The sequence below is a fragment of the Pinus tabuliformis genome, chromosome 9 (genome assembly GCF_031772625.1).
Source record: "Pinus tabuliformis cultivar Carrire ecotype Pingquan chromosome 9, CPIR1, whole genome shotgun sequence".
Taxonomy (NCBI): domain Eukaryota; kingdom Viridiplantae; phylum Streptophyta; class Pinopsida; order Pinales; family Pinaceae; genus Pinus; species Pinus tabuliformis.
In genome coordinates, this window is record NC_142307.1 from 641,878,892 (window position 1) to 641,950,980 (window position 72,089).

Consider the following 72,089-nt stretch of genomic DNA (forward strand, 5'->3'; position numbering starts at 1 on the left):
AGATAAGCGCGATTTCCTACCCCTCACTTTCTTTATTTGAGGAGAGGTTCGACCTATTCCTCCAAACGATCCTAGACGCTCAGGCTTTTTATCTAAGGATCGTAGGTTATAATGGCAAGTAAGGGAGGCCGAAACAGGTTTAGCTTCCTCAGAAGGTTCATCCTCACAGTTCAGATCAATAGAGGGTATAGCAGCCGTGATATTTTCAACAAAATTTTCAATATGAAATTGATCATCAAGCGAGCGTTTTTTAGTTTGCAAACTAGTAATCAAGCAATCATCTTTAGATTCAGAAAGAGTTAAAGATGGGTTACTTGAGTCTAGTCTCATACCCGAAAGGTCTTCAGCAGGAGTTGTACTCATGGAAGCTGGTAATTCTTTGATAGGCTTCTGAATCGGGCTTTCATTGACAGGCTCTGATCCAGGCGGTCCTTCATTATCGAGCCCTGTTCCGTTCCTTCCTTCCCTGCCTGGAGAGCTGACAGGGATCTGTTCTAATTCCTTCTCCCCCAGCTGATAGTCCACCTCCATTGACTCCGTCACCGGATTCTTTTTTATTTCCATTTCCTGTACATGCTGTTCCTGATCCGCGTCCATGCCTTCTTCCTCCGTCGGTTTCTGGTTCCTTCTTCTGCGTTTCCCCATGGGACAATCTCTTGCTAGATGTCCATAGACGTGGCATCTATGGCATCTGAAAGGAAGATGCTCATAGTCAAGAATCTGCTCGAAAACGTATTCTCTATATTGGATGTTTATCTTTTCCGCCAGGCCTCCCCTGGGATTTAGATTTACCAGTATCCGGGCCATCGCCATATTTTGGGTTTGAAGAAATGACATGTCCGCCTCCAGAAAGGTGCCCAACCTGTTCCCAATAGACCTAAATACCGATTCCACCCAGAGGAATGAGGGCAATCCTGGGGCTCGCACCCAAACTGGAAATACATCTGTCCTTTCATGCATAGCATCAAACATTGGGCTCCATCTCTTGAATAATATTGGATAATTGCCAAATGCCCAGTTTCTCGCCATTACCCAGTCCGCCGCTTCTTTATTCTCGAATCTCACCCTGAACCATCCTTTTGCCAAAGCCGCGACCTTGAAATCTTTAACTAGGTCCGTCTGCCATACCTGCTCTCCCCATTTTTTAATGAATTGTGTTGTATGCTTCTTCCCCCTCGCTCTTCCAACTAGGGTGCATTCGGCCACTTCTATAGCCTCATCCACCTGAACATCCATTCCCAGCACTAAATTGTCTTCAATATCCTTCTTCTTAATGGGTTTCGATTTTTTCCTTTTTTCCCCTGACTTATTTACCACCAAACCCTCCTCCCTGGCCTGGGTGTTTGCGGTCTTCTGGGGTATCCCTTCTTGCTGGTCTGAGGGAATCCTCTGGGTGCTATTTTCTGGACCTGCATCGCCTCCTGAAACTTTCCCTAACCCACCTATAGATTCATACACCTCTTCATGCCTCTCATTGCCGGGGCTAATGAAACTGGACCTCGGTTCCACATACCCTCCAGGTTCAGAAACAACCACAGCTGGAATCCGGCTAGGGTTTACTAGATTCTCGGCATTAACGGATCTGATAACTGTTAGACCTCGTTCGTTATCTACACTGGTTCGGATCCCTCGAACCGACCCAAAATTTACGATATCCTCAAGTCCCCCTGAAAGTATCGGGCCCGAGACCGATCCCTTCCCTTTCCTTCCTTGAATCAGCCGAGGAAAAGCGCATTGACTGAGTTCATTCCTTAAACTCACCTCCTGAGGACCCTTTGTGTCGAGTTTGCCTTGAACAGCCGGATCGAGTCTTTCTTCCAGTGAACCTTTGGGGCATATATTGAAACCAGTTCCTTCCACAGAGGGCTTCACGCTCCCATGGCTGCCTACGGCCCCGAAATACCATTCCACATTTTGTGCTGTAAGATCCTTCCCCCATACAGATAGGATATCCTCCGGCGCTGGTTCAAGGTCGAGGGCCTCCCATTGTTTAACCATGATTAAGACCTGCAGACAAACCCTAGAAACCGCCAGCGGCTTGTTCCTCGCTAAACGTAACAGTTCGTGACTTCCGGTTCCGGTGCCAGCACATGGGTATCAACACTTTTGGATGGAAACCCTTTTCCCACCGAGAAACCCTATTAAAAAATACCCCACCTGTCACAATCGCGCCTACCTTCTGTCGATCGTTCCACTGGATTCCACGTTGTCTTTGTTCGTACTGACATCTTCCCACATCATTCCTTCCGACTCCTGCCAGGTTCTACGCCCTTGGCCTGGGCGGCCACGCCTACGCCTACCCTGGCATCATCCTGCGTTCTCCTTTCGGCCCCATTTCCTCTCAAAAGCAGCTTAGTAAAATACTGACATATGTAAATCAACAAAAATATTTTAACCTTTAAATTTAATATCATTTATTATTTTTCAATTTATGCGTTAATGTTTTATTTATACCATACATATTTAAAAGATATAATTTTTATATGTATAAATAATTATAATAAAAATATAATATTTCAATAAAATACAAACAATAAAAATACACACATATATACATTTAAATTATAGAAATTATTTACACATATATACACTTAAATTATAGAAATTAATAAATAATTATAGTAGAAGTGTAATATTTCAATTTGACATATATATATATATATATATATATATATAATTATTATTTTTGAATATAAATTTGCTATTTATGCCATATTTAAATTATATATATATATATATATATATATATAGATATATAAAATGGTTGATTTGTTTGTTTGTGTTTTTTTGGTTAATTTTAATTAAAAACTTGAGTTTAAATTGTTTAATCTGCGTAATTAGAGTGCCTCAGAGATTTTTAAGTGTGCTGAATTTATTTATGCATTCAAAAATACATTTTAAACAAAAAAATATTAAATTTATATTACTAGATTTTAAATTGTTTAATCTGCGTAATTAGAGTGCCTTAGAGATTTTTAAGTGTGCTGAATTTATTTATGCATTCAAAAATACATTTTAAACAAAAAAATATTAAATTTATATTACTAGATTTTAGGGAATTCCTGTGAAAAAACTATTTCGCCTATAAATTAGAATATATATATATATATGTTTGTTGTAACCCTTATATATAATGTAAGGAATTGTTGTAACCCTTATATATAATGTAAGGAATTGTTTATATATATATATACATATATAACAATTCTTTTCATTATACATAAAAATTACAACAATACATAAAATAAAAATAATAATAACAATGATTTTTAAATTATGTCATATTGAATTTTATTTTCAAAATTTTAAGTGTTAGCTTGAATCTTATCACAATGCGAAAGATGTCTTTCCATGGGAATTAAAATAAGGTGTAGGGGAATAACATTTCATCGTACTAATCACTTGTCTTTTGAATGGGGGACAACATAAATCCATTTTAACTTGAGATTTACTAGGTGTGGAGAAAGAAAATTTCTTGAGATAAAATTTTTCCTTAAATTTTACAATTTAAAAAAGATTTACATTTAGAAATATTTAATTCCTCTCCACATTTAATAGAGTTAAAATTGCTTATTTTAGATTTTTGTAATCCATACTTATTTTGATAAATTCTTTCAAATTAATAAATTAAAAAAATCTAATAAATATTTTGATAAACATTAAAAATAATTTTTTTTAATAATAAATTCACTTATGTTACATTAATTGTTATTATGAATGTGAATTAATGCATAAATAAATAGGTTTTCACTTATAACCTAATTTTAATCCCTAAAAATAATATTAAAATTATAAAAAAATAATAATCTAAAATTTCAAAAACAAAAATATAATAATTAAAAACAATAATTTAAAAATTCAAATACCAAAATATTATAATCATAATAATAAATATAAGTGAATATTACCCTTACTCAAAGCCAGGCAAAGACAAAGTACCTGACAAAAGAGATAAAGAGCCACGTAATAAAACGGCCTCATGATTCCAGTTGGACAATTTGGACACATAAATTAATTTCTAAAAATAGAAATAATTAGCGACCTAAAACACGTCGTCGAACCTTCACAATCAGAGAGCAGAGCGGAATATGTCTTATTATTCGTGCCAAAGTCCCATCACTACCCCTTCCGACAGACACGTGTCGGTAATAATGAAGGTGTCGACTCGACAGCATGGTTGGCTGGGAACGGTCGGTAATGCTCTGCTCTTTAAATGAAATTCAAGAACCACTCTCGCCCTTGTAGATGTTTGTGAAAATGTCGATGAAAATGCCGAGGCACAGCAGAGCAATGGCAGTGTTGATTCTATTGTTTGCATGTCTCTGCATACTGGCGAATGCTTCCACTCGTATTGGGGGCATCCGCGACGTACCGGATGTTGAACACAAGAAAGATATTCAAGACCTTGGACGCTTTGCTGTCAATGAATACAACATGCAACAGGTATGTGGGAGTAGATATGCACTTTTCAGTTTCAGATTTCTCCATTATTCTAATGCCTTTGACAGTGAGGGTTTTCTTGGCTCTGTGCAGAATGTTGGTATTTTGTTTTCCAAGGTGGTAAAAGCCCAGGAGCAAGTGGTCTCGGGCCTGCTGTACTTTCTTACAATAAAGACCAAGGACGGCTCCAAAACCAAGCTGTATGCGGCCAAAGTATGGGTGAAGCCATGGGCGAAATTCAAGCAGTTGCAAGAGTTCAAGCCTGTGCAAACGCTGTATTGATAACGGTTGGTTTCGCCTTCATCTGTCTTTTTTCGTTTCTTTTTCTTTTCTCATGTTAGGGTTTGAGGGTTCGTGGAATAAGAATACAAGTGTTCGGATTAAATGGTGTAGATTCCAAGGGTTTGAGGGTTCGTGGAATAAGAATACAAGTGTTCGGATTAAATGGTGTAGATTCCATGGTTAAGAACACAAATGTTTTGGACGCCACCATGGCATTTGCCATCTAGGTTTGGGTCTGACTTTTTAGGTCTGTAAGTGGTACGAAATCAAATATGCATTAGTATCCATTAATGACCAGGAGAACTGTAAATGTGGTTGTAATGAAATGATGAAGTGAAAAGTAACGACAATACTTATTATTCAAGCCTAACTCCGTTTTAGGCCTTTTTTATGGTTTAGGCTTCAACATGATTCTTGGTTCGGACATCTATCTGAAAGAGTAATTCTTGGTTTGAACTTATATCTGAAAGAATAATTCTTGGTTTGAACTTATATCTGAAAGAGTAAATGTATCTGCATTATCTGCATGCGCGTTGTAAACAAGCGAACTTGCCCTACTCTCTGTAGTTTCTTTTAGTTCCATTTCTCTTCAAATTAAGTTCACATATTCAACTCGGCAACAAAAATCTAGTACCCTTTTTCTTCAAATTAAGCTCACATATTTATTTTTTACATTTTCAACTCGGCAACACAAATTTAACAAACTACTTATCAGATTTATCTTGACATATTAAGATATAACAGGTGTATCTTGTGTAGAAAACAAGTTATTAATATTGCACAGAAAGGTCCTGGGAAAAAAGTATTGCGCTAAATGCTAATAATAATTTTAAGCGTTACCTGCACTACTCGTCAAAATACGAGTCCCACATATCGGAAATTAAGTAGGTCCCACATTGCGTGCATGCTGTATACTTATAACGATGGTCATAAGTGAAGAATAAATGGTTAATGTACAGTGAATATTTATAATATTCAGATATCTAATCATTATATAAAATATTATGACAAGCTCCCGTGAAATGTAGCATCTTTCAATGGGTTTAAATAATTTAAGATTATGCCTTTATTAATTATATGCCATTTTGTGTGTATAACTTATTTATTCAATGGCATTGAAACCTCTATAAAATAATTTAAGATTATACCTTTATTAATTACATGCCATTTTGTGTGTATAACTTATTTATTCAATGGCATTGAAACCTCTATAAAATAATTTAAGAGTACCTTTATTAATTATATGCCATTTAGTGTGTATAACTTATTTATTCAATGGCCTTGAAACCTCTTAACCTCTTACAAATGGATATGAACTTGCAAACAAGGTGTTCGTTATCATTAGTTTAGAACTTATTGTAAGTTAGGAATGTTGAGGGGGTGGAACTTTGAGACCATAAATTTCTTTTACAGGCTTAATTACAAATGGATATGAACTTGCAAACAAGGTGTTCGTTATCATTAGTTTAGAACTTATTGTAAGTTAGGAATGTTGAGGGGGTGGAACTTTGAGACCATAAATTTCTTTTACAGGGTTAATTCGAGGTATTTGACAAACCTATTTATGGATTCTTAACCAAACGACCAAATCGAGCTTTTTGAGAGTGAGTAAACGCTATCGTTACTCACTCTCGTTACTTACTCACTTTCGTTACTTTTTGAGATACCTTTTGAGAAGGTAACCACTATCATTACTTTTTCGAACCACTATCATTACTTTTTCTCATTGGATTCCCTTGAAAAGTAACCCACTATCATTACTTTTTCTCATTTGGATTTCGTTACTTTTATTTGGATTTCGTTACTTTTTGAGATACCTTTTGAGAAGGTAACCACTATCATTACCTTCTCAAAATGTAACCACTATCATTACTTTTTCTCAAAATGGAACCACTATCATTACTTTTTCTCAAAATGGAACCACTATCATTATTTTTTCTCATTGGATTCCTTTGAGAAGTAACCCATTTCTCAAAATGGAACTGGAACCAAAATGGAACTGGAACCACTATCATTACCTTCTCAAAATGTAACCACTATCATTACTTTTTCTCAAAATGGAACCACTATCATTATTTTTTCTCATTGGATTCCTTTGAGAAGTAACCCATTTCTCAAAATGGAACTGGAACCAAAATGGAACTGGAACCACTATCATTACTGGAACCACTATCATTACTTTTTCTCAAACCACTATCATTACTTTTTCTCATTCTGGAACCACTATCATTACTTTTTCTCATTTGGATTCCTTTGAGAAGTAACCCACTATCATTACTTTTTCTCATTTTTTCTCATTTGGATTCCTTTGAGAAGTAACCCACTATCGTTACTTTTTCTCATTTGGATTCGGATTCCTTTGAGAAGTAACCCACTATCATTACTTTTTCTCATTTGGATTCCTTTGAGAAGTAACCCACTATCGTTACTTTTTCTCATTTGGATTCCTTTGAGAAGTAACCCACTATCATTACTTTTCTCATTTGGATTCATTACTTTTTCTCATTTGGATTCCTTTGAGAAGTAACCCACTATCATTACTTCATCTCATCTGGATTCATTACTTTTTCTCATCATTACTTCATCTGGATTCATTACTTTTTCTCATCTGGATTCCTTTGAGAAGTAACCCACTATCATTACTTCCTTTACTTTTTCTCATTTGGATTCCTTTGAGAAGTAACCCACTATCATTACTTCCATTACTTTTTCTCATTTGGATTCCTTTGAGAAGTAACCCACTATCATTACTTCCATTACTTTTTCTTATTTGGATTCTCATTTACTTCATTACTTTTTCTCATTTTACTTCATTACTTTTTCTCATTTGGATTCCTTTGAGAAGTAACCCACTATCATTACTTCCATTACTTTTTCTCATTTGGATTCCTTTGAGAAGTAACCCACTATCATCTTTTTCTCATTTGGATTCATTACTTTTTCTTTCTCATTTGGATTCATTACTTTTCATTACTTTTTCTCATTTGGATTCATGTGAGAAGTAACCCACTATCATTACTTCATCTCATCTCAAAATGTAACCACTATCATTACTTTTTTTGGATTCCCTTGAGAAGTAACCCACTATCATTACTTTTTCTCATTTGGATTCCTTTGAGAAGTAACCCATTATCATTACTTTTTCTCATTTGGATTCATTACTTTTTCTCCCTTGAGAAGTAACCCACTATCATTACTTTTTCTCATTTGAGAAGTAACCCACTATCATTACTTTTTCTCATTTGAGAAGTAACCCACTATCATTACTTTTTCTCATTTGGATTCCTTTGAGAAGTAACCCATTATCATTACTTTTTCTCATTTGGATTCATTACTTTTTCTCATTTGGATTCAAAGCTCATTTGGATTCCTTTGAGAAGTAACCCACTATCATTACTTTTTCTCATTTGGATTCCTTTGAGAAGTAACCCATTATCATTGCTTTTTCTCATTTGGATTCATTACTTTTTCTCATTTGGATTCCTTTGAGAAGTAACCCACTATCATTACTTTTTCTCATTTGGATTCCTTTGAGAAGTAACCCATTATCATTACTTTTTCTCATTTGGATTCCTTTGAGAAGTAACCCACTATCATTACTTCATCTCATCTCAAAATGTAACCACTATCATTACTTTTTCTCATTTGGATTCCTTTGAGAAGTAACCCACTATCATTACTTCATCTCATCTCAAAATGTAACCACTATCATTACTTTTTCTCATTTGGATTCATTTGAGAAGTAACCCACTATCATTACTTTTTCTCAAAAGGTAACCACTATCATTACTTTTTCTTATTTGGATTCCTAAAAGTAACCATTATCATTACTTTTTCTTTGAGAAATAACCCACTATCATTACTTCTTCTCACAAGGTAACCACTATCATTACTTTTTCTCATTTGGATTCTTTTAAGAAGTAACCCAATATCATTTGGATTCCTAACCCACTATCATTACATTACTTTTTCTCATTTGGATTCCTAACCCACTATCATTACTTCTCTTTTTCTCATTTGGATTCCTAACCCACTATCATTACTTCTTCTCAAAAGGTAACCACTATCGTTACTTTTTCTCATTGGGATTCCTTTAAGAGGTAACCCACTATCATTACATTACTTTTTCTCATTTGGATTCCTTTAAGAAGTAACCCACTATCATTACTTCTTGTCATTTGAATAACCCATTATCATTACATTACTTTTTCTCATTTGGATTCCCTTAAGAAGTAACCCACTATCATTACTTCTTGTCATTTGAATAACTTTGACAAAGGAACCCACTATCATTACATTACTTATTGATTCAAATGACAAAGACACCCACTATCTTTACATTACTTCTTCTCAAAAAGTAACCACTATCATTACTTTTTCTCATTTGGATTCCTTATAATACATTATTTCTTTATTCAAATGGAAAAGGCACCCACTATCATTACATTACTTCTTCTCAAAAGGTAACCACTATCATTACCTTTTCTCGTTTGGATTTCTTTAAGAGGTAACCCACCATCAAAAGGTAACCACCTATCATTACTTTTGTAACCCACTATCATTACTTATTCTCAAAAGGTAATCACTATCATTACTTTTGTAACCCAATATCATTACTTATTCTCAAAAGGTAATCACTATCATTACTTTTTCTCATTTGGATTCTTTTAAGAAGTAACCCACTATCATTACTTCTTGTCATTTGAATAGCTTTGACAAAGGCATCCACTATCATTACTTTTACTTTTGTCATACCCACTATCATTACTTCTTGTCATTTTGAATAGCTTTGACAAAGGCACCCACTATCATTACTTTTACTTTTGTCATACTCACTATAATTACTTCTTGTCATTTAAATAGCTTTGACAAAGGCACCCACTATCATTACTTTTACTTTTATCATACCTACCATCATTACTTCTTGTCATTTGAATAGCTTTGACAAAGGCACCCACTATCATTACTTTTACTTTTGTCATACCCATTATCATTACACCCAATATCATTACTACTTCTGTCATACCCACTATCATTACTTTTGTCATACCCACTGTCATTACACCCACTATCATTACTTCTTGTCATTTTGTCATACCCACTATCATTACTTCTTGTCATTTGAATAGCTTACCACTATCATTACTTCTTGTCATTTGAATAGCTTAGACAAAGGCATCCACTATCATTACTTTTACTTTTGTCATACCCACTATCATTACTTCTTGTCATTTGAATAGCTTTGACAAAGGCACCCACTATCATTACTTTTACTTTTGTCATACCCACTATCATTACTTCTTGTCATTTGAATAGCTTTGACAAAGGCACCCACTATCATTACTTTTACTTTTGTCATACCCACTACCATTAAGGCACACACTATCATTACTTCTACTTTTGTCATACCCACTATGATGACAACTATCATTACTTTTACTTTTGTCATACCCACTATCATGACAACTATCATTACTTTTACTTTTGTCATACCCACTATCATGACAACTATCATTACTTTTACGTTTGTCATACCCACTATCATTTCTTGTCATTTGAATAGCTTTGACAAAGGCACCCACTATCATTACTTTTGTCATTTGAAATACCCACTATCATTACTTCTTGTCATTTGAAATAACCAACTATCATTACTTTTGTCATACCCACTATCATTACTTTTGTCATACCCACTATCATTACTTCTTGTCATTTGAAATAACCAACTATCATTACTTCTTGTCATTTGAAATAGCCAACTATCATTACTTTTGTCATACCCACTATCATTACTTATTGTAATTTGAAATACCCAACTATCATTACTTTTGTCATACCCACTATCATTACTTCTTGTCATTTGAATAGCTTACTTCTGCCATACCCACTATCATTACTTCTGGTTGAATAGCTTACTTCTTGTCATTTGAATAACTTTGACAAAGGCACCCACTATCATTACTTTTACTTTTGTCATACCCACTATCATTACTTTTTGTCATTTGAATAGCTTTGACAAAGCCACCCACTATCATTACTTTTACTTTTGTCATACCCACTATCATTACTTTTTGTCATTTGAATAGCTTTGACAAAGCCACCCACTATCATTACTTTTACTTTTGTCATACCCACTATCATTACTTTTTGTCATTTATCATTATTTTTGTTATTTGGATAACTTTGACAAGGTACTCACTATCATTATTTTTACTTTTATTTAAATTGACCAATTTTTTTTACTTTTCTCTAAATTGACCAAATTGAAAAGGTATCCAGTATCATTACTTTTACTTTTCAATCAAATTGAAAAGGTACCCACTATTATTACTTTCCTTTATTTATCATGTGATAGCTGGACAAGGTACCCCTAGGTACCCACTATTATTACTTTTACTTTTATCACGGGGATAGCTTGACAAGGTACCTACTATCATTACTTTTACTGACAAGGTACCCACTATCATTACTTTTTACTTTTGTCATTTGGGACAAGGTATTTGTTCTTACTGACAAGGTACCCACTATCATTACTTTTACTGACAAGGTACCCACTATCATTACTTTTTACTTCTGTCATTTGGGAAAAGGTACTTGTTCACAATAGCTTTGACAAGGTACCCACTATCATTACTTTTCCTTTTGTCATTATTGTCATTTGGGCAATGTTGTGAACATTACGATCGGGATTAAATCGGTGAGGGTTTGAAATCAGAAAAAATCGTACCTTTGACAAGGTTTCCACTATTATTATATTTACTTTTATCATGGGGATAACTTCGCGATTGGGATTAAATCGGCGAGGGTTTGAAATCAGAAAAAATCATACCTTTGACAAGGTTCCCACTATTATTACTTTTACTTTTATCATGCGGATAGCTTGACAAGGTACCCATTATCATTAGTTTTTACTTTTGTCATTTCGGACTAGGTACTTGTTCACAATAGATTTGACAATAGGTTGACAAGGTACCCACTATTATTACTTTTATTGACAAGGTACCCACTATTATTACTTTTACTGACAAGGTACCCACTATCATTACTTTTTACTTTTGTCATTTGGGACAAGGTACTTGTTCACAATAGTTTTGACAAGGTACCCACTATCATTACTTTTACTTTTGTCATTTAGGCAATGTTGCAAACATCGCGTTCGGGATTAAATCGGCAAGGGTCTGAAATCGGAAAAAATCGGCAAAATTAAAATATATATATATATATATATATATATATATATATATTTTGTTGTTGAAAAAATCGCAATTAAATCGTGATTTTCGCAACACTGCATTTGGGACAAGGTACTTGTTCACAAAAGCTTTGACAATGTACCACTATCATTACTTTTACTTTTGTCATTATTGTCATTTGGGACAAGGTACTTGTTCACAATAGCTTTGACAAGTACCCACGATCATTACTTTTGCTTTTGTTGACAAGGTACCCACTATCATTACTTTTATTGTTGACAAGTTACCCACTATCATTACTTTTACTTCTTTCATTTGGATAGCTTGCTTAATGTACACTTTTGTTACTTTTATCTATTGAGAAGGCACTCTTTATTCATTTGGATAGCTTGCTTAATGTACACTTTTGTTACTTTCATCTATTGAGAAGGTACTCTTTATTATTACTTTTGTCAGGTACCCACTATCATTACTTTTACCTCTGTCATTTGGATAGCTTGCTTAATGTACACTTTTGTTACTTTTATCTATTGAGAAGGTACCCATTATTATTACTGTTGTCATTTGGGTACCCACTAGCTTACTTTTGTTGACAAGGTACCCACTATCATTACTTTTACTTCTTCCATTTGGATAGCTTGCTTAATGTACACTTTTGTTACTTTTATCTATTGATAAGGTACTCATTATTATTACTTTTGTCATTTGGGTACCCACTAACTTAAGTCAGTTGGATAGTTTACTTTGGTCATTTGGGTTGTCATTTGGGTACCCACTAACTTAAGTCATTTGGATAGTTTACTTTGGTCATTTGGGTATCCACTACCATTACTTTGTCATTTGGGTACCCATTATCATTACTTTGCCATTTGGATAGCTTGCTTAATGTACACTTTACTTTGTCATTTGGGTACCCATTATCTTTACTTTGTCATTTATCATTACTTTGCCATTTGGATAGCTTGCTGAATGTACACTTTACTTTGTCATTTGGGTACCCATTATCATTACTTTGTCATTTATCATTACTTTGCCATTTGGATAGCTTGCTTAATGTACACTTTACTTTGTCATTTGGATAGCTTGCTTAATGTACACTTTACTTTGTCATTTGGATAGCTTGCTTAATGTACACTTTACTTTGTCATTTGGTTACCCAATATCATTACTTTGTCATTTACGATTACTTTTCCATTTGGATAGCTTACTTAATGTACACTTTTGTTACAATTTTTATGTGAAAAGATGCCCATTATCAATTTGGATAGCTTGCTTAATGTACACTTTTGTTACAATTTTTATGTGAGAAGATGCCCATTATCATTAGTTTTTTCATTACTTCGTCATTTGGATAGCTTGTTTAATGTACCCTTCTGTTACTTTTGTCTTCTAGAAAGGTACCTATTATCATTATCATAATTTTTTTGGGTTATAGATAACTTTGAGAAGGTTTCATTTGGATAGCTTGTTTAATGGATACCCACTATCATTACTTTGTCATTTGGATAGCTTGTTAATGTACATTTTTGATACTCCTGTTATCTAGAAAGGTACCCATTATCATTATCATAATTTTTTTTTGGGTTATAGGTAACTTTGAGAAGGTACCCATTATCATTACTTTTGCATTTGGATTATCATTATTTCTCTCATTAGGATAGAGGTACCCATTATCATTATTTTTGTCCTTTTGTTTAATGTACACTTCTGTTACTTTTGTTATCTAGAAAGGTACCCATTATCATTATCATAATTTTTTTTGGGTTATAGATAACTTTGAGAAGGTACCCATTATCATTACTTTTGTCATTTGGATTATCATTATTTCTCTCATTTGGATAGAGGGTACCCATTATCATTATTTTTGTCCTTTTGTTATTTGGATTATCATTGCTTTTGTCATTTGGATAGCTTGATTAATGTACACTTTTGTCATTTGGATAGCTTACTTAATAAACTTGGTAACCATGTTTGTTTGAAAGTCGTCCTTTTGTCATTTGGATTATCATTACTTTTTTCATTTGGATTACATTACTTTTATCATTTGGATAGCTTGCTTAATGTACACTTTTGTTAGTTGGATAGCTTTCTTAATAAACCTGGTAATTGTCATTTGGTGGATAGTTTGCTTAATAAACTTGGTAACAATGTTTGTTTGAAAGTTGAGGGGGTGGGTGAAACTCAAAATTTATATAACTTGTTTAATAAACTTGCTTGCTTAATGTACACTTTTGTCATTTTAATAGCTTGCTTAAGAAACTAATTAACCATGTTTGTTTGAAAGTTGAAAGGCGTGGGTGAAACTCAAAACTTATATTCGTTTAACATACACTTTTGTCATTTTAATATCTTGCTTGATAAACTTGGCAATTAAAATACCAAATTCAGGTCTTGAATAAGGTACCTAATAATAAGAATTAAAATGCCAAATTGAGGTATTTAGCAAAGTACTTAAAAATAATAATATTAGGTACCTAATAATAATAATAATTAAAATACCAAATTGAGGTATTTAGGCAAGGTACTTAATAATACTAATATTAGGTTTGTAATTTGCTGTATAGGTTCGTCATTTGATGTTAGGTTTGTAGGATCCTTAATCGAAATACCAAATTAGTTGAGGTCTGTACCTAATAATAAGATTATTAAATTTGTAATTTGATATCTTGTTTTGTTACGTCATATTGTTAGGTTTGTCGAAATACGAATTTGAGATGATAATAATATTCTTAAGTATGTAATTTGATATCTTGCTTTGTTACGCCATATTATTAGGTTTGTCAAATACGAAATAGTAATATTATTAAGTTTGTAATTTGATATCTTGCTTTATTACGCCATATTATTAGGTTTATACAAAACTGAGGTCTTTAGCAAGGTACCTAATAACATTCGAAAAGGGACCTAATAATAATAGTAGTTCTGTAATTTGATATCTTGTTTTGTTACTTCATATTATTAGGTTTGTAATTTGATATCTTGCTTAATATGCTTGTTATGTCATAGCGATGTTGAGGAATGGGGTTAGAACTCAAAACCTCTTACAAAAAGTTGAGGAATGGGGGTAGAACTCATAACTTCTTACAAATAGATAGTGATCTTTGTTCTAAAAGTCAAAATGGGGTCTTTGACAAAGTGCTTACCTTGATCAGTTTTAGTTGTCATTTCCACAGCTTGCTTCATAGCAGTATGTCATTTTCATCATTACTTTTTTCATTTCCACAATTTGCTTCATAAATGTGCTATGACATAAAATCTGTAGGAATGGGCAACTTTAAATCTCTTACCCGTAAACATGGATCCTAAATTGAAAGTCCAAACGAGTTGTCATTCTAATATCTTGCTTAATGAACTTGCTACAACATATGAATGTTTAGGGTGGAACTTGAAATCCTTTACGTGTGGATATGGATGATTTAGGTGGTCTCAAGGCACCCGTTGTAATGACTTGATGTTTTAATAACTTGCTTAATACATTTGTTACAATGCATGAATGCTAGGTGGAATTTGAGATCTCTTACACATGGATATGGTCATTTGATTAAAATACGAAATTAGGATTCGTAGCAGCTTTGTCATTTTCATCATTAGTTTTTAAATTTCCACAACTTGCTTCTTATATGCGCTATGACATAAAATCTCTAGGGATGGGGACTTTAAACCTCTTACTCGTAAACGTGGATTCTAAATTGAAAGTCCAAACAAGTTGCCATTGTAATAACTTGCAACAGCTTATGAATGTTTAGAGTGGAACTTGAATTTTTTTTATTAATGGATATGGATGATTTAGAAGGTCTCTGCCAAGGCACCCACTATAATGACTTGTCGCTTTAATAACTTGCTTAATAGATTTGTTACAACGTATGAATGCTAGGTGTAATTTGAAATGTCTTACACATCGTTGTGGTTCTGTCCATGGTTCTTTGACAAATTAGAGCATTGGTAAGGCACCTTAATGTCATTAGTTATTAGTCATGTCATTATGATAGCTTGTTGAATAAACATAGACTTGCTATGTTGTAAAGACACCAAGCACTATAATAATTTGTCATTCTAATAACTTTTTTAATAAGTTTGCTACAGCGTATGAATGTTAGGTGAAACTTGACATCTCTTAGTTGCACATGGCTATGGTTCTTCGACTAAGAAACCCAATTAGAGTGTTGGGTAGGGCACACCAATGTCATTAGTTATGTCATTCTAATAACTTGTTTAACACAGACTTGCTATATTGTAGAAACAAAGTACTATAATGACGGGTTGTTCTAATGACTTGCTTATGATATTTGCTATAACAAATGAATGTTAGGCGGAACTTGAATTCTCTTATACATGGATATGGTTGTTCTTGTTCAAATGTAACTAGTGTCGGTCTTCTTAATTGTTCTTAAGTCATGACTTGATGTAATTATAGATGTACTTGTCAAAAGAAAAGAAAAGAAAATTTATTTGTAAGAAGAAAACTTATTTTATTGAAATGGGTTTCTTGCCCATCATGTTGTGGTCTTAGGTCAAAGCACCCATTGTGTGCTCTAGGGGTCTTGTTGTCAAGTCAAGAGTCAAGGTCATGATGTACTAGCCCTTGAAGGGCCCATGTAACAAGAAGGAAAAATATTTAATGTAAAACATCATGTCTAGAAGCCTCCAAGTAATGGGTTGACCAACCCTCTTCATGTCGGCCAGCCTAGAGAGGCCTAATTCACCTCCTAAGAAGCCTATAAAAGGAACTCTCTCTCCTCATTTGAGAGACACACATCAAGTGATATTAATCTGATCCTAACGAGAAGTATGATCCAACAAAATTGCGTGGGAAGAAAAGCGAATTCTTGGGAGGCTAACGAATTTGTGGAAGGAAGCGAAATTCTGTCTTTGTTGCTCATATGTGCGAGTTTGAAGGAGGAATTGGGGTTTCCTCAGTCTTGTTTTTACAGAGATATCTTTTGAGGTTTGGCTAGCTCATCACTTGGGAGCTTGGTCTTTTGGGTCAAGGTCAAGGTCTTGGAAGTCTTCATTGAAATTCTATAAGAAGAGATTTTTGTGGGTTTTCCTCTCTAGGAGAGGTTTTGGCCTTGGCTAGCAGCGTACATTTGGTGTTCTTGTGTTTGGATTGTGATCTTCTTGTTGGCATTTGTCTTGATGATGAAAGAAAACTAAATAATGCTAATGTCCTAATATAAATCACAAGAAAATGTCAAGGATTAAAGACATCAAATTAAATAAATATCTTGACTGTTTTCCCTAGATTTATCAATAGTTCTTAGGCCAAATTAGGGTGTTGGGTAAGGCACCTAATGTCATGAATTCTCTTACACATGGATATGGTTGTTCTTTGGCCAAATTAGGGTGTTGGGTAAGGCACCTCAATGTCATTAGTCATCATTCTAATAGCTTGTTGAATAAACATAAATTTCTATGTTGTAGGAAAAATGTGGCTAATCCTCCAAAAAAAGATAAAACTATACTCTTCAACAACGTAGCCATTATCATCATTTTCATTCTATTAGTTTGTTGAATAAACATAGAATTGCTATGTTGTAGAAACACAAGTGTGGGTGGAATGCTCCACCAAAAGATAACAATGTAGCCAAAATCATTACCTTTGTAGTCTTCAACAATATGTTCAATATTTGTTTCGATAGACATACCCCAAAATGTTGATTTTTCAAATATCTTTAAACTGATAATTACTTCATATGATTTCTTCTTAGGTTAATTCTTTCATGCATTCTTATTCATCTTAAAGGAATTACACAAAAGATATCAACAATGGAAGAGGTAGCCACACTAGAACACAAATAGTTACCATGGGAAGACCTACTTGGGGAAAAACCTAGCAACCTTTTCCTTAGATAAATTCTTTAGTTCAACAAGAGAATCCTAGATCATCTAGTCATTAAGAATGGTTGGTCAAACTTGGTCCACTGGCTCCTAGTCAAGTCATAAGTTTGTCGACCAATCTTGATCTGATCTGTTGCCTTTCCTCAGAGGTTTGGGTTTGTACCATCTCAAGAATTTTGTCCTGCAGCTTGGCCTCAGAAATTTGGTCCCGCACCTTGCCTCAAAGATTTCGGTCTTGCAACCTGGGCTCAGAAATTCGGCCCAACTGTGTCACATAATTTCGTCCTTATCTACTTTAGGAACTCATCCTTCATAGAAATTCGTCTCTTAGAAACTTGTCCTTCTTAATTAGGAATATGCCTCAGATGATTCGAAAATGCTCTTGAACAAAGGAGATTTGAATTGTGCTTGTGGCCTCTTCATTAGGGCCGACTTGACTATGAGGGTCGACTTGGCTTCTTAGAGCCAAAAATTCAAATATTAAAAATTCAATTTTTTTCTTTTTAAGAATCAATGTGAAGAACATGTCTTGGAATTTTATCTTTTCACAATAGCATGAAGATGTATGGTTTACAAATACATCAATGACTAAAATAATAATTATGAAAACTGACCATAGCTACAAAATTCAACACTCCCTCTTAGCTATGGAGGTATTCATAATGCCTATCTGAATGCTCTTGAGTTCACAAATTTCTTTAAGAAAAGCTTATAACAAATCCAATTACCATAATTGGGTCAACAATTATGACACGTGATAAAATGAGTTACGACAATTTGATCAGCAACTATGACACATGGTAAATCAATAACATCAATTGGTTATGATAATCGGGTCAACAACTGTGACACATGGCAAACCAACAACATCAAGAAGTTATCATAATTCGTGTAGAAAATCAACGAAATTATGATATTATGCTAATATGAACAATCTGAAATATAATTTCTTTTCATATAAACACAAAGTTTCTCTACTAAACTTTGCAGCTGAATAGGAACATAGATAAATCACGATACAATAACACATTTTTTTTAAGGAACCCAGCTGGAAAAATCTTCTGCTTGATTATTGATAGAAACTGAGCAATAGATCTCTTACAAATACAACTTGTTTTAATCTAGAAACAACCTTGTTTTCTTTCCTTGAACTAGGCTTGAAACCCTTGTAAGATTGTTGATCCCTGCCTCCTCAATTTATGCATGCACTCTTGAGCCCTATTTCATTGCACTTGAGCTCCTAAATCCTAGCGCAATAAGCCTCCTATTAAATAGGGATTCTCTCTATTTCTATGTGGACTTTCCAAGGAAATATGCTCTTTATAAAACTTGCACAAGCCTCAACACACAAGCACCAACCTGTGTTCTCTATTGCCATGTCTCACCAACTCGTGCTTCATAAGACAATGAATCAAATTGCCCCTTTGTTCTTCCTTTTAAAGCAATTCAAATGGCTAAGTTTAGTGAGTTTCTAATTAAGGAGTTTGCTTTTGTGATTGATTGAGTTAGCATGAGTTAACTACTCATGCAACTCGTCCCATCTCAAATCAAGGACTTGAGACTCAAACGCACGTTCTTTTCTTCAATTAACTCGCACTAGAACATTGATAACTCGACCATCCACTTTAACACATCAATTAATTGCTTCATAACTCCTAACTTTTAGGAACAAATCTTAAATTATAGGAATTCGTTTTAACTTATAGGAAACTCGAGATTACCAAGGAGAAACTTGTTGATGTTCCCTTGATTAAGGCACAAATCAAGGAACCCTTTATCACTATTATTTTCAACAATATGGGTCGGTACCTCAGACCTATGGTATATCCTCACCATAATATTGGTTGGTACTTCAGGCACATGGTACATCATTTAGCATCAACTAGTCACCATAATTCGGGTTGGTCCCTGACACATGGTATCTAGGCTAGTCTTGGTTCACCATCATACGATCAATATTTTTGACACATGGTGAATCTACAAAGGCCACATTCTAACTGAGTAATTTAAGGCCTAATGCTAAATGACCCTGATGCTCTTGGACCATTCTTATTCATTCGGGTCAACATACTAGACACGGGAAGGATGACTATCCTTTGTTGGACCATTCTCCCAAATTCAGGGCAATATACTTGACACAGGGAGAATGTCGGTCCATGATGCTATCTCATCAACACTCCCTCTTACTGAGAGGCATTCTCAACAGGTCCAAGCTTGCCCCTGAAGTATATATAGACTTCATCTTGTGATAGAGGCTTTGCTAACAATTAGCTATACTATAGAATAATACTGGAGCCACTTTGCTTCTTTCTGCACCATGTCTCAGCGCAGGATCTCATAGTGCTTTGACCTGTCATCATGGTCGTCACTTGCACCTGATCAAGATAGTCATGCAAGTAGCCTTTGAAGCCATATTGCTTCTCAACTTGCCAATCCAGCGGCAATATATGTGGCTTTTGGAATATTGAGTGTGAAAAATGTCTGCTTTTTTCTCAGTCATAATGGAGCCCAAACTAAAGCAATATCGTGATGAACTCTTTTTGTCTTCAACACTCTCTGCCCAATCTGAATTTGTAGTTGTACTTCACTGTTTGAGACAAATCTCAAATCATAATTAACTTTGCCTTGACGAAATGTACCATGCTGGTACTCCAATCCATCTTGAGCAACATGCCTTGGCTCATAAAACTGATCAATTTCCTTTCATTGGGTTGATCACCACAATTGCTTTCCTGTCATCTTGATTGAGTGCTTCCTCTCACACTGAGACATATCTTGCTGTGGTAATTTTGGCCTCTCGCTGCAATAAATGTGGCCTCTAGAATATTGAGTGCGATAGATGTTTGCGTTCTGCTCATAGTTGTAATGGAGACTAAATTGAAGCAATATCTTGATGAACTCTTTCTTTCGTCAACACTCTTTGCCCAATCTGAATTTGGAGTTGTAATTCACTGTTTGAGACAAATCTCAAACCATAACTAACTTTCCTTTGACCAAATGTACCATGCTAATACACCAACCCATGTTGAGCGACATGCCTTGGCTCATAAAACTGATTAACTTCCTTTTGCTGGAGCCTGGGTTCATCACCACAACTACTTTCTTGTCACCCTGATTGGGTGCTTCCTCTCACACTGAGACATATCCTGTTGTGATAATTTTGGTTGCTCCCTCTGCCACTGTTGCCTTTCAACTATCTAGCTTGACAATGTTAATGGCAATCCATCATCTCAAACTTAGAGGTTACTCCCTCTGAAGCTAAAGCAAGGCTCTCTGACTGCGCCCTCTATTACAAAAGCAATTCTTTTTCCCACAACTGCGCCTTTTGACACATGAGTCCTTCTCAAGGCCTTATATCTATACTTCTTCGTTTTCAATAGAGAAAAACAAGGTCTACATCCACCTAGTACAATTTCAAGGCAATGATAATAGTTTTAACAAAAGTTTATCTTAGGACTAGAGCAAATGTCTTGTCATGATCCTCTCCCTCTTTCTGGTAGAACATTTTATTCTCAACTCTTGCTTTGTGCTTGTCTATATTGCCACTGTTGCATTCTAGATCTTGTGGACACCTTTGGAAGTCACCATTGACTTCTTTTTGAAGATTTCAAGAGCCTTGTCTTGTAACAAAACCTTAGAAAATGGATTAATGTTGTGCTAGAGATCAATAGGAAAATATATATGCATCTAAATGCATGTGTAACATTGATATAGAGGAGGAAAATATATATGCATCTAAATACATGTGTAACATTGATATAGAGGAGGAAAATATATATGCATTTAAATGCACGTGTAACATTGATATAGAGAAGGGCAACGTAGTAACTAGTCCCTATAAACATTTATTAATAATGCAATGCATTTCATTGGCAATTTTCCAACGGTTGTGGGTTTTTAGGAGTGATTTCAAAAATGATTTAACTATTTGTTAAAAAGGTGTTGAGATCTTAGAGTCATTGGATTTCTTTATTTGTGTTTTAACTTAATTTTTGAAGAGAAAATATGGATAAGTAATGCAAAATGTTTGGTATATTTTCTATTTTTTTGCGCGACTTACATGCACCACGATAAAGGGGTCCCAAGGGGTATGTGCATGGGGTTCTCTAAATTTTTTTGGGCGGTTTTTTAGGTCTATTTTTGGTGGTTTTCAATCCACAGTTTTGTGGAAAATGGTGGTTTTGTAGTTTCGGTTATAGAATTACAGTTGGATTTGCTGTTCAAGTATACTGCGGGAGATATATTGTATTGTAATATATTGTACAAAAAATATAATTAAAAAAATGCTTGATGGTTTCATGTGTTTGGATAAAATCTCTGTGTAAATTTGTGTGTTTGCCATTATATCTTTTCTATTTTTATTAAGAATTTGTTTGCGGGTTAAAACCTACAAATGCATCACATGTTGATTCAATACAATGTAATGGCTTATCAAAAGCAAGAGTTTTTGCACACTATTGCTCAAGGAATGTTTTAGATGCACCCTACTTCTTCATATGCGGATGCCCATGTTTATATTGTTGGCTTATCTTTGTCTGTCCATCATAATCAATTGGCTTGCTAGCACTATTTCTCCAACACCAAAAACTTCACTACCATGAACAATGTTTGATCAAGGTTTTTGGGCCAATCCATTGTAGGCAATCGAGCAAGTTGTTGATTTCATAAATTGTAGCTTGCCTCTAGTGACAATCAATAAAATAATCAAGACACACTAGGATCTCAGAATGATATCTATAGGGGCTCTAGTGGCTTTTTTCCAAGGCATGCGAGAACTTCGTTAATGAAGTTACGCTCAGGGCCAAAATCCATGCTCAAGAAGACTAGAGATAGACCCCGCATTAGAACGATATCGTTGCCACTGTAACTACGACTAATATATTCCATGTTTTGGTAGATATTGTGCATAGGGATTGGATGAAGGTATTGGTGTATAACATCTCTATGTATTTTCCCCATTTAGTCATACACAATTGTGCTTTAGTCACACATAATTGTCCTTCAGTCAGACCAGTGGAGTGGAGTCATGCATGCTTGAGTTTTATTTCTCTACACTATGAGTGGAGTCATGTGTGAGCCATAAAATAGTTTACTCATTATTGTATGTTAGTTCTCTAGTTAACTAGGACTAGGTTTTAGTTGACTTCAATATAGTTCCACTTACACATGGTGATACTTTAGATATCTTCGTGATTTTGGTAGTTTAGTTGACTAGTTAACTATGCCTATGCACTATGACACCCAACCAAGGTGCACCTCCTAATGGAGGCTATATATTAATGTATTATACTTCATTTTTTGATATAGAGAAAAATTGCATTCTAATCTCTTTTGCAATCTTTAGTTATTAGCTTTTACAGTTGTTACGTATGTTTCCACCTAGATTCTCTGCTCTCGTGTAACAAAAAATTTCACATGGTATCAAAGCACGGTTGGTGGTGAAGCAATGTACAACCATATTTGCAGGTATTGAAGATTGAAGAAGATGGATCAGTCTCTACAGTCTCAACATCAATTGTTTCTCACGCCATTCAAATAGTATGAACGGAAGCCAAAAATCCTTTTCAAAAGTAAAGGGCTCTTTAGAATCACTATGGGCAATGAAGCTGAGTCGAATGCAACTCTCGAGAAGACAAAATATTTCAAAAGAATGGATGAAGCACATGGGCTTCTCTGCCTATCCAAAAGTAAGGGGCTCTTTAGAATCACTATGGGCAATGAAGCTGAGTCGAATGCAACTCTCGAGAAGAGAAAATATTTCAAAAGAATGGATGAAGCATATGGGCTTCTTTGCCTATCCATTTATGTAGATCTACTCTTTCATATAGAGTCCACCACTGGTCCCAATGAAGTTTGGACAACCGTTGAGGGTCTCTTCGGCAAGCAAGACATGATGTGTGGACATGAGTTGGAGAATGAGCTCATATCTTTGAGCCTGAGTAGTTTTGAAACCCTATAGGACTTCTTCATGAAGTTCAAGTCACTATTTCGAGAGCTAAAGGCATGCAATATTGGAAAGAAAGAGGAACAACTTATTCTCTCGATTCTCTCCAAGCTCGAACCAGAATACTCTGTTTTTGTTTCTTCATTCAATGCTTCAAGATTAATGATGGGTGCAGCTTGGAAGATGCCATTAATGGAATCTTTCATTGAGTCTCTCATGCAAGAACAAGGCAAACTTATCAAAATGGGAACCCTCAAAAGTTTTAATGTGCATGCACTTGTTGATTAGGGAAGCAACAAGAGAAAGTAGAAAGGAAAGGAGCATGATAATAGAAAAGGACCAAATTCTAGATCCAATGATGAGTCTTCCAACTCCAAAAATGGGAGATCGAAGAAGGAAAATAATAAGTGCACTTATTGCAATAGAGGCTTTCATTCCGAATTTGCATGCATGAAGAAATAGATTGACATCATGGCACAAACAACAACACATTCTTGGAGATTGCATTCTTGATGGTGCCAAAAAGGAGGACATAACATCAGATGATCGAGGTAAATCTCATGCACTTGTAGCAATTTTGTCTTCTTTTGATTCTTGGATTATTGATAGTGGGCCATGACACCATATGGTTGCCTCATGAGATTCATTTTTGACCATGGAAACATTTTTTGGTTTCCCATGTTGATGGTAGATAATACTCTTGTCCAAGTACACGGAGAAGGAAGAGTAGATGTGGACAATGGCTCCTTTTAGGACATATTGCATGTCTTGGAACTATCTATAAACCTAATATCAGTCTACTAGATAATGCATCCTGACAGAGGAAAGCGGGTGGAATTTACACTTGAGATTGTTTCCATCTTTGAGATGACATACGACTCTACAATTGTTGTAGGTAAAGCAGATCATTCTGCAAGGTTGTATTCTTTTTCAAAATTTTCTTCTAAATCTTTTTCGTTTATGTTACTAACACATGCAAACCAAGAGAGTGCATTGTGGCATGAAAGATTCGGGCATTTGAATTATCGGTACCTCCAACAACTTAGTGGAGAAGGAATAGTTACAACGCTTCCCAAAATTCAATTTTCTAAAGAGTTTGTCGTGGCTACATTATGGTCAAACATCCAAAGGAAATGTTCGAGAAAGGAAAGGCAACAAGGGCATTATCAATCCTCGAGCTTGTGCACAATGTTATGACCTTTTCCCCAACCATTTAGGAGTAAGGAAAGGCATGTTTTTAGATTCATAGATGACTGGTCATGCTATACTTGGATCTATTTTATTAAGTCCAAGTCAAAGGTCTTTGCATGTTTCAAGGACTTTAAAGCACATGTAGAAAAATATGCAGGAAAAGTCATCAAAATATTGCACATGGATAATTGGGGGAAAGTGAACAAAAACATGGAAAGGCTTTGTTTAGATGCATGTATTCTGTTACAACACAGTGACATACACTTTGCAACAAAATGATGTGGCAAAAAAGAAGAACAAGACACTAAAATAAATGGCCAATTTCTTGTTGCATGCAAGGTCATTACCTTCAAAGTTATGGGCTGAAGCAATCAACTGTGCCACTTACATCCATAACAGAGTACCACACAAATCCGTGAAGGGGGCAACTCCTTATGAGGCTTGGTGTGGTAAGAAACTAGAGGTCACCCACTTTTGTATCTTTGGATCGTGAGTATGGGTTCAAATTCCATGGGACAAGTGAAAGGCTTTAGAGCCACAAAGCAAGGAGTTCATGTTCGTTGGATATTCAAATTGAGTGAAAAAGTATAGGTTGCTAGATCTTGCCATAAAACAACTCTTTATTGAGAGGAGTGTAAAGTTTGAAGAAGATGCTCTACATTCAACCCTAGAGGAAACTGTTGCACAACCTCTGCCACTTCCAAATGTCGGTCTTTAGGATGATGATTCTTCATGCCCTCCAGATCAAAATTTCAAACCTAATGAGTAGATCATGGAATATTCATATTGAGTTAAAGGGTACAGATTGCTAGCTCCGGCCACAGAACAACTCTTTATTGAAAGGAATGTAAAGTTTGAAAAAGATCCTCTACTTTTAACTCCAGAGGAACCTGCTGCACAACCTTTGCCACTTTTAGATGTTGGTCTTTGAGATGATGTGTTAGAAAATTAGAAATGCAGAAAGATTTTCTTATGTTGACAATCACTTGTGATATTTTTGTATTCTTATTAACTTTATTTATGTTCTTTTATCTTCTTCTCATCAAACAATCATCAAAATAAAACATGAAGATCTAGGACACCAGATAAAGGCACTCAGCTAGGGCTAAAACCCCTATGAAGGGGAAAACCCAGTCAAGCTCTTCCACTAGTAGATTCAAATTTCAAATCAAGATGAGACAATCTAAGACCCTTTTGACCTAGACAAAGAACTCCTCCAATCACCAAGTCAACCCTTCTTGTAGACGAACTTTGCGAAATCTTCCTAATGGCAGCTCCTCAAATACAACTTCAAATCAGAAGTACGGCCTCCCAACTTCATGTTGAGATTTTCGGTTTTCATAAATTAGGCAAAAATCTCAGTACAACAATAAGATTTTGTTGCTATATTAGCTCTATTTTGTTGGGAGAGAATTTATGAGACAGCGAGATTTTCTGAGCTATAAAATAGATGTCCGTACAGATTGGGAGGTGTGAGAGTTTGTGAGGAAATTGATTATTTTGTAATCTCTTGTTTGATAATAAAGATTGCCGATGCCTATGTTTGGTCGACGTAGCCCAGATTGGTTGGGTGAACCACGTTAAACTACTGTGTCATTTGTGTATGATTTTATATGTTGTGTTTGTCTTTTATTTTCGCTGCGCACCGTTTGCTCTAACAAGTGGTATCAGAGCGAGTTGGAGGAGTGGCGCAGCGTAGGAGTGGCGGGCCCAAATCTGCTGGAGGTTGGAACTGTTGCCTGCGCATTGGACCAGGCGGAATTGAAACAGGCGTGGCACGTTGCTGGAGGAACTGCGTGTTTGAACATAGCGCTGTGGCTGTGTATGCAAAACGGGAGCGGCGTGGTTGTGCCGGCCGAGCGGTGGTGCTGGCGTTAGAGTGAATGCAATGTTGGAATGATCCACGAACCTCGAAGGTTGTCAAAGACGTTGAGGAGCTGGTGCGTGATTTTTTCCAAGAAAACTCAGAAAATTGCTGCGGAAGGTGGGTGTTGGCTGATTGGCGTGTTCTCTTGAGCAACAATCGCGCCAATTTTAGAATAGCCGTGCTAATTGGCGTAGTCCCGAAGATAATAATCGCGCCAGCGCGCTAAGAGTCTAATGGGCGCGGAAACTACAGGTATACACGCGCCAATTTTCAACACTTACATCGATTTTCAGTTGGCGCGGATCTTCTGTTGTTAAGCAAGCGTCAAGTCCATTTTCTGATTTTCTGCCATTTTTTGTTTTTTTTTTGTTTTTGGTAAAACCACAATGTTTTTAATTATAATTTGAAATTTAAACAGCAGAGAGATTTTATGATAAGGAAACGACAGTGTAATAAGGCAACGACATTTTTTTTTTTGTTTATATATATTAACTTTATTTGTTAAAAAGTTGGAATTGGAGATTGTTTTTTGGTCGATACAAGATGGCGAAAACTCAGAGTGCTCGGTTTGAAATCGAGAAGTTTAATGGCAAAAACAACTTCGAGATCTGGAAGGTAAAGATGCATGATCTGCTGGTACAACAAGGCGTGGCGAAGGCGTTGTTGGGCAAATCCAAACAGCCATACAATATCACAGATAATGAGTGGGCCGAGATGGATGAAAGAGCAGTGAGTGCTATTCGGCTGTGTTTGGCGGATGATGTGTTGTTTAATATCGTGTCAGAGAAAACAGCTGCAGGCCTGTGGTCGAAGCTTGAGAAGCTCTACATGACGAAATCCTTGACAAATCGGATTCTCCTGAAGCGGCAGCTATACAGTTTGCGAATGAAGGAAGGTACATCGATTACTGATCATTTGAATGTTTTTAATACTCTACTGGTGCAATTAGAAAGTATAGAAGTAAAATTTGAATCAGAGGATAAAGCTATTACTTTATTGTGCTCGTTGCCTGAGTCATGGGATCATTTTGTTACTTCTATAAGTCTTAGTTCATCAGAAACCATTGAATTTGATGATGTCGTTGGAGCTTTGTTGTTCGAGGAGACAAGGAAGAGGTCGAATGCTGACACCTCTACATCAGAGGCAATGATGGCTAGAGGTCGTTCTAGAGAAAGACGCTCTGGTAAGCACAGCGACTCGCGTTCAAAATCGAAAGGGAAGAAGAGTAAAGTAAAGTGCTGGTTTTGTGGCAAATCGGGGCATTTGAAGAAGGATTGCTGGAAGCGACAACAAACTTCCAAAGAAGCTTCATCGACAGAGAAGAAGGAAGCAAACACGACAGATACAGGTTTGGCATCTGGTTCAGGTATGAGCGACGAAGTGTTATCAGTTAATTTGTCAAATGATGATCAACATTGGTTGTTAGATTCCGGTGCATCAAACCACGTGTATTCATAGAGAATGGTTTAAGACGTATAGATCAATTAATGATGGAGTCGTGTACATGGGTAATGATGTCACATCTAATATTGTGGGAATAGGGAGTATACAGTTGCAAATGTTTGATGGGACAACTAAAATGTTAACTGATGTAAGACATGTACCAGATTTAAGGAAAAATCTAATTTCACTTGGAGCACTTGACACAAATGGATATAAAACTATAATTCAAGGTGGAGTAATGAAAATTTACAAAGGTATTTTACTAGTAATGAAAGCTAATAAGGTAGGAAATCTATTTCAATTAGAAGGAAGAACAAGGGCAGATCATGTGTCTACGGTGTCTGAACATGACAGTAGTTCCATTCACCTATGGCATCAAAGGTTGGGCCATATGAGCGAAAGAGGGTTAAAGATTTTGGCTGATCGCAAGTTACTTCCTAATCTAAAGTCTGGAAAGTTAGATTTCTGTAAACATTGTCTGTTTGGAAAACAAAGTAAGCAAAAGTTTAAAACAGGCAAACATACTAGTAAAGGAATAATTGATTATATCCATTCAGATGTTTGGGGTCCAGCACCTACAACCTCGTATGGTGGCTCGTCATATTTTGTATCGTTTATTGATGACTTTTCTACGAAGGTGTGGGTCTATATGTTGAAAAGGAAGTCTGATGTTTTTACAGTTTTCAAGCAGTTTAGAGCATTGGTAGAAAACATCACTGGTAGAACTATAAAATGTTTAAGAACTGACAATGGTGGTGAGTTTACCTCCAAGGAGTTTGAAAACTATTGCAAGGATGCAGGGATCGAGAGACATAAGACTACTGTTTATACTCCTCAGCAAAATGGAGTTGCTGAACGCATGAATAGGACTCTTTTAGAGAGAGCAAGGAGTATGCTGAGTAATGCTGGTTTGCAGAAGGAATTGTGGACAGAAGCGGTGGCTACAGCTTGTTATGTGATAAATCGATCACCATCTACAGCGATAGGTTGCAAGATTCCTCAAGAGGTATGGAAAGGTCACCCTTGTGATTATTCTAAACTCAGAGTGTTTGGTTGTGATGCATATGCTCTAGTGCCTAAACATCAGCGAACTAAATTAGATCCAAAGTCAAAAAGGTATATCTTTGTTGGATATGGTGATGGAACAAAGGGATATAAATTGTGGGATCCTACTACCCGCAAAATCATCATCAACAGAGATGTAAAGTTTCATGAATCCTCTCTTGTACAGTTAGATGTAGATAATAAATTGAAACAGGATGATGTATCTGATTTTCAGCACATTCAGTTTGACAGCGCTTCTAATGATAATCATGATGACCATAGTTCAGATACTAGTCATGAACAGGTTTCAGAATCAGATTATGAATAGGGTTCAGATGTAGATCATGAACAGGTCTCAGATGGTGATCATGAAGAAGTTCCTACAGATGGTAGTCAGCCAATTGTGGAAGCACCAGAAGCACCAGAAACATCCTTAAGGAGGTCTACAAGAATCAAACGCCCTCCGAGAAGGTATGATGATTATGTTACTTCAGTTGCATTTACCGCTAATGACGATGAACCTCTGTGCTATCAGGAAGCTATAGAAGGTTCGAAGAGTGGCAAATGGAAAGCAGCTATGAAGGACGAAATGATGGCCTTAGGTAAGAATGGCACATGGGATCTGGCTGAACTTCCAAAAGACAGGAAAACTGTGGGATGTAAATGGGTTTTCAAGGTGAAACGGGGTGTGAATGATACAGAGGACATATACAAAGCGAGGCTGGTTGCAAAAGGGTTTTCTCAGAAAGCAGGCATTGACTTTCATGAGATATTTTCACTAGTTGTTAAAATAGTTTCAATTCGAATTGTGTTAGCATTAGTCGCTTTGCTTGATTTAGAATTACAGCAACTAGATGTTAAGATTGCATTTTTACATGGAGATTTAGATGAGGAAATTTATATGGAACAACCGGAAGGGTTTGTTCAGCATCGCAATAAGAAATTTGTCTGCAGGCTCAAGAAATCATTGTATGGTCTGAAGCAGTTGCCTCGACAGTGGTACAAGAAATTTGATTCTTTCATGTTGAGTCAAAAATATATAAGAAGTGAATATGATCATTGTGTTTACTTTAAGCAATTAAGTAATGGCATGTTCATTATCTTAGTGTTTTATGTTGACGATATGCTTTTAGCAAGCAAAAGCATTGAAGAAATCAACAGGTTAAAGACTCAGATGGCAAGGGCATTTGATATGAAAGATCTAGGAGCAGCAAGACAGATTTTGGGCATGGAGATTTTCAGAGACAGGAGCAATGGTAAGCTGTGGCTATCACAACAGAAGTATATTGAGAAAATACTCTTGAGGTTTGGTATGAACAATGTGAAGCCTGTGTCAGTCCCTTTAGCTTCTCATTTTAAGCTTTCTTCCAGTTTATGTCCTAATACAAATGAAGAAAAGGATTATATGTCTCGAATTCCATATGCCAATGTAGTAGGATGTTTGATGTATGTGATGGTTTGTACTCGACCAGATATTTCACATGCAGTTGGGGTTGTCAGCAGGTATATGGCAAATCCGGTCAGCAGGTATATGGCAAATCCGGGTAAAGAACACTGGTCAGCAGTGAAATGGGTGCTTCGGTATTTGAGAGGCACAAGTAGTTATTGTAGCACTTACAATAAGAGTAGTGAATTTGTTTGCGGGTATGTTGATTCCGATTTGCAAGTGATTTGGATAAGAGAAGGTCAACTTTAGGGTATGTCTTTACTCTTGCAGGTAGAGCTATTAGCTGGATGTCAAAGCTACAAAACATTGTTGCTTTATCCACTACTGAAGCAGAATACATTGCTGCTTCTCATGCTTGCAAAGAAGCGATTTGGCTGAAAGGTTTGCTTGGTGAGTTTGGTAGGTTACAGGACAACATCAAGTTACTTTGTGATAGTCAAAGTGCAATACATTTGGCAAAGAATCCGGCCTATCATAGTAAATCAAAGCATATACCAATAAAGTACCATTTTGTAAGACAGGTTATCACTGAAAGGGGAGTCTCTCTTGAAAAGGTGCATACAAAGGAAAACTATGCAGACATGTTCACGAAACCAGTTTTGTTAGAGAAGCTGCGTTGGTGTTTGGCTTATTTTGGCTTGCTGAAAAAATAAATAATAAAGAAACAGGGTATTAGGCTAATTGTTGTCAAGGTGGAGATTGTTGAGATTTTCGGTTTTCATAAATTAGGCAAAAATCTCAGTAGGTGACAACAATAAGATTTTGTTGCTATATTAGCTCTATTTTGTTGGGAGAGAGTTAATGCATCCTATATTTGTTGTAAGAGAATTTATGAGACAATTAGATTCTCTGAGCTATAAAATAGATGTGTGTACAGATTGGGAGGTGTGAGAGTTTGTGAGGAAATTGATTATTTTGTAATCTCCTGTTTGATAATAAAGATTGCCGATGCCTATGTTTGGTGGACGTAGCCCAGATTGGTTGGGTGAACCACGTTAAACCACTGTGTCATTTGTGTATGATTTTATATGCTGTGTTTGTCTTTTATTTTCGCTGCGCACCGTTTGCTTTAACACTTCAGAATTACAGACTTGCAACTACTTCAGAATTTCAGCCCCCTGCTACTTGTCCATATACCCCAAAAGACTTCACACGTGTAAGAGAGAGATGCCCAAAACTTCGATTTTGTCTTTCCTAGCTTCTTCCTTCCTTCTCCTACACTTCGCTCTTCTTTTTCTACCTCTTTCACTTGTAGATCGAACTTGTTGAGCGTTTTCTTCAAATGAGTTGAGCTGCCTCTATATATATTGCTTCCACATGGTTGAATTCCCTTTAACTGGGTCGACTTCTCAAGGATAGGGCCAACTTGGTGAGGAGGGACAAAATTGCTATTTTGACTCAAAAATAAATTTCTTTTTCATGATACAAAAGTCCAAGAAGGGTCTATTACGAAATGACATGGACAAGATTCAAATTCTCCACCACCTTTGCCACAGAAGTGGCACCTCATGAGTGATCTCTTAGATGATCTTGCCATGATATCTCAAGTGGAAGAAGCTCCGCATGCACTTACAACTACGTAACCATGCATTGCTACGTGGTGTTAGCTTTTGATCTTATGAAGAGGCTGAAGGCAATCCCAATTGGGAAACAACAATGAATGAGGAATACAATTCACTCATTTCAAACAACACATGGGCTTCGATTCCACTTCCAGCAGGTTGAAAGCTTGTTCGTTTTAATTGGATCTACAAAACCAAAAGACCACCAAATGGAATGATCAACAAGTATAAAGCTAGGTGTCCAAAGGTGTACCAAGGCAATCCCATTTGGGAAACAACAATGAATGAGGAATACAATTCACTCATTTCAAACAACACATGGGCTTTGGTTCCACTTCTAGCAGGTTGAAAGCTTGTTCGTTGTAATTGGATCTACAAAACCAAAAGACCAACAAATGGAATGATCAACAAGTATAAAGCCAGGATGGTGTCCAAACGTTTTTCATAGGTACACAGGATTGATTATGATGAGACATTTGTACCGATGGTAAAAATGGACTCCATTAGGATATCTCTTGCAATTGCATCAACAAAGAAGTGGGAGGTTCACCACATGGATTTGAAGAATGCATTTCTTCATGGTGATCTTAATGAAGAGACCTATATGGAGCAACCGAAAGGATATGTTTAGTATTTGTATGGCCTCAAATAGGCACCTCATGTATGGTACACGAAGATGGACTCTACCTTCTCTCCTAGGGTTTCCATCGTTGTAAGTCTGACCCAAATATTTATATGTTGAGGCAATTTGATTCATTATTGTTGATAATATTGTATGTAGATGGCTTACTTATCACATGTAGTTTACCCTCAACAATTGTTGCTGTAAAGTCTGCTCTACATGTTAGGTTCTCCATGGGGGATTCTCAACCACTTTCTTGGTCTTGAGATTAATCAGTCTAATTCAAGAATCACATTGGCTCAGTCAACATATACATGTGATCAACTTGCTAGATTCAAGATGACTGACTACAAGCTAGTAACCACACCTTTGTTATCCAAAATTATGCTAGAAGATGGAAGTAAAACATCATTGGTAAATTGTACACTTTACAGGTAGTTGGTGGGTAGTCGCTTGTACCTCACTCACTCATGGCTATACATCTTCTATGTTGTTGGAGTAGTATCCTCCTGCATGAGCTCCATTAAAAAGCAACCAAGAAAATTCTTCAGTATGTTAAGGGGAACATAGATTATGGTATCCAGTACGTAGCAGGATGTTCATTAGATACCACTAGAAACACAGATTCAGATTGGTTAGGTGATGGCACAGATCGCAATTCCACTTCAGGCTATGTTTTTAGCCTTGGATTAGGGCCTATTTGTATAGTGGCGCAGTGAATGCAACCACACAAGCTCTGGTTGCAACACTTTACACACACAGTTTGGTATATAGTACCATCGCTCAACAATAATCTGGTGTGATAACTAGATTACTTCAAAGTTTTGTAGAGATCTAGTCTCGTGGAAACATACCAAACACATCAAAGTTTGCATGCACTTCATTCGAGGCATGATCCACGATGGTATCATTGATTTGCAATATTTTTCCTCCGACGAACAAATTGCAGGTATCTTTACCAAACCCTTCACAAAATAATGATTTTCAACATTCTGAGATCTTCTTGGTGTGAAGGCAACAATAACTGCCTAGCAGTTGTCTTAATAGCATTTAAGGGGGTGGCGGGTTGTTCCCACTGGGTTTTCGCTCTTTTCTCTTATTTTTTCTTGATTAGGTGCATTGTATATTGGGTACTTAACATGTCTACATATTGCTTGGATCCACTTTATCTAATTTTTCATCTTACTTGAACTTTGGGGGGTATTGGTGTATAACATCTCTATGTATTTTTCCTATTTAGTCACACTTAGTTGTATTGCAGTTAGAGTAATGGAGTGGAGTCATGCATGCATGAGTTTTACTTCTCTATATTATGAGTGGATGTTGGAATTTCTAAGTCTAACTGTTAGAAACCCTTCATGTACTTTTCTGATTTATTGCTGCCTACTTGTTCTGATTAATTAACAAGTTATTTACCATGTAAATACTGAAAATAAATACAAGTACATGCTAAACACATTACAGATCATCAACTGAAGGAAACAAAACAAGCACACAAGTGACATCGTTGTTTTTGGACCAATGTCCCCGGAAAAACCCAATGCGGGAAAACCGGTGCAACTATCAGAGGGGTTTATTATTATGCAGTTTTTGAATACAATTTGGGTGCCAAAACCAACTCACCCAACCAAAAATAATCTCGGCAGTAGTACCTCTCTACTCGGAAGCAGATATTCTGGCTGAAATCTTGGATAAACACTCCGACAGCTCCCAGCGCTAATCCGCCCCATGAAAACCCCAACGTCTGCCTCTAGGGACTGCGTCAGCCCTTCCTGGCCCAACGTCAGCCCAATAACCCCCGCATCAACCCCTGGAGGCACCGTGTCAGCCTTTAGAGCCTCTACATCACCCACGCTAGCTCTTTGAGGCACTTTGTAGCTCCTGGCTGCCTTTGCGTGGGCCTTGGCTGGCTTTGCGTCCCTCTCTCCCAGCTTCTGCGTTGATTCTCCTGGTACCCTCTCTGCCTCTCTCCTTCTGTATTCACTGCCCCTCAGCTGCAACTCTGATCACTCTTTCGACTTACTCAGCAAACCCTGCGCCAGAAAATCGAAATCTTGATCAACTTGGTGTGTTTTCCAAGTGACCCTCAAGCCTCCTTTCATACTTTTCTCGTTGACAATTCAACGGCCGAGATTAAGTCCCTAATCAATGGCTAAGATTAACTCTAGCTTGATCCGTGACTTTTGGACCCTTCTAACACAGTTTTATATTAATTCACATTAATATTTTATTTTACCTTAAGTTTAGACTTAGAGATTCCATTAAAAATATTAATTATTTTAATATCTCTCAAACTTTTTAGAATCTGCCCAAACCATTTATGAGTATTGGAGATCTCATGTGCTTTAGCCTCTCCATCAATTTTCATGGCTAGAGCACATCCGATGCTACCCCAAATCAACTATGGAGTCATGCGTGAGCCATGAAATAGTTCGCTGATGATTGCACGCTGATTCCCTAGTGAAGTAGGACTAGGTATCAGTTGACTTAAGTACAATTCCACCTATGCACGTTGATTCTCTAGTTATCTCTGAGATTCTACTAGTTCAGTTGACTAGTTAACTAGTTTACACAACTAGTTAACTAGGCCTATACTTGAGAGATGTTATCTATGCACTATGACACCCAACCAAGACACATGTCTTCATGGAGGCTATATATCGTTGTATTAGATACATGTCTTCATGGAGGCTATATATCATTGTATTATACTTCATTTTTTGATATAGAGATATAAAGAGAAATTGTATTCTAATCTTTTTGCTATCTTTAGTTATTAGCTTGCAATCTTACTTTTTTTTTCCACCTAGATTTTCTGCAGGTATAACACTAGATTCTCTGCATGTGTAACACAAAATTTCGTTATTAATTTTGGAACCCCTAGATCTGCCTTCACGGTTGGACTCAGTAGTACTAACTGTAGTAGTGGTGGTAATGTTTACGTTATTATTATTGATCCCTTGAAAAGGTGATTTTCTTTGATAGGACATCCCTTGAAAGGAGAGGATCTTGGTCTTTGATGTCGATAAATTCTATCCCTTTTCAGAGCACAACACGAGTTAGAGCTTCAAAATGACAAGTTTGCAGCAGAAGTGGACATCTCGGTCCATGAAGTAATATTTGAATAGAAATCACGTTGTCTTGTGTGTAAAACATGTTCAGATTTCGGTATCTATGATTAAAATCTTAAAAATATTCATGGTACGTTCATATGGAAAATATTTTATTCCCATTGATGCTATATTCTGTTGGCCTGTTTTTCATTCCCGAAATTGGTTTTACTGAATAATGGATTTTCCAGTTTTTGAGCCTTCATTTTCTACGACAAAGACTAATGGTTTTCTTTTGTATCAGTTCAAGTGTTCCTATTAACCCTCAAATGTGAGATTTCAATCCATTTATGAATTAGGACAGACATTCGTTATCATAAATTGACTTTTTGATAACTAGGCTTTCTATTTGATAATCATATTCGCTGGACATGTTCAGTTTGTTTGGTGAATTTTATGCAGTGATTTGTTGTTTTGCGCTGAAATTCTGCAGTGTTAATTTGATACCATATTCTCTTGGCATTTTCGGTTTGTTCAGTGATTTTTTGTAGAGTGTTTGTTGTTTTGGGCGGCAGTTCTCTGTCACGGTAGTATAGAGATCGATCACATTTTGTTGTTTAAGGGGGTTGTTAATGGATTTGGATTTTGTCACATTTTCTGCACTTTTTTTTTTTCATTTTCGGCCCTTCTTTTTAAGTAGGTGGGGCTAACAGCAGTAATTTAGCATTTTGACAAGTATCATATATTCAAAATTAAAGATATATTTACCTTGAACAATAGTTGGAAGGTTCCTTTGGAAAAGTTACTTTTTCGGACTTTGCTTGCAAGTTCATTTAATAAGGGGGCTAGAATCTAGATAGACATGTTAGATGCTGGAGTTCCAACGTTACCTTGTGTTCGTATTTTGGTTTTCCAGTAAGGAATTTTGTAGTTAGATATGTACGATGATCATAAGTTGTGCAATTTGAGTGTTCAGTCCATGGAGGTGCATTCATGGTCTTTAACCAGTGTATTTGGGGAAGGAGGTTCTCTGAGCCCATTAACATGTGTTCTCAAAGGCATCGTTAAGGATGGATGGTATGGAAACACTACTGCTTTCTACTATGCTATGTAGATAGTGGTGATGAACTAACATTCCGCGGCGCAAGAGCCACATCGTGGTTAATGCCATTTAAATGTTATAATTTGTGGTTCTACTGACTTTGCACGGGAGTTGTGCAATTTGAGTGTTCAGTCCATGGAGGTGCATTCATGGTCTTTAACCAGTGTACTTAGGGAAGGAGGTTCTCTGAGCCCATTAACACATTCTCAAAGGCATTGTTAAGGAGTGATGGTATGGAAACACTACTGCTCTTTACTATGCTATGTAGTAGTGGTGATGAACTAACATTCTGCAGCGCACGAGCCACATCGTGGTTAATGCCATTTAAATGTTCTAAATGTTATAATTTGTGGCTCTACTAATTTTCCGCGAGAAATTTTGAGGGTGGATACTAATTTTCCGCTAAAATTTTTGAGGATGGAAATTTGTTTTAAAGTTTAGAAATTTTAGCTCATTTTACTAGTCACTAGCAAACTATAAAATGTTTGGCAATATTTTTTAAAATTATTCAAATTTCTCATAATTTTTAGGATAAAATAATTTCATAGTATAAAATTTAAGTGAATCACTTTTAAAAAAGATGGAAATTAGTCATTTTTTTTTAAATTTTAATATATATATAATATAATATCGAAAAAAAACCATGAAAAATTAGTACATTAGTGAATATTAACCCATAAAATTTTCCTTGCAACATTCCCATATTAATTCCCACATTTAATAATGCTTAACACTTGAATTGTAAAGGGATCCCAAAAGAAAAACTCCATGATAATTTTATAAATAGAAACACCATCCTTTTATGCCCAGTGAACTCCTTTACTATCCTATCCCTTGAAATAAGAGGAAAAAAAAGGGAAGGAATCTGAAGAGGAAACACTAAAATAGCACTAGAAATCTGGAGTACAAGAAATAAAAGAGAAAAAATCTGGAAGAGGAAGCACTAGAATAGCAACCTCTAAAATAAAAGAGAAGAAATCTGGAAGAGTAAGCACTAGAATAGCAACCTCTTGAAATAAAAGAGAAGAAATCTGGAAGAGTAAGCACTAGAATAGCAACCTCTTGAAATAAAAGATTGAAAAGCAAAGAAACCTGAAAGAGGCGGCATTGGTGTAGGATTTGTCGATCACTTTAAGGTCAAGTGGCAATTATTCAGGCTTATATTGATGCGCGGAAATAAAATACAAAATTAAGATTTTTTTTCAAAACTTACAGTTATAATTACAAAAGTTAAAAGCGAGAATGTCATGATTTCTGGTGTCGATAAGTATCCCCTTATTCACAGCATGACTGGAGTAACATCTGCATAACAACAGAGATAGATTGTGCCACATAAGTATAGGGTATAATTTTTTCATAAGGAATCACTTGTAGACTGTAGAGTTCCATGTTCTCTATGCCCTCACGATATGCACTGAGACCTGCCATACTATATGAAAACCCTTTCTAACAAAGGAAATGACTGTACTGCTATGCATAATAGTTGCTTTCATCCTTGACGCTCCTGCTCCTATTACCACATGCTCTCCCGTAATTAGAAACATTGAAATATGCTAAAATATAATATCGAAATCTAGGAAATTTTTACGAGTAAAATGATAAAAATGTTGCTCTTATAGGTTGTCTTCATGGTCCATATTCTAGCACTATTATACATTTAATCTTGCAAGTTGACATGGTTGCTTAAGTTTTGAGCTTCCTTTATGTGTTCAAATCGACATACATCAACATTGATTGCATTTAGTGTTTTTGGAGGGTTACTTCCTGGTAAAACCTAAAGCGTATCTGGTTCTATCTAAACAAATTATCTGTTTTTAGCCATCTTACAGGGCTTTGTTGTTTATATGTTGAAACTGATTAAATGGCTGACCTAAACCTCCCAGCTCGAAACATTTCTCTTTATATTTGAACTTAATTCTACCAAAAATAGAAAATCTGCAAGAAGATGGTAGAAATGGAAATAATTATATTGTCATTTTTCTTAGCGAAGGGAGATGGTAGAAATGGAAAGAATTATATTGTCATTTTTCTTAGCCTAGAGATTATGGGAAAAGTTAACCCATCTGATTTTTTAGATATGTTTCATTTTGAGAATGATATATGATCCTAATACCAATTGACTTTACAGTTAATACGAACAACCCTACATTTTTCTTAAAGGAAAAAATCTTTTCATATTCTTCTTTTGAATACATCCTACATTTTTTTCAAAGAAAAAAATCTTTGCGAATACATACATTTAAGCAGCAACAAAATATTATCAATCTAACTATATCCCTCCTTCGTTACCTCGTAAAAAATACACAGAACTGAAAAACCATGGACTTCTTATCAACATGAACTATGACATATCAGACTCTGGTTTCTATGTACTCTATCTCCTCTCCGTCACTGAATTCGTAAAGGCAAAACATACCTGCTCGGCAGCAAGGGAGCTTCTTCGGACAGAGCATCAGTTTTTTCATTATGTTCACGAAGAATATGGCAGTATGAAATCCATTCAAAGGACCGAGAAAACTGATAAATGTCTCGTAAGATGGTCTCAACTGATGTTGCTGACTGACCTTAGCTCCACGATTTGGTCCAATCAATTGACAATCACCAATTTAGGATCTCCCGTAACTGCAATCTTTTTTACCTCTGTCTCTTTCTTCTGAGCCAGTTCCAGAAGAAACCAGAGAGCAATGAATTTGGCCTTATTGTACAGACAGCTCCACATTTGCTTGTTTCAAGAGTTAATTTGAAGTATGTAAATTATGTATTCTCCTTCACCTGTGTTCCTTACAGTTGGCAAGGAATCTGATAGGAATTATTTGAAATTTAACACGAGTGGCTCTGGCTCTTTTCTGAGCCAGCTCCAGAAGAAACCAATGAGCAATGAATTCGGCCTTATTGTAGAGACAACTCCACATTTGCTTGTTGCAACACTTAATTTGAAGCATGTAAATTATCTATTCTCCTTCGCTGCATATTTGTGTTCCTTACAATCGACGAGGAATCTAATAGGAATTTCCTTTAGTGGCTTTGCCCTTGACTTAAGATTGCACTTTCAGAGAATGTACAAGGAGCCACAGAATGTAGCTTCTAAGTTAACTCTCTGAAGCTTCTGATCTTTGGTGTGCTTCTAACATCGTAGACACTCCTCAATCTGGGACATTTTAATTTTTTTTCTCATTAATAACAAATCCGGTTGACGTGTGTTTTTGATAGTTGTCGATTTTATGTCATTGATTTTGCAGAATTCAATCCACTTTCAACCTTCTGTAAGAAAACCAAAGATGAGACAGAAGATGGGACACGGAAAATACTAAAGATGGGACCGAAAGAGAACACCGAGGAGATCTTTGTCAGCTATATAATATTTTAGAATATTAGTAAATGTAACGGATGGTACTTGTATTGAGTTTTGCATAAATAAAAACGAACAAGTATTATGTATATCCTATGAATGTATTGTCTAATTCTCCTCATTGAAATAAAAGGTCCTATGGTGTATTAAGCATTATAACGCAGAGACTTGTCAAATTAAGGTGAAGTTCAATTTTGTTTTTTGTTCTAACCTTTGCTCATTGGCATCATCACAACCACTATGATATGAAATTATGATTATTTGCTAATTTAATTCAAAGAATTTATTATATTTGTTATTTGCACTTTCGATTATGTTGTTGGCATAATCTTTTAAAATCTTTATGCTTCGATAAACTTGTTAATTTTTTTCATGGTTTTTCTTTTTTAATAGCAATCAACTGCATGCTTAAGCATTAAGTGTTTGATTATGAATGGCCGATTTCAACACTCACTGAACTATATGATGATTAATTACCATTTGCAATTGGATATGATTGATTATATGGTCACTCAATTGCAATTGGGTTTTCCACACTTGTTACGTTCACTGAATTAGTTCAATCATCTGCGATTGAATATTATTGATTTTCAACACGGAAATATTTGGTCAAAATCATTTGCAATAACACTCACTGAATGATATGGTCATCATTTGCATGTCTGGAGTCATGGAGTCATTAGATAATTTATTTTTGGGATTCAAAAGTAGCAGTGGATTGGGCAAATGAAAATTGGTTCCACTTTCAATCCTCATTGCAATGGATTGGGCAAATGAAAATTGGTTCCACTTTCAATCCTCATTGCTTACCGTAACGGTATTTACCCAACCATTTGATCGAAGTAAGTCTCCCTGTCACGGTAGGCTTACATCCTTGGCCAACGCTCAATGAACTTCCTTAGAGAAGAGACACAGAGAGCGTTTACGAGTTCAGAAATGGGCAAGATGACTCTCCAGTGTATTCAGTAGTTGAAGCAACACCAATGGCAGTAGTTTACTGTCCCCATTGCTTACAAATTGGATGAGCACAATCAGAGAGCTGATTGGACACTTTAGATTGGTGACATTTACACATACATACAGAGAATTGAACAATACTGCTGTTTCACTCTCAAAGATGGTATAGAAATATTCTCTGGGGAGATTAACTTTGAAGCATACAGCAATGGTGCATTTCAAATTGCCGGAAAAATCCAGTTGACCTGGTGATTCCTCTACTTTTGCAACTGATCTAGAGGCATATGTTTCTCATGTAATCAATTGTTTCTAACATTCTGTTACTGTAAATAAATCCAGTTTACCTGATGATTCCTCTACTTTTGCAACTGATCTACAGGCATATATTTTTCGTGTAATTAATTGTTTCTAACATTCTGTTACTGTAAATTTTGTCCATGGACATATATTCTGGAAATCGGTTTAATATGTTACATGGTTTAGATGCTATATATATATATATCTGAAAATGGACTAACTATATTCCCTGATGTAAACAGCTTTTTTTATAAAGCAAAGTCTCTTGATTTTTTCTTTCCTGAAAGAAAAAAAATATGGTCATCATTTGCAATTGATTTTCAACTCTTAATTGAACTGTGGTCAATTACATAGTTCAGACATTTGCATTTAAATGCTATTCAATGTGCATGATAATTCCAAACATCTGCATTTAAATGCCATTCACTGAGCTTGATTATACAAGAGATTTCAACGTCTGCAATTGAATATATTGATTGTGCCAGAGTTTGGACATTATTTTTATTTTTAACGGTGTAAATTATATATGAGGTAATCTTACTACGTTTTGATTAATTGTTTTTATTAAAAAAACTTTATTAACATGGTAAATAAAGAACTAAATTTATTAAATATGCTTTTAAAGACCAATCTTTGATCTCCATCATTATCCATAATCATTATTTTAAGTTGATTATTTAAAAGAATATTAATCATTATTGTAATTTGATTATTTATTTATTTTTTAATTTTAACTTTTAAGGATCAGAATGATTTTAAAACAAAAATGTTAGAATTGAAATTTGGTCAACTGATGGTTTAAAAAAACATATTAATTATTTGATTATTTATTTTTTAAAAAATATTAGAAACAAAAAATGTTAGAACTGAAATTTGGTCACCTGATCGTTAAAAAAAAAAATATTAATCATTATTGTAATTTTATTAATTATTTTTTAATTTTAACTCTTATTCATTTTTATTTGTATTTTAATTTTAATTTTTATTTATCAGAATGATTTTAAAACAACAATATTAGAATTGAAATTTGGCCACCTAATCATTTAAAAAAAATATTAAACATTATTGTAATTTGATTATTTATTTATTTTTTAATTTTAACTTTTATTCATCAGAATGATTTTAAAACAAAGATTATTAAAATTGAAATTTGGTCCTTCATATAACTCCTACATTTAAATAATTTTAATAAATAAAGTTCAAAACTATTAGAATGGGATAACTATCTAAGATGATTTTAAAACAAAAACTATTAGATTTTTTTAATAAATAAAATTCAAAATATTAGAATTGTATAATTTTTATGCATCTCGATGATTTTAAAACAAAAGCTATTTGAATTGAAGTTTAGACACCTTTCATATAACTTGTGCATGGGGTGATTTTTATATTAAAAATAAATAATTTAATAAATTCATAATCGTTAAAATTGGAACTTGATCCTATCTGCTTGATATTTTGAGAAAGTTTCTATATTTTAATCGTTAAAATTGGAACTTGATCCTATCTGCTTGATATTTTGAGAAAGTTTCTATATTTTAATGTTTAAATAAAAAGATAAAAATTAAAATTTTCAAAATAAAATTTAGTCTTATAGTCAAACCTTCACCATAATATTTGTTACATTGAAAATTTCCACATAATATTTGTTACATTGAAAATTTCCAACCATAATATCTGTTACATTGAAAATTTCCAAGGTGTTTTTTGTTTTTTGTTTTTTTTTTATTATTATTATTTTTTTTTCTTTAAATTCTAGGTATTTTCATCAAAAGATTAACAAAATTACATTGAACACATACACTTTTTAAGACACTGGTACATTACCAAGATTAACTCAAATTGAATATGATAGAGGAGTAGATGCTCAACAATGCATAGGGGCATTATTAAATTGTAAACTGTGTAGCAAAAACACTGCAATAACTACAAGGGAACCATCCAAAACAAGTAAACCATATAAAAATTGAGAAACATATAGAGGGAACCATCCAAAACATGTAAACCATATAAAAATTGAGAAACATATAGAGTGCCTGTGCTAGAATGACCTTCAAGTGAAAATCATTTGCAAAAAAGAAACACATTGTCAAGAAGACTAGTGTCAGAGCCGAACGAAACAGTCATCCAAACGACCAAAATCTGTGAATATCAACATCAAACAAACAAAATAAAAAGGTGACCTACATCATGGGGCTAGGTTGAGCCCCTGAAAAACTTGTAACCTATCCTCATATGGTCTGTGATAGTACTCATAGTGATCCAGACCAGTGTGTTCCATCTCGTGTCAGAGACCCTTGTTCAAGAGAAGGCCTTAGAAAGTTGGTTGGCTTCCCCAATTCTCTCTGTGAATGTGCCTACAAGAGAAATGAACAAAATCAAGACATAGCCTTTTGATATCCATCACAATGTTATCCAAATAAATGTTCCTGCAATGTTGCACAACATTCACCCAATTAACCACCAACATGGAGTCCCCTATAATTTGCAAACTATCACACCCTTTCTCCCCAACGAAAGCAATTAAGGACCTACAAGCCAATGTTTCAGCCCAATTATTCGTGCTACTGTTGAGGCCAATTTTTACATGAAAGTAATGTTGAACAAACATGTAGAGAATAAATCCTCCAGCCGCCAGGAGCCCATTGTTTTGAACGACCCCATCAAAATAACCCTAGGGTATTGCACTGTCAAAAATTTCCTCTCTGATATGTCTAATAGGAGTTGTGCTTTTGATCCGTGGATAATGACATAATATACTAGTGCTTTCCAACACTATCTTTCGGGGGGTAAGAAGCAAGATCTTTGAAGATCGACTTATTGCGAGCAATCCAAACCCCCTAGCAGATAATGAGAGGGAGAGCATGGATTGATCTCTTTGAATGATCCCGTTCCGAAGAATACCAGGAGGCCCCAAAGCTATCCCTGCTCCATCTGCAAGGAATTTGAAGGATACCCTGACACTCCAACCAAACTTGTTGAGTGAAGGGGCACGAGGCAAATTGCAAAGCGTGCACCAACCCGAACCAACCATAAATGTTCTTTGCATTACCTCCCAGGTGGGAATTTTTCTTTGCATTACCACATGAGGAGCTTCGATTTGGGGGGACATTTTTCCTTTCACACTCCCCACCACCATTCAGGACTGCCTAGTTGATTTTAAGCCATTAAATGAATGTATCCCACTTTTGGAGTATATATACCGAAAGGGGACAAAGTCCAAATTAATGCATCCTCCTGAGAATTTAACCTAATAAGTCCCCTTTCTAGAGCCCCCACAAAATGCCTCCATTCCGCTCAGAACTCCATAGGCATATTTAAGTCTTCAACTGTGAGCCAACCTTGTTTGCAGATCGTAGTAGTTCATTGATTTGCAACTTGGGACGGACAAGTGAAGCCCTCATCGTGCAGGAATAAGATGATTTCTTGAGGGAGGATATGCTGCCCCTCACTTCTAGGCCAAGGATCATAGCCCAACTAGAGCCTTTGACCATTTCCAATCCTCCAAGCAAGACAAGAGGCTATCAGGTCGAAGGACTTTAGCACTGACCCCCAGACAATTGATATATTTCCTTTCGTGCTCTGATCCAACTTTCAAGGGACATGGGGTTGATGTATTTTTGTAGAACAACCTTGGTCCATAGACTCTTTGTGGAAAACAATGTCCATCCACACTTGGTTACCAAAGCTTTAGCAAAGGAAAATATATTCTTTAGCCCCCATCCCCCAACAATTTTGGATTAGCTATTCTTGTCCGTTTGACCCATGGCAAAACATTCTTGGCCATTGTCCCTTCCTGTAGGTATTTGAAGCAAATCCGCCTAGATTTTTCTAATACACCTTTGGGGATCCACGCAAGGGCCATCCAATAGACTAAAATGGCTTCTAAAACTGAGTTTGCAATGCTCAATAGACTAGCCCGGCAGAGCCATTTGTGACTCCATTTTGAAAGCCTCTTGTCCAATTTTGTTATTAGCCAATGCCAATCTTCAATTCTATAACAGTTTGGATTTATATGGAATCCGAAGTATTTCAAACCTGTCTCCAAAGTCAAGATAACATATGGGAAGAAGGATATGATATTTAAAATATCTTGATTCTCAATATTGTGGATGGTTATGGATGATTTTAAAACATTAATGAGCATACTAGTAGCTCTGCAGAATAAACCCAAAATATCATGAAGGCACTAGAGATCATTAAAAGAAGCATTCCAAAATATTAAAGCATCATGAACAAAGAGGAGGTGGGAGATGTGTAAGTTTTGAACAATCATCATGCCAAGGAAATCTTCTCTTCCCTTTGCCGCGTCAAGCATTTTTCTCAACCCTTCTGCAACGAGCATAAAAAGGAGCGGAGATAGAGGGCACCCTTGACGAAGTCCTCTCCCTGCCCTGAAAAGGGAGAAGAAACCCCATTGATGAGCACCGCAAAAGAAATTGAAGTCATACATCCCATAATCCAGTTGATAAAGGGGACCTCAAAACCAACCTCGGTGAGAATGAGACGAATAAAGACCCAGTTTACACGATCATACGCCTTGGATAGGTCCAGCTTGAAAATCACCCCCTTCAACTTCTTGGATTTGAGGCTATGTAATCCTTCTTGTGCCACACCTATGGCTTCATGGATTTGTCTACCATCCAAGAAGCCAAATTGTTCACAAGAGATATAATGGGAGAGAATCAGCTTAATCCTCAAGGCAATCACTTTGGCAATGATTTTGTAGATGCAGTTGCAAAGAGAGATAAGCCTACAGTCTTCAAAGGAGGACGAGTTATTAGCTTTTGGGATCATGGCAATGAAAGTTGTATTGAAAGCTAGGAGAATACGACCCTCCTGTCTAGATTCATTTAGCACCTACAAAAGATCCCCTCTAAGGAGATCAAAGAGTTCTTGAAAAAATTCAATTGTCCATCCATTGGGACCAGGGATCTTGTCTTTCTAGAAGTTGGACAAGGCAACTTTAACTCATCAGCAGAAACTTCCTCCATAATATTCGGGTTTTCCTCCTCCGCCATAAACCTTTGGAAGTGGTTCGCGACTCTAATAACTTTAGCAATTGCGGTTCCTCCGGGAGAAAAAATAATCTGTGGAAGTGATCCCTTCCCATATTATCCAGACCTTCAAAATCCGAAACCTCCCTTCCAAGAGGATCTTTCATTCTCCATATTGTATTCGCCATCATCCGTTTCTTGGCATATGCTTGGAAAAACCTTTTGTTATCATCCCCTTTCTCAAGCCAAATGGCCCTATTTTTGAGCCTCCATTCCACTTCTTTGGATACCAATAACTCCTTCCTCGCAATTAACCTTCCCAAAGCTTCCTTGGAGGCCTGGTCATGGAAGCCTTCATATCTTTTGGATAAAGGAGACGCTGATTTTCAATTGGTCCCATCTCCTCCTCCTCCCTGAGTTTATTTTGAACAACCCAAAACTTGGTCAGAGTTCTTATTATTTTTAGGTTTGTGGCAAATTATTGAGCTTCTGATGAGTTTGCGTTCATTAAAGGGTCTCCATTTGTTTTTCACCAGAGTAAGAAAGGATTCATCCTTGAGTCACTCAACATTCATTTTAAATGGGTTGGCAGACTTGGAGGAGTTCCCTTTGAACTCAAGGATGATAGGAGAGTGATTAGAAGCTCCCCCCACACCAACATATTTCTAGAGAAGACTAAGCTGGTTCACTAGGGCCTCGACAATTAAGAATCTATCAATACACTTAACTACTCTATCTTGCCCAACCCTTTGGTTCCTCCAAGTAGGCTAGAGTCTGATAGGTTGCAAATAAATCAAATTGAAGGATGCTAGATGGTGAATGAAAAAATCATTCAAAGAATTTGGTCTGGCCCACTCACCCCATGATTCAACAGTTGTGAGGGAGAAATTGAGATCCCCTCCCATTACTAAATTATCTCTTTTAGAAATCAAGGAGTCGAAAAGGCGAGTCCATGATCTCAATCGGTCATCATGCAGACCCTAGATATTAAGAAAGGAGAATCTCCTCCCCAAATCCACCGAAAACCCCTCCATCCTGAGACCAGATGGGATACTCCATATGCTATCAGCGTGATTTTTTCGAGAGTACCACCCTAAAGCCATCCCCCCGTACTGACCCCTAACATTTGATCCAATAAATTTCCAGAAGGGGATAGATTTTTCTAGGAATTCAACAATGTAATCTCCTTCCCCGAGTGTTTCTTGCAGAAATATAACATCATGATGCTCCACCTAAATGAGTCTTTTGTAGACAACATTTTTGTGGGGGCTTGCTAGCCCATGACAATTGAAAGAGAGAATAATCATTGGATCACTCCACACTAGGCCTTTAAAGCTCTAAGGGCCCGATCAATGGATGACTGTTTTCCAGAAGCTAGTTCCTCCCTAGCTCTGACTTGGGCAATAGAGATGTTTGATTTCTGACCCCTTCCTTTCCCTAGAAATGGCGGTCAAAGGATGGAACCGAGGCCTTCAGAAGAAGGATCTGGAAGGGAACGAATTTTCCTCAACCTTAGGTTATATTAGACAAAGTTTGTGCCAGACCGTTCTGAGGATTCAGTGTCAAAGAAGGATGGGGTTGTGCATCCACCAACAACGCTCACAATATCATAGGAGGCTTTGAGAAGAGGTAAGGATGATGTTTGTTAATGGGATAATCTTGGCATTAAATTGCAAGGAGTTAAATCCAAATTCAGATCCATTATAGAAAAAGGATAGGAAAGAAAAGAATGGGAGATATAGGGGAAAGAAATACCTTGTGAGCCACCCACCTATCACTGATCAGGGACCTCGTCTACCGCTACTATCGGAATGGAGGAAAATCCCGCTTTAGTTTATGGAGTGGGATCCAACAAGATCGTTTCCTCCTGAATGGTTCCCAACACCCCGACTTCCTTTAATTCCTAGTATCTTGAATGATGTTGTTTCCCAACTGAAATAACTTCCTCCCCTAAAATTGTCTGAGAAATACCTTGCCCTTGCGGTCCTGTGAACGACCGCATCTCCGTTTTAAGACCCACACTGGTTTTTAATGAATCAGGGGTCTTGGAAACACTCTTGGAGAATTCTCCCGATTTAAGACCCACACTGGTTTTTAATGAATCAGGGGTCTTGGAAACACTCTTGGAGAATTCTCCCGACATCTGTGGTCCGCCAAACTTCCTCAGTTTCTTGTTAGGGCCCAAAACCATCTGTTTTGGGTTGAAAGGTAATGAGAAACTGTTTGCCAAATGGCCATATTTATGGCACCTATTGCATCTAAAGGGAATCCCTTCATAGTCCACCTCCACCAACCATTCCTTCTCCTTGCATATGTTCATTGTTTGGTAAAGCTCTTGAGTCAGGGCCATACTTACAAGAATTTTGGCAACTAATAAATCCTTGGTTTCCTTGTACGGGTAGTCAGATGCCAAGAATTTTCCTAGGGTGTTCCCTATGTTTGTGAAGCTCTATGTGTTACACATGTGTTAGGAAAAACACTGAGAGGGGGGACGGGTGGTTGGTGAACCAGTATTTCAAAACTTACTTAAACTTTAATTTTCTTATTCCAATTTCTATACACCACTATTATTCAGTGAATCCGCGTACATATGCGACTATGATGAAAACAAACTGCATATATCCAGTCAACTATATTTACATATAATTTATCATTCGTTAAGCTTTAACTAGTGCATCGTTACTTCATTAAAATATGTATTACGTAGAAACTACGAGCAGTAGGGAGTAGATAGATCATCAACACATAAGAAACACATCAACTCACATGAACACCAATATTTTAGGTGGAAACCCAATGTGGGAGAAAACCACTGCTACCGCTGTCTCTGTCTTCTTTTTAATATGAAATAATTTTCCTACAATCTTGCACTGGTGCAGACTTTAACCAATACATAGGGTCCTACATGCAGAAGGCTACAACCTTCTCTCGTTTTCCAGCTCTTACTAGAAGGGAGCTACAACCCCCTTTCTGAAGACTACTATCCTCAACAATTTATGGATCACTTTTCAGAATGTTTCAAACTAGATCCACTTTCAACTATTCTGAAATCATTTACTCAAACACTGAACCAACTGAATGATCAAATCATCTTTTGTAACCAATGCAACTAGATCAGAGCATATCATGCCAATGCATAGCCACTCATCAATATACCAAGCCAAACACTATTACCAATCACAAAAACCAACTGCCACGACTGCAAACCATGATCAAGCATACATTAGATTGTATACACTACTTTTCTTAATCATACATGCTTATGTACGTGCTTCTCCTGAAGAATACCCGCGTATAGATATAAAAAATTACTTATACCTAAAACCCAATCACTGTATACCACATATTAAACCCATCACGGATCACACAAATACAGATCATTATACAGTAGCATCACCACTTAGTTAACATTTGATTCCATGAATAGTTCAACCCAATAAATGTTGTCAAACATAAATCATTATGAGAGAGACATAATTGACAACAGAGAACAAACATATATGAATTGATCAAACATCATTAAAAGTTCATGCTTCAAAACCCTAGTAGTTGTACGTGACTTTAATAAAGAACACCTGCATATGTATACACTTTTAATATTTCACACCTGCGAACATACTCTGAAATTTTGCAGAATATATACGCGACCCCCCTGAAGTAGAACCACGTATGTACGTAACCTTTCTGAAGAAAATGTGCTTACAAATATGCAATTACTGAATCATTCCTTCGTTGCAACCACAAAACATATTTCACAACCTTTACTATCACATGTTCATGTCAGAGTATCATTACCATCACAGATTTATCATTGCTAGTCATAATCATAAAGGATCAAGAAAACATGTTTATTAGTTACTACAACACAATCAGATTTATCAAATATGAACCTCCTTCATGCTCCTTGGTGTACACCTGGTTTAGATCAAACTATTCATTAATAACCCATAACTTGTACACTTAGCACTTTGATATCTATCTCCTTATATAGCTTAGGCCTTAGCCAATACCTTAGACCAATACTTTAGTAATGCCGATGGTATTCTTTGACGGGATCAAATATCCTTTGTCACGCTCATTACTATGGTCCAATACCATGGTAAAGACCTATGGTATTGAGAATACCATGGTGTGGAAACTATACTTGACTTTGTTTCACCATACCTGCGTATGTACGCGGTCTTTGCTCACAAGACCTGCGTATATTTTCCAGCGCTTTACTTTTATCATTCCTTTGTCTCAGAACTGGCATTCCTTTGTCCAATATCTTTGTCACATCTATAATGACCTGTACACTCATCCTACTACTATCATGTTGACATATTTATCAAGTAGGTTTCCATCAAGGACAACACATTAGTCATAATGCCAAAAATCTCCCCCTTTGGACTTGATGGAAACCACTTTGGGGTTTGATTACCATCACTTGTAGATACTTGTAAACACATATGTAGTCATACGAAGCTTCTCTCCGAGTATTATTTTCCAACATCAACCTACTCTCCCTCTTTGACATCAAGGGCAAAGGGATGACTAATGCTGAAAGAAGACTTATTTCTCCCTTTTTGGAGAGGATCAATGTAGATCTGATTTGCTGAATATGAACCTTGACCATGTTCCCCCTGAACATATGCTGAATCTTCTAGAATATTTTTAATGAAGTACACGACTCAATGACTCAACCACATATGAACTTTCCTATCACTAATAACTCATGCTTATATCAAACACCCAACACAGTGGGGTTACATATTTGATTCAACATTACATCAAGTGCCAAAAAGAATGGGATTACATACATAATTGACTGGACTCCAATAGTTCAAACATGATTGAATATTATAATTTTATATCATGGGTCTTTACATGACCTTTACATCAAGAAACAAATATGACATTTATAATCAAAACCAAAGACCTCAATAGTGAGGTAGCAAGACCATGACAGTCGTCAACAACAATCATTCACCATATAAGAATTTGTGCTATGAACACCTGACAACATCATTACGCAACAAGAAATGCTCAAGAAATCATAATGCCAACAATGCACTATTTAGAAATATAGCAAATGCTCCCCTTGAACCCGTGCCATCTTTTCATTGTCAGGACTGATCATATTCACCAATAAAGTCATCAAAGCAGTGATTTCATATATAAGACAATATCACTTCTAAGATTCATTTGAGCAACAATAGAATGTAACCAGTCAACATTAGGAGCAGACGATAAAAGAACCACTAACTGAAATATACCAGAACCTTTCCTTGAGTCTGTCCCATAGTTTCTTTTGCATAAAGAAACATATGCTACTGTCAAGAACCAAACTCACGTATATACGTGACTGTCCTCCATGTGATCCATGTACAGAAAATACAATGTAGTAATTTTAGTCTCAGCTCCCCCTAAACATGAAAGATCCGTCAGAATAATTAACAAAGTGATGTGGCAGAGACCACTCCTAGTTTATGTTTGAGATATTCAAAGGAATCACGTGGAAGTGGCTTTGTAAATATATCCACAACTTGTTCCTTTGAGAGAACATATTTTAGTTTTACCTTTTGTTCAAGCACTTGTTATCTCAAAAAGTGATATTTTATTGGAGTATGCTTGGTTTTCGAGTGCATGACAAGATTTTTAGAAATACTTATGGCACTAATATTATCATACAAAATATGTATAGGTTGAATACAAGTGATTTGAATGTCTTGCAATGCCTGCATCATCCATAGAAGTCGAATGCAACAAGATGAAACAACAACATATTCCGCCTCAGTAGTAGATAAATAAATGAAGCTTTGTTTTTTGTTGAACCATGATACCAAGCGAGGTCCCAAATAAAATGCTCCTCCACTAGTACTCTTTCGATCATCAATATTACCTGCCCAATTTGCATCTGTGTAAGCATGAAGTGAAAAATATGCATCTTTGGGATACCATAGACCAAAACCTTGAGTTCCTTGTAAATAATTGAATATTCTATTGACTGCATGGAGATGAGTTTCTTTAGGATTTGCTTGAAATCATCCAACAATCCCAACTGCATGCATAATATCTGGTCTTGTGCCTGTAAGGTAGAGTAAGCTCCCGATCATAGATCTGTATTCTAGTTGGTTTACTGAAGGAGAATCATCATGTGAACTAAGATTACATCATGTTACCATAGGTGTGCATACAGGCTTGCAGTCTTCCATTCCATATTTCTTCAAAATCTACTTGAGGTACTTGGTTTGTGAGAGAAAGATACCATTCTTTGCTTGTTGAACTTGAAGACCAAGAAAGTATGTTAGTTCACCAAGTAAGGACATTTCAAATTCTTGCTGCATAACTGAAGCAAATCCTTGACTCATAGATTCTTCATTGCTTCCAAATATGATGTCATCAACATAAACAACAACTATCAAAAGTTTATCTTTATCCATATTTATATATAGATTTCTATTTGCAAACCCCTTGGTGAAGCCTTGTTGTTGAAGATACTTGTCAAGACGATAATACCATGCACGTGGGGCTTGTTTTATCCCATATAGAGCCTTCTTAAGTTTGCAGACAAGATTTTTATCATTTCCTAGAATGAACCCTTCAGGTTGTTCAATATAAACTTCTTCTTCTAGATCTCCATTTAGAAATGAAGATTTAACATCCATTTGATATACTTTAAAGTTATGAAAGCTTGAAAATGCAAGGAACATTCTTATGGCTTGAGGTTTGGCTATGGGTGAAAATGTTTTTTCAAAGCGTATTCCTTCTTGTTGAGCATAGCCTTTGCATACGAGTCTTGTTTTGTTTCTAATTACCTCTCCATTTTCAGTTAGTTTGTTTTTGAATACCAATTTTGTCCCACTAACGTTCTTGTCATGAGGTCTTTGGTACAATTTCCTAGGCATGGTTATTTTCTAATCAAGTTCTTCATTCATTGCCTTAACCCAACATTCATATTTTCTTGCGTGATTTACATTTTGAGGTTCAATAGTAGATAATAAAGCTAGCCTAACTAGAATTCCCAACAAGAGTTCTTCTAGAATTTGAGATTCCAGATGATTTTTCTGAACATACCTTGAAGGAGTCTTTTCTGATTATTTTGGGCTTCGAATTCCTTCTTCTAGTGCGTCATTAATTCCTCTCCTACATCCTTTTGGCTTGTTGTAGGAACAAGTTCATCATCTACTGAGACTTCCATTTTTGGTCCCTGTGGATGCTTCATCAATTACAACATTTATGCATTCAACAATATTTTGAAGCCTTTTATTATAACATTTATATCCTTGGTTCCTAGAGGAGTATCCAAGGAGAATTCCTTTATCAATTCTAAATTCAAACTTTCCAAGTTTATCATCATTATTCTTTATGTAACATTTGCTTCCAAAAACTCTGAAATGTTTGACAATTGGAGGCTTACCAAACCATAGTTCATAAGGAGTTTTATCACTATTTACCCGAATATGAGCTTTGTTGAGGATATTTACGGTTGTATGTGCTGCTTCTCCCCAGAAGGTATGAGGTTTTCCGGACTCATCAAGCATGGCATGTGCCATTTTTTGGATTGTTATGTTCATTCTTTTTGCCACTCCATTTTGTTGAGGAGTTTTAGCTATAGAAAACTGCCTCTTGATACCATGGTGTTCACAAAATTCGAAAAACTCATTTGATATAAACTCTCCTCCTTTATCAGATACAAGACATTTGATTTTTAAGTCTAACTCATTTTCTACTAGAATTTTGAAGACCTTAAATTTATCAAATGCTTCATCTTTATGTTTCAATAAGCCAATCCAACACATTCTAGTAAAATCATCAATGAATAATATGAAGTATTGTTCACCTCGAGGAGACTTCTTTCTCATAGGACCACAAAAATCAGTATGAATAAGTTCAAGTGGCTTACTTGAAGTACCTTCTTTAGCATTAAATTGAACTCTAGTTTGCTTACCAAATTGACATGATTTTCATATGATGTTTTTTTGAAGAGAGATGTTAGGAAAGTCACGTACTGCTCCCATTTTTCTTGACTTGTGTAATTGAGTGAAGCTTAGATGTCCCAATATTTTGTGCCAAAGCCAACTTTCTTCTGATTTTCTCAAGTAACAATTCTCTTGTCCACCTTCCAAGACATAGACATTACCTGGAGTTCTTGTTCCTTTTATTATGATCTTACCTGTATCTAGATTTCATACCACACAATTCTTTGATCTGAAAACAACCTCATGCCCTTGGTCACACATTTGAATAACACTCAACAAGTTATGTCTTAATCCATCAACAAACAAAACATTTCCATCTTTAACCTTATCCTTTAGCAAAACAATTCCTTTTCCTTTGATAGCAACAGGTGAGTTATTTCCAAAGGTTACATTATTTTCTTTCTTTATTTCATTAAAGGACATAAAATTATCTTTATCACCTGTCATATTCTTTGAGAATCCACTGTCAATGTACCACATATTTTCTTGATCTCCTGCATGCAAAGCTAAACCAAAATTTTCAAATTATATGGTTTTCCTTTCCATACCTTGGATCTTGTTTCCTTTTGTTCATTATGAAGAGTTGGTCTCATTCTGCTTTTGCATTTAATTTCTCTGTGCCCAAAGTTATTGCACACAGAACATTCTGTTTCATCTTTGAGAGGTGAGAATGTATTGTAAGAGTATTTCTTTAATCCAATCTCATTATTTCATTTTATCACTTCTCTAGTCATGTTATTTTTATAAGCGACACATTGAACAACCTTACGACCAAAATTATGATAAGTGAAGCATTGACAATTGAAGTAGAAGTTATTGTGAGTATAATACCTTTTTGGGTGATTTACCTGAGAGAAAATTGATCCTTCATTCCTTTCGTGAGAGCTGAAATTTTGTTGACCACCTCCCTTTACCGCATTGAGATAATTTCCTGTACCTATTTCAAAATATTTACAGTCTTTAATGATTCTCCATTGTATCCAAGACCTGTTTTTATTAAAGGAGAGTGTTGTACTTTGATGATTTCTTCTAGGGTTCTGGATCCTTTAACAAATCTAAGGTTTAGACCTTTTGTTTTCTCAAGTTCCTTTCTTAGACTTACTATTTCTAGTTCTAACTTTTCATTATGCCTCTCCTTTTCTAGAATTTGTTTCTTCAGTGCTTCTTCTGCTAATTTAGCTTCTTCTAGATGAATTTTAAGTTGAGTTATTTCTTCAATGAGATTATCCTTTTCTTATAGAGCATCCATAAAAACATCATTAGAATCATCAATACATTTATCTTCAAATTCCATAAGTAATTGATATTCTTGATTAGACTCACCCTCTTCACCATTTGAAATACCATCACTATCTCTGCGTGTGTAGAAACTTTTCTTGTTTTCAAGCCTTCTTCTAAAATTTAATTTTGCAGATTTTTTTCCTTTCTCATGGTTTCCTTTATATAGGCATTTAGTAGCATAATTCCCAACTCTTCCATAGGGAAAACATTTGAAAGGAATCTTACCTATAAATATGCCAGTTCCTACTTGGAATTTCCTTACAAAGTTTACCTCTTCTTAACTTGATACATAAATTGATTCCTTAAGCTCCTCCTTTTCTTTTCCTTTAGAAGTAGCTTTGAATGATGCTTCTTTGATATCTAGAAGACCCCCTTTTCTCATTTCATAAGCTGTTAAGATCCCATGAAGTTGGTCAACAATAAGGTTCTTCAAATCTTGCATTTCTTCAATGGCAGAGACTTTTGAATCAAATTTTGGGGTTAGAGATCTTAGGATTTTCTCAAAAACCATTGATTCTTTTACTTCATCACCAAGATTTCTCATTGAATTAACTATCTCATCTACCCTAAGAAAGAAACTTGCAATACTTTCATCACTATGCATTCTGAGGGTTTCATATTGAATTCGAAAGGTTTGAAGTTTGGCACTCTTTACCTTAGTGTCACCTTCATAACTCTGGATGATCTTGTCCCATATAGCCTTTGCGGTATTCAACTACATGACCTTTACAAATTTTGATTCTGCCAAGCTTCCCAATAGAGTGTTGACAACCTTTGCATTGGTCTCATATTTTTTCTTTTCTGCTTCATTTGTGGGAATGGAGGATGGATACTGATAGCCTCCTTCAACGATTCCCCAAACATCAACTCCAAGTGACTGTAGATAAGCTCTTGTTATGACTTTCCAAAAAACCAAGTTGGATCCATTAAACAATGGTGGCTTGATAGATGCTACTCCCTCTTGATTGCTCATCTTGATGAATCTTCCTTCAAGTGATCAAGCTTCTTCTGAAGGATCTTCTCTGATACTAATTGTTAAGAAAAATACCAGGGTGCGGGAGGGGGGCAAGGGGTGAATCAGTATTTAAAACTTACTTCAAGCATACATTAGATTTTATACCTAGTGTTCTTAATCATACTTGCGTATGTACATTCTTCTCCTGAAGAATACCTGCATATAGATCTAAAAAATTAATGATACCTAAAACCTAATCAATGTCACTAAACAATCATTGTACCACATACTAAACCCATCACAGATAAAAAAAAGAAATACAAATCATTATACAATAGCATCACCACTTAGTTAACATTTCATTCCATAATCAGTTCAACCCAATCAGTACTGTCAAACATAGATCATTATGAGAGAGACATCATTGAAAGACAGAAGCAAACATATATGATCTGATCAATTATCATTAATAGTTCAAGCTTCAAAACCCTAGCAGTTGTACATGACTTTTATAAAGAACACTCACACATGGATGCACTTTTAATATTTCACACATGCATACAAATTCTGAAATTTTGCAGAATATATACACGACCCCCCAGAAGTAGATTTGCGTATGTACGCAACCTTTCTAAAGAAAACCTGTGTACAGATTTGCAATTATTGAATCATTCCTTCGCTACAACCACAAAACATATTTCATAACCCTTATTGTCACATGTTCATGTCAGAATATCATTACCATCACATATTTATCATTGTTAGTCATAATCATAAAGGATCAAGCAAACATGTTTATTAGTTACTACAATGCTTTCAGATTTATCAAATATGAACCTCCTTCATGCTCCTTGGTGCACACCTATTTTAGATCAAACCATTCATTAATAACCCATAACTTTCACACTTAGCACTTTGATCTCCATCTCCTTATATAGCTTAGGCCTTAGCCAATACCTTAGGCCAATCCTTTAGTAATGCCGATGGTATTCTTTGATGGGATCAAATATCCATTGTCGCGCTCATTACTATGGGCCAATACCATGGTAAAGACCCCTGGTATTGAGAATACCATGGTGCGGAAACTGTACGCGAATTTGTTTCACCATACTCGCGTATGTATGCAGTCTTTATTCATAGGACCCGCGTATATTTTCCAACACTTTACCTTTATCATTCCTCTATCTCAGAACTAATATTCCTTTGTCCAATCTCTTCGTCACATTTGTACTGATCTTTCTACTCATCCTGCTACCATCATGTTGACATCTTTATCAAGTAGATTTCCATCAAGGACAACACATTAGTCATAATGCTAACAACATGAGTAGGCAGACCTGACAGGCAAACCCAAATTGACATGATGTCCATTTTCTCCCGACGAGCATTGAAAAGAGGGGTCTAGGTCTTGAAGGCAACAAGAGTGGAGTCTATGAACTAGACCTCCTTCTCTATCTTCTTAGTGTCCTCCCATGATTGAAAAATTAGTTGAATCCATCCATTGACCAGTTGAAGAACCTCAGGAGAGGTAGATACCTTGCCACTAATGTTCTGGTCTCGCCACTACTCTAGGGTACCTACGTTGAAAACCCTCTTTCTAGCCCTTCCTACTAGATATTTTTCCACCAACTCCATTGCTTCATGCATTTCCACGTTGTCCCCAACACAAAGACAATACTGAATAGGCCCATCTTCACTCTTCAATATCTTTTCTTTCTTTTTCTTCTTTTACTTCTTTTTCCGCTGCCCTGGACCTGCCCCTCATAGTGCTCCTCGCCCTTAGAACTCTCCGTAGGGGTATTTGGTAGGATATCCCCTTATTGTGTGGGCATCAGTTGAGGTAATGTCTCAGCCAGGTTGGAGTTTGAACACCCTTCCTTCCTGATAGGAGATGCTTATGGTACAAAACCCTCAAGCCTTAGGAGCCGTTGACGGTCCAGAACCAACTCCCCTGCTCTCTCCTCCGCCCCCTTTCTTGATTCTCTAGAGGGAATGCCCTGAGACCCAAAAATGTCTGAAATAACCCCCCAGCTTGAAATGGAAACTACCACTTTACCCATATAAGAGTACTTTTCCCATAGATTCTTACCTTCAGACTCACGACCTTGTACAAAGGATAGAGGATAAAACACTGAGAGGAGCTGGTAAGAGATGAAATACCTGTAATAAAATATGAGCTAGCATAGGTAAAAACTACCTCCTTCAGGTGTTCAATGACATGCATGATGGAACCAAGAAATGTATCCAACTGTGGGTGAAAACTCCAACCTAGAAGCAGGTTGAAACCCTCCTTCAAGCTCGAGGCCCCAATAATGATAGGTATGGAAAACAAAGACCCCTCCATAGGACTTTTTAGTTTATAATCCACAATATCCAAATCCATCCACATCAATCCACCTATGCCACCTTAATGGAGAAAAATATATAGTATGGGAGCCTGATTGCAATGTTATCGGGAAATGATAGACAAGCCAAGATAACAACCCCGTCGAAACAGTAAAAAAATTATGGTAACTTCCAAGACGAATTCTCGCTAACATTAAATACCTTAAACAAAACACATCCACTGGCCTGTAACCTCCATGAAATGAGATTCTTTGTGATTGCTGTAGCCTGGATTGAATGCAAACCCTAACCATATTTGATACACTCAATCCCTAGACTCCAAATCGACGCCATCACTCCTCCCCACCCACAAGGTAGCTTTCAACTACATTGTTTTAGGATATGTTTTCTTTTTGTTTTGCTTTTTTGTGCGCTTCATGGATCTCAGAGATCAGTGATTGCTATGCCCGTGGAATATTTGTAGCAGACATATCCACTCGAGGGGATCACTTTTTACTGTCTCAACCATGGAGCTAGACCTTGAAAGCACCAAGAGAATTGAACCCATGACCTCTCAATAGAAAATATGCTTTAAAAAAATTGAACTTGTGACCTCTTAATAGCAAAGGTGCTTTAACATTCAGGACTATTTTAATTGAGAAAACCCTCGAGACTTGCTTTAGGACATGTTTTACATAGGACTGGACTTATAAATTTTCGAAGGTTGAGCGAAAAACTAAAAAAAATAGAATAAATTTGTGATACGTAATTCCCCTAATGCGGGTGGGAAAGATTTCAACCCCCCATTTTCCCCATACTTCGGGTAGGTGCACAAACTTAGGAACTCATACTTCTTAGGTCGAGCGAGTTTACCTTCCCGAACTGTGTGAACTTAGCGATTTTGCTAGTTCCCTAAATTCAAATTCAAGTTGTAAGTACTGAAAATCATTAAAATTAATACATGCTAACCCTGCCCGTTTTTTCATGCACATTATATAGTGGATAACAAGAAAAATCGAAAATATGATTCTAGCTGTGAAAATATCATTTTTTTTTGTAAGCTTAGCAGGACTACATCTTCATCATGTCCAATATATCACCCCGATCGGGGCGAGGAATTGAACCAGTGACTTCACATCAAGGAGTTCCATAACGGAGAACCCGATCACCATTTATCCAAGGCCCCGTGGACGTAAAAATATTAATTTTGCATTTATCTTTTATAAAAAATAAAATTTAGTTATCAATTTCGCACATAATCCCTTGTAGACCAGTAGAATTGAAATTTGGTCACTTGGTTTTCCATATATCTCATCTATAATCCTTATAATCCTAATTTCCCTCATAGTTCCTTATAGACTAGTAGAATTGAAATTTGGTTGCTTTATATTCCATATAACTCATATATAATCCTTATGACCCTTTGATATAGATTTTCAACCCTTATCGCTATTTCGTATAGATTTTCGATGGGTTTGTGGATCCATATATTTCAAGGTTTTATGGATATTGGGTTTTCCATACATTTTATGATCTAAAAACTAAATTAGAATTGAAATTTGGCCACTTTAAGATTTCCATATCTTCTCCCAACTTTTTAGGAAAAAGTTATTTTTATTGAAGGTTTTTCAAGATTTTATGGATCTCTTAGAGTTATTTTTTAATATGTTTTAGGATTAGGGTTTATAATTTTTTCATCGTTTTTATTTTTAACATTTGAAAATTGATCAAAGCTTGAAATCCCCTTGAGAGATCCCTCAAAACGAGGCAGTGCTTTGAAGTGACTTCCAAGTGCCTTTCAACACCGTTTATAATGCATGTAGATCAATGCCATTGTAATCAATGAAGTGAGATAAGATTACTTCGCTGAGTCCAATTTGATCTTGTGCTTAACTCTTGTGTAAGAGGAGCTTCCCAGAAACATGATGCGGTAAATGGTTTTCACTCCCTATCACAAGCTTCTATGTTTGTTTGCGGTTTTGGAGCATTTAATTTTAATAATTATTCCAAAGCCCTACACTTAACCTAATGTAGGTGTAACTATGATCGAAATATAAAATGTATAATTAATTTTACTAAGCATTGATTCTTAAGCTGTTGTTTATTCAATAGGTGAATGGAAATGAAACCCATGTTAGTATGACTCGATTCAAATCTTAAGGCAACGAATATGAGGAAGCAATTTTTTTCAATTCAATGAATACTAACTACATTAAGGAGTTAGAGGTTTAAAGCAAATAAAAAAGTGTAACATTCAAAGAAAAAAACATAAACTACTCTTTGGATGCAAATAAAAAAAACTATACGATACACGATTCTTGGACCCCCCCGGGTCCATGAGGGGGAAAATTAAAAAAATGCAACTTACATTGCTTAAAAATGAAAGTTAAAAAATACTTCACCCATGAACTACAATATAAGATTTTTTTTTTTGAAAAACAAATATTCTATGGAAAGGAATAAGAACTCTTTTCATAAAACACTCCAACAAACAAATATTTGACAAAGTAATTCTAATGTAGAATAAGATTATAAATACTTCAATGAATAAATAAAAAACTAATTACGTCAAAGGAATTAAAATGGAAACTTTTCACAAAAACAAAAATATTTCCGTAACAAGATAACCAAACAAAAAAAATTTGAAGTGTTCAACCTCTCGCAAATAAAGAATAAACTCAAAACCTCAACAAAAGATATATATCAGATCAAGTAGGGAAAAAACCTCAAGAATTTTTTAATTTTCGAGGATCAACATAGGTATTTAGTACATAACAATGTGATGAACAGGGATAGTCGCAACTTATAAAATAACAAAGTGTGATTAGATGCATTGTCTCCCACAAAAGAGTGCAATGCGTGTGAAATTCAAGGAAAAAAAAGAACTTCCAAAATATCTAAAAGATCTGGGGTTTTAGAATCAAATAGGGTTTTCCAGAGACTCAGGAAATACTTGAATTAAGAAAGAAAGAAACACCATTGAAGACCAACTCAATCCCTAGTATGGTTGCCAATTTTGTCAAGGAAAAAAACCTTATCTTGCAGATAAGGCAAATCTCCCTAGACATGGAAAGCAAGTCTAGAACAATACAAACAAACACATAGAACTTTCTCTAAGTTCATTACCATTAAATCATAGATGCAAGCAATGGGATGAATGACTCAAACAATTTTTATCAACGTTTGTCCTTGCTATTGTTTGTTGTAGCTTTCAATTTCATCCTTGATCCTCTAAGCCAAGATTTGCAAAGACACCAACAAACAAATAATCAAAGCACATGATACATAAATGATTTATCATAACCCATACAAGTGATTAAGGAATCTTGTACAAATGATTATAACAATGAAAGTGGGAAATAAAAAATTATATGTATTAATGAAATATGGAAGCATAATGCAACCAATGCTTTGATGTTGTGAAGATCCTTCGAACAATCTTTAGTCTAATCCTTGTTTTCGAAAGTAGTATGATCATAGGTTTGAAACTTTAGCACGATATAATGGAAGTATGAGAGCCAAAGTTTTTCCAAGAGTAAAAAACCTGACCCCTTCTACTTGAGATTCCATTGAATTCATAGACTAAAGGGTAAGAGGGAATAAATATGGAGGTTAAGATCCACTTAATTAGGGGTGAGATCCACTATGGCAGGGATGACATCCACTATGGCATGGATGTGAGCTCATATCCACACCATATGGAAAGATACCTCCACGAGGCTTCTAGAGTAGAATTTTCTTGTTCCTTTTTAATTTTTACCAAAGTAAAATGAAAAATGCACTTTGTGATGAAGAATATTGCGATGGATACATAAGATATTAGCTATGCAAGTTGCAATGTCACAGGTTAAAATGCTGCAACTTGCAACAATCTCCAAAAATATAGTTTTTAAGGTATTCAATCCAGGATTCTTATATTTTATGGAGAGGTTTTTCTTCCATCTTCAGGTATTGATGGAGATTGTTCTTCAGATAGAAACATATCCATATTTGACATCATTTTCTTGGATGTGACAAAATAATGTGTAACAATATGGGGGCATAATTGAAAATGAATGGATGTTGCTGGAATCGAGCCCCAATGGAACTAAGCTCCACCACCCACTGCTCACTGCCCCTCAATCGTGATAGTATTGAATACCATTGGTGGTAATAAGACTTGGAAACACAACAAGACCAAGACTCGACAAGTCCCTTATGCTAACTTGTTAGCATGATGTGGGTTTGCGGACTCACTTGAATTAGGTTTTGGTACAAAATCTATATAATGGGAAACACCCATAAAATTCCTAAGGGAGGGACTCATTGGGCCCCACACTGAGTCAATGTGGCTATGGCCACATGGAACTTTAATACCAAGCGCTACTCACTACTTACCGCTACTTGATATAAAAAGAGTTTGGTGCATGGTTTGATGTATGGGCACATTGGTGGGAGGAGGGCCGACCTAACTGTCGTTTTGTTCTGGAACCTTACCAATGCGTGTTTCCCACCACCCTATTTTGAAGGCTTGTAAAAAAAGAAGTAGGTTGATGGACCCTAATGCTGAAAAGTGCCAAGGGTGGGTCCATTGGGCTCTCAGCCTTTAGGGCACCATATTTTCAAAGAAGCAGTGAGGAACACCACTCACAAAAAAAGATGTGGCTAAATTTGTATTGGGTGAAATGACCAGAGTTAGGCCTTTCCAACTGTGGTTCTGAAACAAAACCTTATCGCCACCCACCACCTACCATCATGTGTTCTGACATGTGATACGAGTGCGCTGGTGGAGAGTTAGGCCGAATCGATCATGGTTTTAGTGTGAAACCCTGACCACTACCCATTAATTGTTGTCGAACAAATTAAATTGGACAAATGATGGAATATGAAGCAGTGTGGAAATGACCAATGTGACGTGGTATGTGGATCCAATAAAATTTGTGATATACAACCAAAAATATTATAATGTGGAAAACCCCAAAAACAGAATGAGGAGGCTTGGTGGTGGCACACACTCGAGTTGATGTGTCAAGTGCCATGAGGTCCTTGTAGTGGCAATGTGAGCACTTAAATTAAATAAGTAATAATGCTCAATATGGGTGCTAGATAAAGTATGATATGACCTAATGCCATATAAGATCCCACGATCACATGGAATAATTTACATTGACATGGTAATTCCAGGTGGACTACACTTGGATGACTCATGACAATATTGTGATGGCATGGACTTGCGTGATGATAATATGGAAATGCCACATGGGTCATATAGGAGCCACATGGAAGTTCAATGCTAATATATCCTTAATTAATTGGTTAAACTTTAGAAGGACATAACTTTCAATTTGGGATTCGATTTGAGATAAAATTGATATCGTTGAAAATCTCTTAATGAGATAAACATAATAATGGTGTTGGTTTTGAGTTTTAACGACATTGGAAAAAGTGGAAATTTTGTAACCCTATCTTCATGATAGACTATATAGATAAAGTTAATTCAATATGTAACACCCCCTGTAGCTCATGTTCCTTCAAGGGGGTGGGAGGGAATGTTACAAAGTGGTACCAAAACATGGTTCAATGTTTGGATTAAATGGGCCTTGAAGAAATAAAGGTTAGAGCCTTGATACAGAAAGATCAGAGTTGAGGTTCGATTTTGGACCTAAGTAAACTCATAAACAAAGGTTAAAATGACATTTAGCCATTGCATATGCGAACCTTCCTTGAATGTATAGTAATGTGAGTACTACACTTATAAGTGTGCTCACATGTTTGTTATTCATCTTTGAACTAAATTGAAATATAATCTAGTGAACAAATAAAGTATAACATGTATAACGCAAACAAACCAAGGCAATGTATTGATGAATTTTAATTCTCAAGTGATATTGAATCTTGGAACTAGGTGATTCACTACCATTATCATGATTTACATGTCATCTTGTATTGAATAAAATGCTTGGACTCTATAATATACATTTCACACTCAGAATATGGAATTTAATCCATAGTTATGAATGTTTGGATTGTGAGAATACTCCTCTCCTTAGTGTTTAATGGAAATGTCTTTGGGAGCTAATTTTATTGAAGACATTTTCTATGTGGTGAAATGTTTTAATTTAAAGGATTTTCGAGATCTAGAAGAGGAAACTAAAACTTGAAATTCCTAGATTAGGTTTGAAAGAAGATCAATTATAAAACTCAATTTTGAAGGAAGAGAAACTATCACATTTCGATATAGGGAACACAATTTATGGAAAGTTATGGCCCTGGGTTTGAAGACTATATCGGTAGTGATCCTTTAATGAAAGTCAGTGCCAAATATAGTTCTGTGCCCCAAAAAAAGAATGACATTGTTGATGCACCGAGACAACAATTACATGGTGGGAATTTACTAGAGTAGTGACCATTTTCCTATATCCGAGACTAGATGGGTCTTGAAAAAAAAAAACTCTGATAATTTATATGTATGTTGTTGTTGAACGTGTTGATTTTTCCTTGGTACTCTAGGATCAAGTCTATGTTTAAAACATGATCATAAACACACTAAAATACCAGAACACAAGCACTTTGCACCATGGAAAATATACACAAGTGAATCAATGTAGTACACAAGATTTTTTCAACCCAAAACTTGTTATATTACAAAATTTAATACAACAAACATAGGGATCCTGTGCCAGGGATCATGGCCCTTACAATTAGCCCTGATATAAGAAAAACTAGGGCTTAATGTCAACAACTTATGATACTCAATCTACACTTGAAAAAGACACAATTGACTTACTTGTTGAAGGAACACTCAGCTCATCCCTTTTGGTCCACGTAATTTGAACACCTGGTAGGTGCTTTGCCACATCTTTTACTACTCACAAGTTCTTTTTCTGATCCATAATTGCTTACATCTTAAGTTGACCAATCCATCTCTATCAGTCATTCCTGCTGCTCCAAGATGACTGAGCTTAGGCCTCAAAATTTCCCTCTATCAATCCTCTTGCTCATCCAAGATAGCCTGCTCTTAGCGTCTTCAAGGTCTGCCTCTTATAATTTGCCAGCCCAAATCGTTGAACTGGGAATCACCCAAACTGCCCTCTAGCAATGAAAATCATTAGAGAAATTTTGAGGTCTAAATGGGCCTCGTACAGAATATTATACAATAATAGTGGGAAAAATGAAATAAGATTAGATTACATCATCAAATTTTGGAGGGAAAAAAACTACTTTTTCAACTTTTATTTTCAATATATCTCCCTATGATTTTACTCTAATTTTGAGTGGCAACACTCGTTGGATGCATACTTTAATTCCTCATCCAAGGAGTATTCATGTTGCATACATTCGAGTGACCCTGCTACACAAAAACTGAGAAATACCTAAAACATTGTGATTGATGGACCCTGCTACATGAAAAATGAGAAATACATGAACAAACATGATTGCAATTACGTTTTTCACGTACTTTTCATTTTTTGTGTAGCAGAGTCCACTAAAATTATGAAACACGGGTCTTGGATGGGTAATTAAATTCTACATCCAACAAGTGCTCCCATTCAAAATTTGAGTAGAACCATAGTGAGATAAGTTGACAATACAAGTTGAAAATGTAGTTAATTTTTTTTATTTTTTATTCTTTTTAATCTTCTAACTTTTTCACTTCAAAAATGGTGAATAATCCCCTGTGGTTTACATCATCATCTTGAATCCTATTGGTTCTAATAAAGTTGATTTTGGTTGTACATTTTTGTTTGAGACCCTTTTTTGACCTCAAAATTTCTCTAATGGCTGCTCTAATATCACCGCTCTTAGGGACTTCAACCAACTACCCACTAATAGTCTCCTTGTTTCTACTAGGATGATAGAACTTAGGGTTTCTACAATCAAACCACAAACAACAAAACTAATGCACTTAGGGATTTAAAGACTGCCCTCTGAACAATGACTAATTTTCTCCTTATATCACTTTACTTAGGGTTACTTGCTAAAAAATTAATAGTCCACAAAGAGCATTGTACTTTGGCCACCTTGACTGCTATTCAACAATACTTATGAACAAACCTACCACTCCAACAATTTCATCAACGTAAGACAATGCTTCAAAATACACCTTACTGTCCTCAAATCAACCCACAGGTAATTTGGTTCTGTGCTCAAAACCTCTAAGATTCTTGGCCCTGTACTAGCCTTTTGTGCCCATTATAGGTTCAAACCATTGTCTCCTGTGGCTTCCTTGGTTTGGCTTCTAAAAACTGGCATGTGGTTGCTCAAACAATCTTAGATTTAGGATATTCTTTTGCACTTAAGGTAAGGATAGTGATCCCTTGCTTTTGCTATATCTCCAAACCTTGCAACTTCTTTATCCATAGAAATTAGGGCTCTTTCCCTCACTAAAATTTAGAAGAGTCTCTCACCAAAATGAAGATCTTTCACCCCCAAACCAACTTGGAAAACAACATAACCATACTTGTAATTCCGGCTAACTTCCCTCCTTGGACCTATGTGAGAACATGAGACAAAACATAACCAAACAAGTTCTTTTTCTCCTATCCAACTTGGCTCTTGAGGTCAACGACTACTAGTCTTTCCTTCTTATGATGAATTGCACTTGTGGATCGATGCTCCAATGGTATTCATCTCTTTCTTACTTATAGTCTCTATGAGGGTGACCTTTAGCCCCTAAGACATTGATAAATGTAACTAGTATCGATCTTCATAATTGTCTTTGAGTCATTATGTAATGTATTTGTCAAAATAAAAAAAAGAAATATTTATTATAAAAGAAAAAACTATTTTTATGAGCATGGGTTTCATACTCTATGTATTTTGTTTCTAGTTCAAGCCTCCATTGAAGGCTTATAGGGTTGAGTCACAAGTCATTTTTAATGTCTTTATATTTTAGACCACTCTTGGGCTCATTATATCAAAGAAGAAAATTAGTTTTCATGTGAAATTGTCATTTGTCACTCTATCAATTCAGCCTCCTCTCCCACCAATTCGACGTCATGAAGAAAATTAAACCACATAAGGAGACTATATATGAGCAGAGAACTCGACCTATTGGGGTATCATCATCATCACTTACTTGATCTACAATTCAAGGATAAGAATAAGGTACGAAGATAAAGGGAAGAAGAGACAAACTCAAGCGAAGATTAGTAGAATCTCTGTCCAACAAATAAATACCGAAATTTACTTACAAGAGTCCACACGTGTGAAAATCTAAGGCTATAATGCGAGCTATAGGGGCAAAGGTTTAGGCTGAATATTTTAGAGGTAAAAGGAAGGCCGAAACTCTGATTTGAAGGAGATTTACCTTGTTCAAGTTGACTTTGAAAGCTTGTTTATTTGTGTACCTTTGTATCAATGAAGGAAGAAGGTTTGGAATGTTGACTTAATGGATGGAGAAGGTCTTATTGTTCAAAGGGCCTTGGTTGTCTCATTTTATTGGGTTCTAAAATAAGAGAAGAAAATTTTTTGGGTTTTCCCCTAGAAGAGGGGTTTTGCCCTCGTTGAGTGATTACATATTGTGTTCTTTTGTTGTGTTTGTGATGTTAATTGTTTGACATTTGTTTTGATGATAAAATTGTAATAATTTCAAAAATAAGAATTAATAAGGGTTGTCACTAGAAAGTGTCAAGAAAGAGAAATCAAGTTAAATAAAACCCTAACTATGATGCATTAAGGATTTCTCAACACAAGGGTCATGACATAAGCCCAAGGCAACTTGAGTTTTCTTTACAAAATCCAAACTAACATTAGAAAATAGATTTCTTCCATTTTATTAAGACACATTATTGTAGCCTTAGTTCTCCCTTAGTCCATCAAGGTTTCCCCACACATAAACAATATTTAAACTATCATTTTCCTCCTTCGTCTTGTGTGCACAACTTTGGGTAAAAAACATAGTACCCTAGTGGTTATGGGAGTACATCCCAAGCTATAAATTTCAACACTCCATCTTAAGGATAAGAAGAAGGTACGAAGATAAAGGGAAGAAGAGACAAACTCAAGCGAATATTAATAGAATCTATGTCCAACGAATAAATACTGAAATTTACTTACAAGAGTCCACACATGTGAAATTATAAGGTGATAATGCGAGTTATAGGGGCAAAGTTTTAGGCTAGATATTTTAGAGATAAAAGGAAGGCTGAAACTCTAATTTGAAGGAGATGTACCTTGTTCAAGTTGATTTTGAAAGCTTGTTTATTTGTGTAACTTTGTCTCAATGAAGGAAGAAGGTTTGGAAGGTTGACTTAATGGATGGAGAATGTCTTACTGTTCAAAGGGCCTTGGTTGTCTCATTTTATTTGGTTCTAAAATAAGAGAAGAAGAATTTATTGGTTTTCCCCTAGAAGAGGGGTTTTGCCCTGCTTGAGTGCTTACATATTGTGTTCTTTTGTTGTGTTTGTGATGTTAATTGTTTGAAATTTGTCTTGATGATAAAATTGTAATAATTTCAAAAATAAGAATTAATAAGGACTATCACTAGAAAGTGTCAAGAAAGAGAAACCTAGTTAAACAAAACCCTGACTATGCTGCATTAAGGATTTCTCAACACAAGGGTCATGACATAAGCCCAAGGTGACTTGACTTTTCTTTACAAAATCTCAAGTAACATTAGAAAATTGATTTCTTCCATTTTATTAAGACACATTATTGTAGCCTTAGTTCCCCCTTAGTCCATCAAGGTTTCCCCACACCTAAATGATGTTTAAAATATCATTTTCCTCCTTCATCTTGTGTGCACAACTTTGGGTAAAAAACCCACCACTTGGGTGCATTTCACACAAAAATCCATTTTTGTGGGTCAAATCCTCACAAACCTAGTACCCCATGGATTATGGGAGTACCTCCAAACCTATAAATTTCAACACTCCATCTTAACGAGGGAGGTATTTCCACCACTAGGAAATAACTTGTCATTGTTAGTGACACTAGCCCAATCTCTAGCATTCACCGCTGTAGCATACCCTGTAGAGTGAACCACACTATTCTCGGTAGTGACTTTGCCTCAATCTCGTTAGAACCTGAAGATTCAAACTTCCATAGGGTAGTTGAAAATCCTTCGCAGTCTCCCTCTAAAGTTAGACTCCCTTTGAGCCTACACAACCTTCATTGGCTCACTTTACTTTCCCTCCTAGAAATTTGTACCACTGAACTTATGTCCTTCCAAGGTTAGTCCAAGCTATGGACGAACACTAGCTCAAATCACTCTAGACCAATGCAACTCAACTTAACAAGCGATCTCATCTTCTTGGGTCAAATAACTCATGTGCACATGAATCTAATGTTGGATGTGAAACTTCACAACCCAATGAAGATACCAGCTTGCCATATTGTCCTCCAAACATAACTAACTAGTTTATGCCAAAGCACCCCTTGAGTAGTTCCAACAATCTTAGACAATTCTTCATAAGTTCGTGATCTAAAACTTGCTATACAACAAACTATTTTTCACTAGATTCTCCACCGATCTACCAGAGTTCCCAACTTATCTCGTCACTTAGCTAGTCAAGACCACATTTCCATGTTCTCAGTTAAACCTTCTGCTCCATGTTTTAGGAAAATTTCCACCTCCCTTTGGATCTTATTTGTTGTGCACACTCTGATTCATTTGTCCCTTCAAAGTAGATATGGTACCATGTTTAATTTTCCTTGGCACTTTAGATTTAGGTATGTCTAAAACATGATAAAAAACACACTAAAATGACACAACAAAAGCACTTTGCACTGCGGGAAATGTACTATAGTGAACCAATGTAGTGCACAAGGATTTTTCAACCCAAAAATTATTATATTACAAATTTTAATACAACAAAAATAGGGCTCCTGTACTAGGGATCATGGCCCTTACAATTAGCCATAATACAAGAAAAAATAGGGCTTGATGTCAACAACTTATGACACTCAATCTAACCTTGAGCATGACACTCTTGAATTACTTGCTAAAGGAGTGCTCAACTCAAACCTTTCAATCCACGTACCTTGAACACCTGGTAGGTCCTTTGCCACCTCTTTTGCTGCTCACAATTTCTTCTGTTTCTCTAGAATTGCTTGCATCTTCAACTGACCAATGTGCCTCTACCAATCATTCGCTGCTCCAAGGTGAACAAAATTAGGCCTCCAAACTACCCTCTAGCTGCAACCCTCTTGCTCTTCCAAGATAGCCTACTCTTAGGGTCTTCAAAGAATGATCTCTTATCATTGATTTGCAAACCCAAATCAATGAACTAGGGCATAACCCAATCTTCCCACTAGCAATAACAAGGCTTCTCCAATATCAATGCTCTTAGGGACTTCAACCAACTTCCCACTAATTTTCTCCTTGTTGCTCTAAGGATGAAAAAACGTAGGGCTTCTATAGTCAACCCACACATAACAATACTAATGCACTTAGGGCTTCAAAAAATTCCCTCTTAATAGTGACAAATATACTCCTTATATCACTATACTTAGGGCTACTTTCTCAACCACTAACAATACACAAAGAGCACTATTCTTAGGCTGTCGTGACTGTTGTTCAACAATACTTATGAGCATACCTACCACTCTAGAAATTTCATCAACATAAGACAATACTTCAAAATATACCTTGCTGTCCTCAAATCAACATTCTACTCCATGTTTTAGGCAATTTCCCAACTCCCTCTTAAGTTGCTTCACTATGCACACTCTAATTCAAATACCCCTTTAAAGTAGATCTGATACCATGTTGATTTTTCCTTGGAAATTTAGAATCAGGTCTATGTCTAAAGTATAATCACAAACAAAATAAAATGCCACAACACAAGCACTTTGCACCATGGAAAATGTACAATAGTAAATCAATGTACTACATAATATTTTTTCAACCCAAAACTTGTTATATTACAAATTTTAATACAAAAAATATAGGTCTTCCACACTAGGGATCATCGCACTTACAATTATCCCTAATACAAGAAAAACCAGGGCTTGATGTCA

General features: G+C 35.9%; 1 protein-coding gene across 1 annotated transcript; it reads left to right on the forward strand.

Moving 5' to 3' along the window:
• The first annotated feature begins 4,223 nt into the window (after window positions 1-4,223).
• Window positions 4,224-40,465, forward strand: LOC149150278 (cysteine proteinase inhibitor A-like). Its single transcript, XM_089439758.1, has 3 exons — window positions 4,224-4,443; window positions 4,534-4,727; window positions 40,265-40,465. The coding sequence occupies exons 1-2, from the start codon at window positions 4,246-4,248 to the stop codon at window positions 4,720-4,722; spliced, it is 387 nt and encodes a 128-aa protein (XP_089295884.1). The 5' UTR covers window positions 4,224-4,245; the 3' UTR covers window positions 4,723-4,727; window positions 40,265-40,465.
• The last annotated feature ends 31,624 nt before the right edge of the window (window positions 40,466-72,089 follow it).

What these genes read in the sequence shown, in the direction of transcription:
- LOC149150278 (XM_089439758.1), top strand. Translation starts at nt 4,246, where the DNA reads ATGTTTGTGAAAATGTCGATGAAAATGCCGAGGCACAGCAGAGCAATG. An exon ending in ATGAATACAACATGCAACAG is followed by an intron (nt 4,444 to 4,533) that starts GTATGTGGGAGT and finishes GGCTCTGTGCAG; the next exon opens with AATGTTGGTATTTTGTTTTC.